The 71,089-nt window shown below is 44.3% G+C and overlaps 5 protein-coding genes across 7 annotated transcripts in view; 2 read left to right on the top strand and 3 right to left on the bottom strand.

The window, feature by feature from the left end:
- The window catches only part of LOC310782760 (E3 ubiquitin-protein ligase pellino homolog 2), an 18,508-nt gene extending 2,319 nt beyond the window's left edge, over window positions 1–16,189 (bottom strand). The window contains exons 1-7 of one of the 2 annotated variants that reach the window (XM_083643501.1): window positions 15,926–16,189; window positions 8,077–8,206; window positions 6,890–6,991; window positions 5,067–5,264; window positions 3,906–4,091; window positions 2,403–2,608; window positions 1–1,063 (exon numbers count right to left, since the gene is read on the bottom strand). The exon at window positions 1–1,063 is cut by the window's left edge and continues 2,319 nt beyond it. In XM_083643501.1, the coding sequence (XP_083499627.1) occupies window positions 679–1,063; window positions 2,403–2,608; window positions 3,906–4,091; window positions 5,067–5,264; window positions 6,890–6,991; window positions 8,077–8,206; window positions 15,926–16,005 (1,287 nt within the window). In that variant the 5' untranslated portion in view covers window positions 16,006–16,189 and the 3' untranslated portion in view covers window positions 1–678. Of the gene's footprint in view, window positions 1,064–2,402; window positions 2,609–3,905; window positions 4,092–5,066; window positions 5,265–6,889; window positions 6,992–8,076; window positions 8,207–9,550; window positions 9,680–15,925 lie in introns of those variants that run through there. The other variant, XM_083643502.1, reaches the window with a different exon arrangement.
- Window positions 16,190–30,830: 14,641 nt separating this feature from the next.
- On the bottom strand, window positions 30,831–33,702 carry arf6a (ADP-ribosylation factor 6a). Its single transcript, XM_083643547.1, has 2 exons — window positions 33,569–33,702; window positions 30,831–33,438 (listed from the first exon to the last, which is right to left on the bottom strand). Exon 2 carries the CDS (start codon window positions 32,677–32,679, stop codon window positions 32,152–32,154), a length of 528 nt encoding a protein of 175 aa, XP_083499673.1. The 5' UTR covers window positions 32,680–33,438; window positions 33,569–33,702; the 3' UTR covers window positions 30,831–32,151.
- Window positions 33,703–35,792: 2,090 nt separating this feature from the next.
- prpf39 (PRP39 pre-mRNA processing factor 39 homolog (yeast)) lies at window positions 35,793–48,114 on the top strand. Of its 2 annotated transcripts, none has more exons than XM_083643688.1 (15): window positions 35,793–35,932; window positions 37,078–37,560; window positions 37,909–38,339; window positions 38,562–38,687; window positions 38,966–39,084; window positions 39,552–39,719; window positions 40,468–40,657; window positions 41,100–41,207; window positions 41,351–41,515; window positions 41,967–42,093; window positions 42,616–42,884; window positions 45,953–46,137; window positions 46,244–46,318; window positions 47,270–47,387; window positions 47,586–48,114. In XM_083643688.1, the coding sequence occupies exons 1-15, from the start codon at window positions 35,920–35,922 to the stop codon at window positions 47,673–47,675; spliced, it is 2,667 nt and encodes an 888-aa protein (XP_083499814.1). In that variant the 5' UTR covers window positions 35,793–35,919; the 3' UTR covers window positions 47,676–48,114. The 2 variants fall into 2 exon arrangements, with proteins under 2 accessions (XP_083499814.1, XP_083499813.1); XM_083643687.1 differs by having other exon boundaries at window positions 37,909–38,354.
- Window positions 48,115–48,906: 792 nt separating this feature from the next.
- Window positions 48,907–51,117, top strand: faua (FAU ubiquitin like and ribosomal protein S30 fusion a). Its single transcript, XM_083643581.1, has 5 exons — window positions 48,907–48,948; window positions 49,470–49,551; window positions 49,722–49,866; window positions 50,634–50,689; window positions 50,906–51,117. The coding sequence occupies exons 2-5, from the start codon at window positions 49,477–49,479 to the stop codon at window positions 51,029–51,031; spliced, it is 402 nt and encodes a 133-aa protein (XP_083499707.1). The 5' UTR covers window positions 48,907–48,948; window positions 49,470–49,476; the 3' UTR covers window positions 51,032–51,117.
- An 855-nt stretch (window positions 51,118–51,972) lies between these two features.
- fkbp3 (FKBP prolyl isomerase 3) lies at window positions 51,973–57,999 on the bottom strand. The gene is made up of 7 exons (XM_083643770.1): window positions 57,885–57,999; window positions 57,322–57,423; window positions 56,017–56,115; window positions 55,663–55,798; window positions 54,514–54,581; window positions 54,291–54,388; window positions 51,973–52,391 (listed from the first exon to the last, which is right to left on the bottom strand). The coding sequence occupies exons 1-7, from the start codon at window positions 57,987–57,989 to the stop codon at window positions 52,337–52,339; spliced, it is 663 nt and encodes a 220-aa protein (XP_083499896.1). The 5' UTR covers window positions 57,990–57,999; the 3' UTR covers window positions 51,973–52,336.
- Window positions 58,000–71,089: the final 13,090 nt, after the last annotated feature.

The raw sequence follows: 71,089 nt of genomic DNA, 5'->3' as shown, positions 1-71,089 counted from the left end.
ATGACCCCGCTAAACATAGCACAGCAACTAGCTTATCTAGGAGGGTATTGGTATTTATCTGGGAGTGCTATTATTGCTTTAGAGAGCTATCAAGTGGATTTTGCCCCAAATTTCAAACCAGGCCCTTGCCTCTACCCCGTCTGCTTGGAAATCGGAATCAGATCTGGTGGGAATAGGTAAGCCCCTCATGGGGTTATCTACATGAATTCAACACGCCAGAAGAAGAGCTGTCACTGAGTATCTGTGCATGGCAGATCATGACATCTCTTCCATCTGGTTTCATTCGCCTATCCTGATCCTACACAGATAAACAAACACAGAGGGAGAGACAGGGGGAAGGAATCTTTAGCCCAGGACTGCATTCGGCAACAAAACGCTGGCCAACGTTCAAATTGAGAGTAGAACACACACGTTTTTTTCTAACGTGAAAATAATGCTAGACCGAGGCGGGGCCAATCGTGTGCAGGTTTCCATCCCAATCAAAGACACTACACAAGGTCAAAGGTCAGTGAAATCACCTGTTGTTGTCGTCGTCTTTGGTTGGAATAGAAGGCTGCAGACTCTGGGCTCATGACTGCCCCCTGCCTGTGTTGCTGGATGAATGCAGCCCCCCGGGCATCATTCTGTGATGGTGTTAGTGGTTGCTGCGCTGCGCGGGCTAGTCGACGCTGCGGCGGGCTAGTCGATGGGGCCCTGGAAGATGAGGCGCGTCCAGCCGGGGGTGCTGAGGGCGGCCGAGCAGAACGGGCAGACGGGCCTGAAGGCGTGGGTGCCGTGGGGCAGCGGGGTCTCGGCCCAGTACTTGGCTGTCCTCTCAGAGCACACGTGGCCGCACGGCACAAACGCGTGCGTGGGCGCTCCGGCGTCCACGTACACGGCGGGCTCGCAGCCCAGCCACAGCGGCACGTAGGGGCCCACGCTCCTGCACAGGGGGCACTCGCGGCGGACCGTGGAGCTCTCGCCGTCGCCGTGTTCCTCCTGTCCCTCGGACCGCTGGCCCCAGTCGTGGCGTCCGTGAACGTGACCGCAGGTGAGGTAGACCCAGGGCTGCCGTTCTTCAAGGCTGTGACAGCACAACAACAGAGTGGCATTCATTTTCAGCTTGGTGCAAACTACTACTAGCACCATTCTTTCAGACTTTTTCTTTTTAATTAAAGTGATAATATGGAAGATTTCAGTTTTGTTCTCTTGGGTGACACCTATTGGCGATGAGTGGTAATTGCAGGTGAGATCCAAACAGTGTTATTATGTGACATTGATCAATTTGTTCAGTCATAGTAACCACCCGTAATGCTAGCAGAGACCGGAAAAAGTAGCTTGTTATCCTACTTCACACAAGAGTTGTCGGGAACCTACAGTAACCTGCAGAGTGAGTGTATTGTGTTAGCTCCGCCCACCCTGTGAACCTACAGTAACCTACAGAGTAAGTCTATTGTGTTAGCTCCGCCCACCCTGTGAACCTACAGTAACCTACAGAGTGAGTCTTATTGTGTTAGCTCTGCCCACCCTGTGAACCTACAGTAACCTACAGAGTGAGTCTATTGTGTTAGCTCCGCCCACCCTGTGAATACAGTAACCTGCAGAGTGAGTCTATTGTGTTAGCTCCGCCCACCCCGTGAACCTACAGTAACCTGCAGAGTGAGTCTATTGTGTTAGCTCCGCCCACCCTGTGAACCTACAGTAAGCTGCAGAGTGAGTCTATTGTGTTAGCTCCGCCCACCCTGTGAACCTACAGTAACCTACAGTGAGTCTATTGTGTTAGCTCCGCCCACCATGTGAACCTACAGTAACCTACAGAGTGAGTCTATTGTGTTAGCTCCGCCCACCCTGTGAACCTACAGTAACCTGCAGAGTGAGTCTATTGTGTTAGCTCTGCCCACCCTGTGTCACCACAGACACCAAGTTCATAAATGCTGCAATAGTGAAAATGCAAAGGCTTCCATCAATGAGCCATACGCTCAATCACCATTGTGTTAAGTCACTATCAGATAGATAGTGACTTAACACACATTTATTTAGATGATTTAGGTGTTATCACTTTAACTATTAGCATTGCTTTTGTTGATGCAATAGACCCTTTTCCCAGCAGCCATTTAGTGTCTCACGGCAGGGTAAACATTGGTGTAACCAATAACATTAATGAGGGCCCCCGGCACTGCAACGTCTAAATGGAAGGGAAGTTCGCAACCATTATTAATGTTATTGGTTACACCTGTGTTTACCCTGGCTTGAGACAAAAAAAAAAGGCTGCTGTGAAAAAGGTCTATGTGTAAAACGCAGAGAATAGTTTGCTTACAGGCAAGCTTCTGGAAATGTCACATGAAACGAGATGAACAAGCTGATAGGAAATGAATGGTTAAACTGAAGCACCACTGGTGTGCGTCTCATCGTGTGGCACCCACCTGTGGCTGCGTGGCAGACTGGGGAAGGCCAGCGTGCTGAGGCCGACGGGGCACTGGGGCCGCGCGGCGTTCAGCTCCTGTCGCAGCGCCTCCAGGTGGCGCAGGGTGGGCGCGCGGAGCAGCCCCTCTCCAGTGCGCCACAGCAGGGTGGCCCCACACAGGTCCACCAGGGAGCCATCACGCAGTGCACTGCTCTCCCCCTCAGCCTGCAGAGTGTGACACACACATACATGAGTCAATTATCACATCCCCTAACCTGTTGCTCTTTGAACAACTCGGGATATTTATCAGCGAGATATTTGGCCAAGCTGGACGTGATTGGCTCCCTTCGCCTGCAGCTTTGAAACATCGTTTACAGACGCAGACGGGCTCCGTGTCAGCGGTGGGGAGGGGGCTTGGAGGATGACACTGGAAGAAGCTCCCATATTTCACGTAAGGCATCATGGCAGCTAGAAATAAGGTGGATAGCCTATGTTTTTTGTCTTTTTTTGTGGACCGGGCTCGCGGCCCGGTACCAAATGCATTGCGGCCTGGTACCGGTCCGCGGTCTGGTGGTTTGGGGACCGCTGAATTACTAACAGGCGCAGACAGATGCAAGCTTACAATGACAATTAATGATAATGATAAACAGAATCCTAGTAAAAAAAAAAGGCAGTGGGTAAAAGAGGGAGTAGCTAATAATAATATTATTAATCCTACCATTGTTGCTGCTGCTAACTGGGGGGAAAAATGCAATTTAGCCATAGTAAGAAGTTATCTAGGTTTGGTAGTTCACCTTCAACCGCATGGGGCCCCGGCTCACCTCGCCTCGCCTTTTAGGTTTTCAACTGGTACTGTAAGCACCACGAGCTGAGACCATTCACACCCCATTTTACACCTGCTTTTAAAATGCCACCATTATCCAGGTAATTTAGTGGCTAGTGTGCGAGCTGCACCTGCGAGCCCCCTGGAGGGCAAACCAATGAGGTACGGCAGAAATGAGCGATGAGGACGAGGGGAAGGAGGATGAGGACGAGGCACGGCAGGAGGGACGCTAGAAAGGAGCGCTCTGTTTCTACTAATAATAAAGGATTAGCTATTTGGATACTTATTCTAAATGCCTTGGCTCCGTTTTTAGGCCAAGATTTGTAATTTCTCCCAAAAACAACTGAAAACAGCCGTCTGTTGAGGCTAAGCAAGGAGAGCGATTTTATTTCATTAGAGGCTGAAGGCAGCAATAGACTGCTGAAAAAACAGGAGTGTTTGGGAAATCCTACTGTACACACAAGAGGGTAAGCTAAACTGGTAGCTACCGTTACCCGTTAGCATATGTGTGCGCAAGATGATCTCGCTGACCAATCAGTAGTCTGCAGTGTTTTCATGTCACCTTTTAGTATTGCCTCAGCTCGCCTGGAACCTCCACGTAGGTGCTACTGACACCCCATTTACACCTGGTGTTTAAATGTGACCTAAATGTGACCCCCCCCACACACACACACACACACACACCAGCATGTGACTGACCAGTTTGCCGCGGCTGGGTCCGGAGCGGGTCTCCCGCAGGGCGTAGACGTCTCCACACACAGAGATCTCCCTCCACAGGCCCTGCTTGGAGTCCTCGGGGAACCCCTCTGGGTGCATCACCAGCACCCCGTTGGTGGTCAGGCCGTCCATGTGCCCATCAGGGTTTTTCCATTTGGTGGCTTTTTCCTGTGGAGGAAGCACAGACATGGTGGATGTACTCGTTCATACTTCATAACACAAGAGTTTCTAGCTGAATTCAAATAGGTAAATATGAATGTTTTGAACCCTTGGCTTTGTCTTTGTTTATGAGGTTGAGAACTAGGGTTGAACATTCATGTACATTTTTCAATGCTGATGCCAGTTCTGAGACTTCAAATCCAAAATGATGCCTTTTTCCCAACCTTTGCTGAATGAAAGTGCAGTGCATTACAATATAATAATTATTCTTTATCTACGTGTCTGTTCTTGCCATCTGGTTTTCTCAACAGAATCAGACCATATTCAATCAATATGCTCAGAATAATAACTGTCCATACACAAGGAGAAAACTTCTCAAAAGTTCTCAAAGAAAGAATACAACATTTTCAAGTGTTCAACACTTTTCAATAGCTTCTGATGATTTGAAGTTGGTGCAATCAAAAATACACAATTGATATGTGTATTGGTTTTTAATAGCCAGCCTTAATGAGAACATGTGGTCCTAATCCATTCATTATAATGCTGCATGCTTTGCATTATTTCCTCTACATCAGGCAGGGGTGTCAAACTCTTTTGAGTTCACCTGCCACATGCAACCCAGTTTGGACTCAAGTGGGTCAGACAAAGAAAATCACTATTAACCTATAAATCACAAAACCTCCCAAAATGTCCAGTTTCTTTTAGTGTAAACTAAATAATTACAGGGAGATTTCAAGAACTGTACTTATTACAATTGACGGCAAGTCGGCAACTGTGCAATGTTCTATAGTCAAGGGTAATGAAAAGAGCAATTTTTACACTTTGCAAAGTCATCCTGTGGGCCAGATTGGAGCCGGGCCATATGTTTGACACCGCTGCCCTACATCCTTTGAAATGTTTGCGGTCCTTGTTGCGACTGCGAGTACGAACTGTTCCCTCTAATCCAATTGGATGGATATCACCTCCAGAAATCAGTCTACTCACGCCGAGGAAGATGTTTTTGGACGAGTCGAAGCCAGCGGCGTAGATGCGTGCGGTGTAGGGGGGGTTGCGTTCGCACACCACTCTGCAGGCAAAACGTGAGATGGTGCTGGGGGCGATGGAGGGGTCTTCCCCCTCCTTCCCGCCTCCGGAAGTGTCGGTCACCACAAAGTCAATGGGACTTTCTGTGGAGCGTCCGATCTGTAGGGCAACAGCACAGACAACTGTCTTTTACAATCCGCTGACAGGAAGGTTAGCCACCCATCCTGGATATATATATATATATATACAGTATATATAAAATGATATTCAAACTGAACACTAGTATCATTAGCAAAAGTGCTGTGATAAAAAATAGTCCTGGCTTATATTTTGCAAAGAAATAGGTCTCCCTCATCATGGAGGCTTTCATTGTTGTGAGTGTTGCCAAAGAGATAAAAGAGTTTTATTATCTCTTATGGCCCAGAGCCATCAGTGCATCATTGGCTGGAGATAACGTGGATATTGGCATTTGTAAAAAGGCCATTTTAAATTATTCATAAAGAAAGTTGGAAAACTGTCAGAACAATCATGGACACACACATCAGGAGAATGCTAAGCTCGGAGGTTCAGTAGCCATGGATTCATAATAAAGTGAGATGAGATGAGGTGAAATGAGGTGAAATGATTGTATGAAAGACAGTGTAACTGTAATTCAAAGTTGCCAAGTTGTTATTACCGGGTTGTGTGTCTACTGGTTTTGACTGTATCTGGGCCCCACTTCTCACTGACTGATATTCTGGGCGAAACAAAGGTCCTAATGCCCATTAAGTTCCAGTCTGTTTCACCTGCTCTAGCTTTGATCATAGAGACTAGCACCCAAATGTAAATTATGACACCTATTAGAAAATCATCTCCTCTTTTCTTTGTCAAAAATATTATGTTAATTCAGGTTAACTTGTGAGTCTGGATTTTAGTAGTTGTAAACTTATAGTCTCCTGCATGTCAGAATCAGACTCACTTTTATTGCCACAGTAGGTAATCAGATTACCGTACATAGAAAGAATTTGACTGAGTACCATTGGAAAATAAAAATTTCAAATTTGATTTGCATTCTTTATCACTTCTGTCAGCAAGGTGTAACCACAAATAGAGAGGCAAAATCCACCCTAAAACTGAATTGGCATTGTCCCTTGGACAGTTTGAATACCATTAGAAGAAAGTCTCTCTCCAAAATGTATAATTTGGAAAACAAATATGGTAATTTGTGATCATATTAAGAAGATAACTTTGTGCATAAATGTGTGTGTTTCTTCTTTTAAACACAATCCGATTTCCCCCCCAATTGTACTTGGCCACAATGGTTTATCCTTTGATGACCTTATATGAGAGCATACAGATTATATTTCTAGCTTTGGGATAAACTTATTCATGTTCACAAATCCAGACTAAAATCATGGGAATAATGTGTGAATTCTTATGAGGGATTGTTTGAGCTTTAAATCCTGATATTATCTACAGTCATTAGGTTGGAGGATGGATACACCCTGTGTTCCCTGGGGTGTCATAGGACGAATCAGCGTGACGTCACAACCACCCAGAAATGCGGAACCCCGCGGCAGTTAACTAGTATGAGTTGTGCAAAACAAACGTTAATATCTCAAAACTATACATCACATCGATCGCTTCTATTTTGACATTCTGAGTAAGAGCAGAATTAGCTCAAGAGCTTGATGTATAATATATGCATGTCGTGTTAAAGTTGTGTGAACTGTCAGACACTCAAGCTCATGCTCCATAGGGTCCCATTGCCGTTTCCAATCTTCTTGGCTGATCCCTGGTATTACCTGAAACATGTCTGTGTTGTTGTCATGGCAGTACTCCACAACCACCGTCTGGTTACGGGACAGAGTGAAGGAGATGCTGTGCTGCCCCCTGCTGTGCACCGCCTGCAACAGCAACAGCATGCAACAAGGGCCACATTCAGATAATCTGGAACAGTCTGGCGTTTTAACTGTTAGGCATGGGAGGATGGAAGGAGAGAAACACTGTGGGCATTTTCTTGACAATCCATAATTCAAAAGGATTTTTTAAATATATCTTCACAATGCTAAAATAAAAGTCTCAAACTGTAAGAATGCATTTGATAGTGATAACACGACCATTAGGGCTGTGCAATAAAAACAATACGTCAATATATAGCAATATAATATTATATTATATTACATTATATATTTTTCCCACAATACTGTATTGATATTTCAGAAAAAATATCACAATATATCTGATTTTTTTGGACCGCCGTGTCTTCAGTGACACAATAAGAAAAGTATGCACTTTATTTTTGATCGGTAACATTGTGCAACTGTGCAAATGAGCAAGTACCGTTCTAATAACTTTGAATGACATTTTTGAATTAAATATTTTTTGACTCCATTTGCCCACTGAGTTATGAATATAATGTGATGTACATATTATTACACTACCTGGGTGGTGCACAGCGAGTTGCTTTTTCAGCTCTATTGTAAAATAAAAAAATCGTATTGTAATGTATCGTGATACGTATCGTATTGTGAGGTCCTTGTCAATACCGATGGTCAATACCCATCCCTACCATGTGCTGATGATGGTGATAAAAAAATGTAACTTCTTTCCAGTTTCAACAGCCAGGAGATCGTTTCAAATTCCAAGAATTAAAATAGAAACAATCATGCATCCAAAAATAGGAAACACAAACACACACAAACGAATTACAGATAGATAGATGGATGCACACACACACACACACACACACACACACACACACACCAGTCATGCGTATAGTCATCCTTCCTCTGGCCCTTTTACTAAAGACAAGAGGGAGTCACAGGAAGGAAACTAATGTACCACACTGATAACAAACACACGCACGCATGCACGCACACAAACACGCACACGCACGCGCACATGCACACACACGCACACACACACACGCGCGCGCGCGCACGCACACGCACACACACACACGCGCACACACACACACACACACACACACCTTGCTGTCCTGTGGTGTGTTGAGGATGTGCACGGTGCTGGGCTTGACGCCGTTGGCCTTGGTCCGTCGGTAGAGAGCGAAGCGGCTCTTTCTGCGCCCGCGGTCTCCGGTGGGCAGGGAGCCATTGTACCTGCAGGAAAACAAACACAGACACCAGACACACAAAAATAAGGCCGTGGAAACAAACGCATCATGTCGACTAGACTAGACCAGCGTTTCTCAACTGGTGGGTCGCGACCCAAAGGTGGGTCGCGGGGCCGTTTTGATTGGGTCGCGGACATTGGCCATTTTTTTTTTTTTTTTTTCATATTTCATTTGAGTTAAATTCAGATTATTGAAACTGGATTAGCCTGACCAGTTTTACTTGTTTAACAATCTGAAGCATATGCTTCAGATTATGCTTCATATGCCTGTAATTCAAGAGAAGTCTGCCTTTTCATTTCATATTTAATTTTAGTTCAATTCAGATGATTGAAACTGGATTAGCATGGCCCCAGTTTAATTAAAATTTATGACCAGTTTAACTAAAAAGCATATAGCCTGCCTGTGATTCCTTTTTATTTCATATGAGTTAAATTCAGACTATTGAAACTGGATTAGCATGACCAGGTTAACTTGTTTTATTATTATTATCATTATTATTAACTTGTTTAAAAACATATAGGCATGTAATTCAAGATAAGTCTGCCTTTTATTTCATATTTCATACAGTTCAAATAAGACTTTCTGAGCATGACCAGTTTGACTTGTTTGGGTCACGACTTCATGACAAGGAAAATAGTGGGTCCTGAGGCGACACCAGTTGAGAACCACTGGACTAGACTAATATGGCTAGACTGGAATAGACGTGGTGGCAAGACCTGACTAGATTAGAACTTTTAGTATCCAGGACAGGTAGGTCAGAAATTGTAGTGGCCTAGCTTCAGGCAGAGTGAAAAAACAACAACAAAAAGTCAACACACCTCGGTACACAGGGCAGACTCACAAAGACAATATGTACAAAGACTATATAAAGGAGAGAAGAGAATGTGTCATTGTTCTCTGCACCGGCAGGAAGAAGTCCTGCTGGGACCGCAACACGTCGGTGCATTTGCTTACATTTTCAAATGAAAAGGCCATATAGTAATAATACAGGCTTTTTAACTTCACACAGAGGAGAGTTAGCCTGGGAACCTGACCAAACGACAAGCTCAATGCTTTATTTGCTCTGGCGAGGTGGTCTCTGGCGATGTCAGGATAGAGACGATTGGGGGCACGGTGGTGCAGTGGTAACTGCGCTGTCGCCTCACAGCTAGAAGGTCCTGGGTTCGATTCCTACCTGGGACGCTGTGAGCGCTGAAGGAGTGCGTGCCCGTCCGCATGTCCTCGAGTGCCCACCGCCCGGGTGGGGTCATCAAAAGGGCCTTTCTGTGTGGAGTTTGCGTGTTCTCCCCGTGCCCCCCCTGGGGGTTTCCTTCATATAGGAACCCCTCACCTCGCTGAAGTGGTGCCTCCTCTGGTCATTCGGGGCGCCTGTTCGGAGGGAGGGGAACTCGTTGGAATAGTGTGATCCTCCCACGTGCTATGTCCTACTGGTGAAGCTTCAAGCACATGTCCAACGAGCAGCTCCAGTGAACGTTTGAAGCCGATGCAGCCTTCCTCTTCTGATCAACGCTGTACATACAGAGAACATTCACTTCCAGTTCATCTGGCTTTATTGAGGAAGCTGATGGCGGAAGGAACAAAATATGTGGTTATCTTGTTCCAAATCTCTGTTCATGATCTCGGGTGATACGCATGGGAAAGCTAAAGAGCCACAAATAAAATGCCAGGGAGACCTTTGTACACATAACTACAATCAGCGTCTATTAAAACGAATTACAAAGACAGCACTCACACAAGCCACTCGTGTTCCTGTGGGAGTGTTGAACCTCACCCATAGGACAAATATACCCACTCCAGTCTCATTCATTCACTCAGGGTGCACTTGAAGCTCACTGTAGAGGAGCTCTCTTTAGAATGAAACACATCCTCAGAGTGACAATCCTCTCCAGGACTCCTTCTTACAATTACCATGACCGTGTGTAGCCTTGAGTAACTGCTCTAGTTAAGCTTCAGAACAGTAGAGTTTAGCTCATAAATACATGCACATTTTAGATTCTTCTTTGTGTGAGGCGTGTAAATAATCCAGTCTAAGTCTCAGAGTGGGCACTATTTTTACGATTCAATTTCAACCTCTTTAAAAAAAAAAGATGAGGTCACTTTTCGTCTTTTTAACCCATTGATACTGTCTGATGCAGCATTTGCGTGTATATCCCTCATTTGTGTGTGTATCCCTTTAAAACCGCGAACCGGTTTTAAAGGGATACACACACAAATGCTGCATCAGGTATCAATGGGTTAATGCAGTGATACTCAACTGGCTGCCCGCGGGCCACATGCGGCCCGCGGGCGCCCCCTGTGTGGCCCGCGATGGAATTGCAATTTTTTTTTTTTACAGTGCACCTAAACGCAACATGCAAGATACCCGCTGAATAAGTGTGCAAATGTTCATGTAATTCTGGCCAATACTCCACTTCTGTTATAGCATTTCAGTCTGGAATATGGAATATCTTTCAATAATCTATGATTTAGCTGCTAAATTGTCAAATACCGCCGTCTGCTTGCTACCCAGGCACAAACTATCTGGTGTGCACAACATTGTCAGACTAAACTCCGACTGACACCCCAAAAACCTACAATCTGCTGCAGAAAAATGTATATTGATTGTTTATTAACTGGCCCCTGGCCTTCTATCATTTCACGAAAGTGGCCCCCGGGAAAAGCAAGTTGAGTATCCCTGGGTTAATGAGTGTGTAGTAGCATGATTTGAACGTTCCACTCTGGCAGGGGCTTCCGGCTCAAACTTTGTTTCTCAACGTCCCAAAATTCAAGCTGAGTGGAACTTCATTTTCACGGTCTGGGTTTTCACACAGAAGGCTTGTATGCTGCGTTTTTAAGCTTTTGGCTATCAGCGGCGCCGGCGCATGGTCCTTATTAAAACCTATTCACAGGATGCCCAGTGGGCACGGAGACTTTTGTGAAGGACAGTAACTCTGCCTTCAAATTGGATCACCTCACAGGACATCTGCTCCGGCTCTGCTCACAGATCGCCCTCGCAGTGGGGTCATGCCGGGCGCCGGGGGGCGGGGCCTAAGTGTCTCCTTTAGATTGTACGCACAATGAGATGTTCTACTGGAAGAAGACGTTTCACTCTCTCCACGTTGTTATCATCTTTTCCTCTATGACATTTTGGGAAAGTAGCCAGCTGTGTTAGATAAAGAGCCCTTTTACACACGGGCATCTGTCCTGACTTGATTGGATTATGTTTTGCAATCTTTGGCTCGAGCAAAAACACTTCAATCCAGGCGTAAATGCAACCAAGATTTAAGTAACTGAGACACATGGTATTGTTGGCAGGTGTAACGGGGGCCAGTTTGAGTTGAGGTTGAGTTCAGTGGGTATCAGTTAGGGTTCCTACCAGTGGGAGGTTTATGTCCAGAATTAATTCATTCATTAATGTAAAATAGTTGCTGAAATCTGCTGGGCAGAGCCAGGTTGCCAGGTTGTCACAGATGACAAACGTCCACCTATAGTTATATTAATCTCATCTTTATAATCAATCTAATCTCATCATCTTAGTTTCCCTCAGACCAATTTGGCTCAGATACACCTAGTTATGATGACCGATAAATAAAATGTTATGATCTACTTCAGTTTATTTCAGTGCTAGCTGCTCAGTTTGGTCAGTTGGTTAGCTAGTTATTATTACAGTTTTTTTGTATTGTTGTATCCTTTGTGGATTTAGGGTTTGACTGAAACTCAAATGCTGTAGTGGAGAGGTGCCTATAATCTATAGTGATACAACACATCAAATTAAATGACCAGTCGTGTGCAGACAGTGTTGTCAGACTGTCTGGTTCACAAATGAACATTTTTGGGACACCTGGATTGGAAAGGAATGGTGTGAAATAAGTTCAGACTAGTGCTCTCTACGCTTCCAAAGCAACTTTCCTTACTGATCTGTAGAAGAACGATCATGTGATACTTTCATTGATCACCATGACCATCTCTTTTTGCGTGACCTCTCCTCCAGGGAGCTCAAATCGCCGGCTCAGCTACTGAACAGCATCTCTGGATCTCGTTGTAGGGATTCGGTGCCTTGCTCAAGGACACTTCAGCGGGGCAGATGCATGCAGCAAACAGGAGGTTCCTCTGGGTGAAGGAGGGTTTCTCTAACCACTAGATAGACTAATTGATGAATTATTAAACGTTAACACAATTTTTGTTCAATTTGTTTTTAGCTGCCCAACCGCAGACAACCCCCCCCCCCCCCCCCCCTTCTCCCCCTCTCTGCTGCGAGCAGAGCGATGCGGAACTCATGTCTGTGTGCTGGAGAGTGTTTTAGCCCTCAGTAGTTTTGTAGCTTAGCTTCTAAACGGAACTGAATCTCTGTGGTTTGAGGTTTAGCTTCTCTCCTGTGTTTCACTTTGTAGGGGATATCTGCTTTATTTTACATTTCCTCACCGCTCGGAGACACCGCCCCGTGTCAAGTCACTGCCGAGCCGATGAATGTCCTGCTGCGACTCCTTCCTTCGTACTCAAATCTCAATTATTTTCCACCGACAAACGGAAGAAGGCGTCTATTTGACTTTTTCATTTTACTTTGAAGGACTTAGAAGGAAATGCAATGTTTATCCACCGCTTTGCAACTCGACGACACACAAGCGCGTCATTAAAGACACACCTCCAGCCCTGTTACAATAGAAACAACACAAATCCCAGGTACGCTGGGCGGCCGAGGCCAGTGTTTTGTATGGAAAGAGGCCATGAGAGAGAATGTAGAATGACCATTTTGCTCATAGTTTCACTGTTATCTTATCGCGCTACCTACAACACAGATGGTCATGGAATTCTGCGGGCAAAACCATATCTGACAAGACTAATATTCTCAGATTTGGGTCCGAAAGACAAAATCTCATTGTGGACTAAATTAGGGGTCCTTGATATGAAAAAGGGTGCACTAGAGCGCACCCTGCTGCCCAATATGTGCGTGTGCATGTTGTGTGACTGAGTAGTTTGTTGACGCTCGTTTATTCAGCTCATTCGCCGTGCATCTCAGAATCATCATTTCCTTCCTGTAGCGACCGACCCTCAGGCTAGAGCGGGGGAGAACAGAACAGATAGGCAGCACGCCGCTGGTTCCAAAGTCTGGAATTTGCTCTGAAAAACCCCTCGAAGAATATAACAATCAACTGTTCCAGGATACTGTCAGGAGGGAGGAGGACATGCTCTCATACACACCCTGCCTGTCAGTTCAAGGTGGACGTCACCTCGGGCCGTCGAAGAGGAAGAGCAGGTCAGGAAGAGAGAAGAAGGCCCGGGTGGACAGAGGTCCGAGCGGTCTGGTTAACCAGGGAGAAGATGTCAGATGAATGAGAAACCAAGGAAAAGAGGGCAATGGCAGAGAAAAAAGCCACCTACGAGAAGAAACGACTAGATAAAGAGAGAGTAGCCAGCCAGTGCCATGCAGGGGCGAGACCAGAGGAAGAAACGCGGTCAGGGAAAGATCGGAAACAACTGAACTTCAGGCAGAGGGTCGAGGAGGGAAAAGGCCAGCAGAAGAGCGTCTGAGAAAGCATGATACGCCGGGCCAGTCCTGGCCTGCGTCACGCGTGTGCACGCACATCACGACACACACACGCACACACACACACACACACACACACACACACACACACACACACACACACACACACACACAATGAAATATTCACTCCTTCTTCTGCCCCTCGACACCTCAGGAGACCTGCCTCTCTGAAAGTCAGCAGAACACAGGCAGGCTGGCAGGGAGGGAGGCAGGGAGGGAGGGGACTGGCTGAAAAGACAGAGGAATGCCACACACAGTAACTGTCCTTATGAGAGAGATAAAAGGCTGTTGGGGAGGAGGAGAGATAAACAGAGGGAACAAGGGAGGCTTTGCATGGCTGTGGGGGAAGGAGGCGTGGCTTTCTAAACAGAGCACAAGTTGAGCTTTGCTGGGCCTGATGTTGTGGGGCGGGGCCAGCCAGGGCTGCACACACAGTGCACCACGGTGTCCAGGCTCAACTCAGGTGATGACGAGCAGCGAGCGATCGCAGACAGCCACTGCAGAGATCACATGACACCCTGCACCGAGGAGTCTGAGACAGTCATCGACCACACACAGGTCATGTGATCAGCAAGCGAGGCAGACAGATGCAGAGTCAGACCATGCCGCTTGCTTAAACAGGGCCATGAAACTCTGATCTCTGACCAGCAGCGGTAGAAAGAGCATTTTGATTCCCTCGCCAGTGTCCAGTAGTACGGTATGTTTGGGAATAGAGCAGCTGCTCATTAGGCTGAATCGCAGAGATCTTATCCCACTGATCGTGATATAGGATCATCTAATAAAAAAACACGACATGACCAATTTTGGTTTGGAACTTTACTAGCCTCAGCCTGTGAGCCTGACTCTGGCAAAAGAAAGAATTGGCAGAGCCAGCTCAACGCTAACCTCAATCATCAGATGTAGGATGGATTAGGATTAGGCTAATGAATACAGGTGGCATCAAAATGCCAAGCTGGTGGTGGTGGTGGTGGTGGTGGCCAAAAATCCTCGATGTCCTATCCTTGATGAAGTGGAACGAAGCGACATGAACCTCACACACACACTGTCGACGAGAACACTTCTACGTCTGTTTCTCGCACTTTAGATGAGATCTGAGCTCAATCTAAACGCTCACTTCCTTCCTTTGACGGGTGGCATCAAGGCGGGTGTGTGTTTGTGGTCGCAGCCAGCAGGAGGAGGAGGAGGGCTCATCAGTATTCTGATGCCGGCTACAGCCTCCTCACTCCATGTCGAGCCAGAGGGGAAGAGAGAGGAGAGGGGCCAGTTGGGTCAGTTATCTTTGGCGTACACCGGAAGCGGTGCAGGCAGGGGCCAGAGGGAGGTCTGTGACTGACTGTGTGAGTCTGGATCAGACTGTTTTTAGTGTGCAGACCCTCCCTGCATAGTTTGGAGCTGCAGGGGTTGGAAATGCTGCTGGTGGCTGTCATCAGTACATCCCGTCTAGTGTGTGGCGTGGCAATGGTGTGTGTGTGTGTGTGTGTGTGGGGGGGGGGGGGGGGGGGGGTCTATTCTCCCCTTGGCATGAATGGTCTCTGGCTGCAGTGTGCATTAATTAGTAATAAACATGACAAATCATAGGTAATAGCAAGGCTTTTTCAGACACCGGTCTTATCCGCTGTCCCACTTTCTGCGATCACAGATCCAGCATAGTATGACATCATTGGGATTTTCAGCCTGAGCAATCGAGTGCTGATTTTTACCCCCACACACTCCAACCATTGATGGGGAAAAGAGGCTACGTCCGTAGTAGCCTCATACTACGGCTATAGTGGATTTGTGCGCCGTTTACACACAAACACACCACAGCTGCAGAATAATAAAGTATATCGGGAGGCGATAGGCGAAGGGAAGGGGCTTTCATTGGGGATGCAAAGTTAGTTTTGGAACATCACACCGACCTAGACTCGAGACATTTTCATTACAAAAACGACAACGCTCCATTTAACGAGGAAAAAACCAGCTCGGATCTATTTGCTAGCAGAGATTCACTATTCGAACCACGACGATGAGAGCGAGCTATTCTGTGAGAGGAGTGGATTAAAATCTCAACTCACACACGTCATCCTTTCGTTTATTGTGTGATTCTTTTTGAGTCCACCGGTGAAACGTTTCTTCAGCCTGTAGTAGTAGGCTACAGTACAATGTGTCAAGGATGTGTTAAGTTATAGGTTTGTGACTTACCCCAAAATGACCAATTCGCCGTATTTGACCGGGTCTTTAATGGGCAGCACATCATCTCCGTCCTTTTTCGGCGAATTCATCAGACTGGACTGCTCTAAATTAAAAAGGCAGAGGGGAAAAAACCGCGTCCGACGGGCTGTAGTGTGTAGTACTACTGAGATACACACGCACAACTCACTGAAGGGAAGTTGGTTGAATTGTAGCCTAATCAAAGTTTGGGCACAGTTGGGCAAAGTTTTTTCAGACTTCTTGTCGCTTGTTTTATTGTTTTGTTCCCGTGGAGGAGCATCTTTCGTAGGTTTAATGTCTGCGTGCAGTAGTATCGCGACAAATCTGTTCTGTAGCATAGGGTACAACAACAGCTAGCGGCAGGGAGTGGGCGATACCATGTTCGGCAGGGGTGGCGATGGCGATTCATCCCAAGTAGATGGCAATACAGTGCCTTGAGGGGATAGTGCGCACTTTCTTAGAGTTATTTTAACGTCGGAAAATATTGTACGCGCAATTACACGCTATGACAATATTCATAATGCAGGGTGGAAATCCAATTAAGCTAGAATCCCCCCCCTATAAACCCAAGAAATGGACGTGGCCTCGATGAGAAGCTGGCTCCTGACGAGTAAAATAAAATGAGGCTTTTCGAAATTGAGAGGAAGTGCCCGCGACGGCACGTCATGTCACCGCCTGGCCCCGGCTGTCACAGAGCGGAGTTTGGGAATCGGTCTGATTTGATTCCAGAAAACCCTCTACCACTGATCTCACGGGTCATTCTAGAGTCTGACGTCATGATGATGATTTCACATGGATGTCGCATGTGTGTAGTTAGGATGTGGGTCACCACAGACAGGGGGGGGGGGGGGGGGGGTGACACACACAGACACTTTCCTTTCCTTTTTTGTCTCCATTTTGCATCATGTTGTGGAACAAACTGGTCTACTGGAGTCTGGACTCCCCCCTCCCTCCCACACACACACACACACACACACACACACACACACACACACACACACACACACACACACACACACACACACACACACACACACACACACACACACACACACACACACTCACTCACTCACTCACTCACTCACTCACTCACACACACACACACACACACACACACACACACACACACACACACACTCACTCACTCACTCACTCACTCACTCACTCACTCACTCACTCACACACACACACACACACACACACACACACACACACACACACACACACACAGAGGAGGGGACAGTGTTTGGCTTAAGTGCTTGTGTGCTTACTCATAGTGCTGTGACCACACGAGGGCAGTGCACCTCAGTTCAACTTTCCACATTTCTATGAAATAAGTTGAGTTTATCTAGTATAAAGTTAATATAATATAGGCCTATGTCTAAGGAAGAGCACCTGTATAATAACAACTCTATTCCAGTCTGTTATTCTTATCTTCTTTTTTTTTTTGCTGAGGAAATGCTTCAGCCTTCAGGTTGTAAATCTGTGAAATATGAATGAATGGGATGTATGATTTGGATCAGATACAGCAAGCCTTGTCACTTACTCTCACAGTTCCTTCCAAGAAACTTGCTTTGCTGTTCACTGTTGTTTGATTTATAGCAAGCAAGCCTTTGCAGCAAAGCCGTCGCTGTAGGCTTTTTGGACCGGGCCCACGTTGCTGTAGGCTTTTTGGACCCAGTGCTGGAGTGGCTGTAAGAGAATGTGTTCAGTCTCTCCACAGCGTCATCATCGACTGCCTCGTCTAGCTGGAACAGTAGCTGACTTACGGCTCTGGCAGAGAGTTTAACATGTAGTAGCTTGCATGATGCAGGGAGGCGCCGTGCGGTGTATGACTATGCAGTCAGTGTGGTCTGCTATCTGATGTTATTTATTTCAATCTTCACTATTACGCAAATTTACTCATTTTACCTGAGTTATTAATTAACCATCAACCTTCAAATGGGCAGGAATTCAAATGGAATGAGCAGGCCCCTCATTCATTCACTCAAATGGAGTGCTCATATAGAAAGACTATTGGTGACAACGAAAGTGGTGATGATGACTCATGAATGAGCTATGAACCAAGCCACACCCCTGGACTTTGAGTGGCAGCCTGCTTGCAGTCACAAGAGCACCTCATCCACCAATGAGCACGGAGTCTCACTGAGTCACCTGACAGAGGTGGTAGTAGGCTACTGTAGCTGAAGTTTCAACAGTGCGGATTAAGAGTTGAACCTCCAACAACATGCCTTTCTTGTGAGACACACAAGGCAAAAAAACTGGATGAACCAGATGTGGCAACGTTAGTGTTTGTAGGTCTTCTCTCTCTCTCTCTCTCACACACACACACACACACACACACACACACACTGGCTTGTCTGTGTTTGGCAGAGTTTCAGCGTTAAATGAGAAAACGTGTTTGGCCTCCATCGTGAAGCTGAAACCACACCGCTCCTCTCAATTTCCTTCGTGACCTTGATACCCAATCAGTCAGACGAGGATCCAATCTGGAGCGCGAGGATCATCCTGACCTCCTCGGTCTCTACCTGCCAGCCAGACAGTTACAACCGAAACAAATGTTCTGGAGTTGTTGCAGTAGGCTCAAGAGTTATACAATTATAAGAATGAGAGAAATTCAATGTATTCGGGCAATTTAAAAACAAAAAAAAACAAATGAATAACTATGTATGTACCACTTTATTATTACAACCTCAAGATAGCCAAGGAAACTGTGTATATATTGACAGATATGCCCGTATCATCTGTCTGTTATGTAGATTTCCTAGCAAGGATAGAGGAGTCAAGAAGAGCCATTGATGAAATAAAAACAAGAATGGTGACGTATAGCAGTCTCCATTAGCAGCCATGTTCTCCGCAGCTCTGCTCCACTGAGGCCTCACATCAGACGAGATCTCATAATAAGCTCATCGCAGCGTGAGCTCTTGACTGGCTGGCACATCTCTTTAGTGTGGGCCACTGATCCTATGGGGGGCACTGTGACATTGATTTGAACTGACACTTCTTAGAGAGGGTGCAACATGGCATCCCTCGTATGATAATTTCCCCCCCTGCGGGGAGTGTTCACAGTTCACTATTTAAGGCCGCAGTAAACTAAACTGTGTATTTCAACTCATTCAATCACAGCCATTAATTATCCTCATTTGAAATCTCCATTTATGGCAGAAATTCACGTGTTGTGTTAGTTACTGGCTTGAATATGAGGGATCTAACCTGCAGCCGGAACGGACTGTGAACTCTGGCTCGTGTGCACGAGTAGAGAGAGAACGCCCCTGTTGCTTCACACAAGTTATCTTGGGACCATATTTGGCGAGCTAATCACAGAGCAGATTATACGCCTTATTGTGAAAACGTGGAATGCATTACTGCTGCTATTTCTGTGCCGCATTTGTGCGTTTTTGACTGACTGTAATCTTCAAGTCAGGAGACTGGCAGGACTAAATAGAAGGGCTGACTATGGCTTGTTTTGGAAGTAGGCAGGATATACACACATTACATAGTCTACTATACATACCATACATATATATATATACATACATACATACATACATACACACAAACACAAACACACACACACACACACACACTGTCTCTCTCTCTCTCTCTCTCCTTCTGACTCAGACACACACATGCACTTTTTTCTTTCCTCTGTGGTGTTTTGGCTTTGGAAGCTGTTTCACATCAACATATTTCTGTGGTCACAGCTGACTCAAAACAGGTCGTTCATGGTGAATGTGGCTTCTGCCTAGCTGTTGGTGAGAGTACTGTCTGATGGACTGGCATCACTCTAGAGATCTTGCCAACGTTACTACTCCCCATCGCATCCCTCAGGAGGTCCTCATATCGGTGATCATCTAAGGCAGCCTCTGTGTGCTAGCTGCTGATCTCCTCCTCACCTTGATTTCATTCACCACTGATTGACATTATGAAAGTGAAATATTCGGTCACGGTATTTAACCCGGCACAATGCCGAGGAGCAGGATGGGAGGATGAGTGGAGACACAGTCACTTTAGAGCCACACTGAGAATCACTACAGCCACGCACTGCTGAGGCTTTGTCAATGTCGTCATAGAGACAAGAGCAAACAAAGAAAAGGCATTTCTGTCATTTAGCTACCCCATCTCCTCTGTTCATATTTAAAGCTCCAGATGTAGGCTACTGGTAAAACAGAGGAGAGGGTGTTTTTTTAAAAAATACGAGAAATAAGTAACAACACAAAATGATTAAACTACACCGATACAAAGAATCAAAATAGCGTATGTAGCCTATATGGTGTGTGTATGTACATATGCATTGGTGCATGTAGCCGTGTGCTACACTGTAGCTATATGGTGTGTGTGTGTGTGTATGTACGTATGCATTGGTGCATGTAGCCATGTGCTACACTTTAGCTATATGGTGTGTGTGTGTACGTACGTATGCATTGGTGCATGTAGCCTTGTGCTACACTGTAGCTATATGGTGTGTGTGTATGTACGGGGTCATCCCTATGTTCCCCGGGTCCTATGTTCCCCGCTTTTCCCAAATAGGGTCCTATGTTCCCCGCTATGTTCCCTGGGAGAGGTTAGGTTTTGGGTTAGGGTCTGGGGGAGGTTAGGTTTAGGCGTGGGGGGTGGGAGAGGTTAGGTTTTGGGTTAGGGTCTGGGGGAGGTTAGGTTTAGGGTTAGTGAAAAACGGGGAATATAGAACCCGGGGAACATAGACATGATCCCGTATGTACGTATGCATTGGTGCATTGTGCTACACTGTAGCCATATGGTGTGTGTGTGTGTGTATGTACATATGCATTGGTGCATGTAGCCGTGTGCTACACTGAAGCTATATGGTGTGTGTGTGTGTGTGTGTGTGTACGTACGTATGCATTGGGGCATGTAGCCTTGTGCTACACTGTAGCTATATGGTGTGTGTGGGTGTGTGTGTATGTACGTATGCATTGGTGCATGTAGCCGTGTGCTACACTGTAGCTATATGGTGTGTGTGTATGTACCTATTCATTGGTGCATGTAGCCGTGTGCTACACTGTAGCTGTGTGCTACACTGTAGCTACTGTATATGGTGTGTGTGTATGTATGTACCTATGCATTGGTGCATGTAGCCGTGTGCTACACTGTAGTTATATGGTGTGTGTGTGTATGTACGTATGCATTGGTACATGTAGCCGTGTGCTACACTGTAGCTATATGGTGTGTGTGTGTATGTACATATGCATTGGTGCATGTAGCCATGTGCTACACTGTAGCTATATGGTGTGTGTGTATGTACGTATGCATTGGTGCATGTAGCCGTGTGCTACACTGTAGCTATATGGTGTGTGTGTATGTACGTATGCATTGGTGCATGTAGCCGTGTGCTACACTGCAGCTATATGGTGTGTGTGTGTATGTACGTATGCATTGGTGCATGTAGCCGTGTGCTACACTGTAGCTATATGGTGTGTGTATGTATGTATGCATTGGTGCATGTAGCCGTATGCTACACTTGTCTCACATTGTGCCGGCAATGTACAAGTGAGTGCAAGTGGGCCTACTGTGTGTGTGTGAGAGAGAGAGAGAGAGAGAGAGAGAGAGAGAGAGAGAGAGAGAGAGAGAAGGCGTTCCCTCTCCTTGATGAGGTAGCTGTCTCCTGCACAGAGCAGGCGTGACACAGCAGATGGCTCAGCATATCTATGGGCACGCTGATTGAACAGGCTCCGCTAGTGGCAGCGGGCCTCCTGCAGGCAACTTTAATTGCATACACAAACGGATTTGTTGCAAAACACTGATTATGAATGGCATATATAGTATATACAGTGACAGTTGATTGTCTATCTATCCAATATGGCACCAACAGACTGGCATACAAACACACACACACACGAACACACACATTCAGCTGGTTTTGAAATACAGTCGTACAGATTTCTGTTCAGTTTGATTGCACATCACGGTATTGTCATGTATGGTGGGGGGGGGGGGGGGGGCTTCATTGAGCAAGACAGGAAAGAGAGTGAAGAGAGCATGTGAGGAGCAGGAGACGAGGAAGTCATTCAGTGACATCATAGAAACAACCTTTGACCCAGATCACAGCCGACACGGACTAAATAACCCTGCTGACCATGTGACAAGATGAACCCGTTATTTGGATGACTCGAATATTTCCACGCGAGTGAATTATCAGTTGTTCACTTCTTCACATGGCACACAAAAGAACTGAATGAATGTAATCACAAGAATACTATTATGACGACACAATAGGTAAAATTCAAGCTCACACATCAGTCATCAATTGTGTTTTTACCACGTGCTCAGTCAAGACAAGGCTTTTTGGGGGTGATGTCATCAGTGATGATGTCATCAGTGATGTCATCCTTCCTGGCTGAGGTGATGGCATGATGTCATCGGGCTTTAAACTTGCCAAACTTGGGCTGTTGAAAGATGTCGTTTCCTGGAATGGGCTTGAGTTGCATGGGGGAGCCTGGGCCGAAGTTGCCCTTGTTTAACATAGCACATAAATAACTAATGTAAGAATCACTATTATGACATCACAATAAACTAAATTGACCCCTCACAGATCAATTAAGATTTATGTTTCTTCACATGGCACAAACAAGAAAAATAATTGAATGTAATAATCACAAGAACACAATGGACATCACAATAAATCAAAGCTAACCCCATGGATGAATTGTAAATTCAGCTCCTTCAAATGGCACGAAAAAAGTGAATGAATGAATGTAATAATCACAAGAGAATACTATTATAATCAATCAAATACAGTCCCCCAAATTCTCAGATTTGCCTTTCAACGCTACAGCACACTTACAATGTGAAAAACAGGAAACATTGTCCCAACCGGGAATCTGAAACCGCCCTTAGTCATCAGGGGGCCTGTTAGTAGGACAACTGCTGCTCTGCTCAGCTCAGCTCAGCTCAGCGCTGACGAGTCAGAAGGGGAGTTTAGTTTGCCTCTGACACACAGAGAGCACTGAGTCCTTTAGCAGGCACATCATAGAGCTGCAAGGAGCACCTGCCAACAAACAGCCATACATGTACACACAGACAAACAGACACTGTGTGTGTGTGTGTGTGTGTATCTGACACACACAAACACACACAGCAGTTGGTGTGGCATATGCTGACTGCTTTACAAAAAGCAGGTCATTAATAAGAATGAGTGTAAGGTTGTGTGTGGTTGGTTATTTTCAGAGTTTAGAATGTCGGGTTATTTAAGGATGAAAGTTGCATCGGTGACCTCTGTGTGTGCGTGCGTGTGTGTGTGTGTGCATGCGTGTGTGTGTGCACAAGTGGATTTACTGCAAAGCTGTCCTCTATTGATGGCTAGGAAGAACAAGGTTTCCAATAGGCATCAAAGAGAGCGACATTAAGAGTCATTGGCTCCCTGTTCAGACCATCAGTAGACTTATTAATAATTACACAAAGTGTGAATGCCAGCCTCACAGGTTTAACGTGGCATCTGGCAATTATATTGCTAGAACAATGATCCTGGGGCCTATAAGCTTGTCATACACTTAAAATGAAAAAGCAGTATAGGGACTTAAAGGACAAACAAGCTAAAATAATTCAACCCTGGTTAATGATTCCTCTCCTTGGTCATATTCATATTAATCTTGGCGTTAACTTTCCTAAAAGCTGTCCTACAAATTCCTCAGAGTCCTACAATTATACCATTTCTCCGTTTCCCGGCGGAATTGCCCCATGAAAGTCAATCCATGTAATTACAGTGCTGTTTAATGATACATAACTCACTTCAGAGTCATACTTTAACAAGGTAATCGTTTTATTTTTGGCCCTCACATGAGAAGCGTAGACCGTCTACAGGCCCAATGTGTTTATCTCCTGTAAATGAGAGGTTATTATTATACAATATGACCATCTGTTGTGGCGGCGCGCCATGTGTCAAACAGGAAGCGTGCAGCATACGTCACTTCCTGTCACACTGGGAAGCAACCAAGCCTCATTCAACAATGATGTGAGTTATATATATATATAAGCATCTTCCTGTGACCAGGAAATCCTGTCTTCTTTCATTTGTTTTAGATAGTTACTTTCTGGTGAAGCAGAGCTCATCACTTTCACTTAAGATGGTAATTATAGAGCCAAGCCTCAACTTAATCCTAACATACACATCATTGGACACTGTAACCCTGAAAGAAAGAAAGAAAGAAAGAAAGAAAGAAAGAAAGAAAGAAAGAAAGAAAGAAAGAAAAGATTTATGAAGATTTATGACTGATTTTTGTGTCTGGCCAATATCCGTGTTCTATTCACCTTATTCAGAAGAGACCGTCTGGCTTGAGGGACTAACAGTCTCTGTATTTACGGAACTTCCGATTGTATTTACACTTCCTGTGACTCATAAAACTAGTCTGACTCATAATGTGAGTCAAACTAGGTTTGACCAGGTGAGTCAGACTAGTCTGAGCAGGTAAAACAGCCGGCGTTTTGAACAGGAAGTCGTGACACAATGGGTCAAGTGGGCGGAGCTGCGTAAGGTGAATATAGGCCTGAGGGTCAAAATCCACGCTTAGTCTTTTCACAGTTTGACACAAGTTTTTACTTTGAATTACAAAAGTATGGTATCTCCCCACCTGCTCCCATCTATGTCAAGAAAAATAGGTAAAAGCAGCAGATTCTGCGACATGATTTATACCCTAGCCTTCACAGAGGAGTTGAAACAGCAGTATTTTCAACGCACACGGAGAGAGAGCCTCCATTAATTAGGTCTGGCAGCTTGCATCATTTCCTGCTGCGTGCGCTGGGGCCACACAGCAGCGCACGTTGCCCCCACGGCACAACATCTACGCTGCGCACACACACGCGGGCCCCGGGCTCCCCTGTGTAATTGTTAGCACATTCTCCGGGGCAGAGGCACTGTGCGAGGGATCCTAAAGAGCTTCTACTAGCCGCCCGGCAGCTGAAGGACACGCCGCTGCATGGTGGTTTTTACGAGACCGTTTCAATGGCCCCATGACAGCCCAGACAGAGACTTCAGAGCAGCAGCTTAGGGCCCTCTGTCTGCGGGGGATGTTGTTGGACAGGATATGGGGGTGAATAATTCAATTAAGATAATGGGAATTGAAGGTGGAAAGAGTTTTTGTGACAGCAAACACAACTGGGAGTGTGTGTTGGAATGTGTGAGCTTGAGGTCATGTGACATAAATGACAAGCGGCTCGTTTGTAACGACCGTGATTGATTCACTATTTTAAACGTCCTGTTTTAATTGCTGCCCCGCCCCCTCCTCCCACGAGCTTCTGTTAATCCATTATCTTCATTTGATAGAGAAAATCCATGGAATGTCCAACTTCCACTTTTGAAGACCCAGACCATGACCGTTCAATCATAAATAACCGCTCTTGTTTAGCTATAATGTTAATGTAATGATGTGAACAGATGGCAACATTTTGCTAACTGACAAATGTTTACAGTCGCATATCTAAGGGGGGAAAAAATAGTTTACGTCCGGCGAAGCCTCACAGGTGGTCCACGTAAATAATGTTTTCCAAATATTGTTTATTCAGTTTACTTTTTACATTCCGCAGATGCCGGACATAATTGACACCCGACCCCATAACATTCAAACGCGCATACACTTAACGACTTAACCGTAATAATGAGCCTGAAAGAAACATCAAAACTCGGGGGTTAAACTTCTTTCAGTAGAGTCTCTCCCCAGCGCTTCATTCGGCCTCCGACTGTGAGCATAGCATTTTCAAAAGCCCCCAGCTCTATGGAAACAACAGTGGGACAATATAGAGAGAGAAGCTCCAGGGGTGCAAGAAAAGCAATTCTGAAAATGAAAGTTTTGTCTGCGCAGCACTATTATCTTGGATGAGGTAGCCTATATATCTCTAATGGTAATTTATGTGTATTACTGCAGCTTTGTGGCTTCTGGTTTACGTTTCAAACACATCAGTGCTTGTATTTAGCAAGGAGGCCGTGTGGTTATAGCAGTCAGTGTGATACATATCATTAACAGCTCAGTGTAGCACCAGGCAAACAAATGAAGCAGCCAAAGAAAGATACTGTAACTGACTAGGCTTACCCAAATGACATGCTTTGCTGCGCCAGTGCGCCATACTGTTGATGATATTCACCAGTCTGAGGACCTTTTTGTTGAAACGGGCCTAAAGGAATAGTTCACGCAAAATATTATATCATCTACTCACACTCGTGTCAAATGAAACACAGGTTGCCAGCACAACTTCGTACTATAGCAGCCTTCTGCAAAAACAACTGGAGTGCCAAAACCTTTGGCCATTTGCCAAAACAAAACCAGACAATCACTGTGAATACTGAATAGTGAGACCTATACATCATAATTTGCAAATCAATCAGCTGTAGTTAAGATTTGCACTAAATCATGGTACTGTATGTAAATCTTGTTGGAACTCTGAAGAACTGGTCCCCACTAGGCATGGGTCGATTTCCGGTTTTACCGGTTCGGTTCGGTATATGAGCCCAAACCGGTTTGATCACGTGCGAACCGAAAAAACCTAAAAAAAAAAAAAAAATCTTTTTTAGTTTTTTTTTTGCCAGTCCATTCTGATTGCACTATTGCACTATTAGCCTCTTCTCAAGTTGCACTAGTAGGCAAAAGTCTTATTTTGTTTATTATGTTGATGTTTGAAGAAAAGTTAAGCTGAATAGTTATGAGAAATAAAAACAGTGTGTTGTTACAGTTAAAAGGTTCTGCTTATTTGTATTCAGTGTTCGTGCTGGTTGGCAGCATACCAGCTTAGAGGTGCATTATCGCCACCAACTGCAGCCGCTTTGATACGTTTTTGGGGGGAATATCGAACCGGTTTCAAAATGTTCAAACCGACCCATGCCTAGGCCCTATATTGTGTGAATTTGTGAGTTTTGAAGTTTATAAGGCAGCTCAGCTGTAAGCCAATCCATTCTGATTGCACTGCTTGTGTTTTTATTAGCCTTTTCTCAAGTTGCACTATAGGCAGAAGTCTTATTTCATTTATTATTTTGATGTTTAGAAGAAAAGTTGAGCTGAATAGTTATGAGAAATAAATACAGGGTGTGTTTGTTACACAGGTGTCCTGCTTCTTTTTATTGAGTATCATTGCTGGTTGACAATACCAGCTTAGAGGTGTATTATCGCTATCAGGTGGACTGAAGTTGCACTACAGACAGTTATGGGCCACACTCGAGAGCCCTGCTTAAAAAAAAAAAAAAAAAAAAATTAATTAATTAATTACAAAAAAAATCGGTATACCGGTTCGATCCGGTTTAGACGGCAATATCGAACCGGTTTTAAAATTTTCAAACCGACCCAGCCCTAGTCCCCACTGAGTTGAGTTGTTTTGGAGAAGGCTCCTATGGAGTTGTGCTGGCAGTGGCAACCTCCCTGCGTGTTACATGGAGAAAGCTGTGTTTCAACTGGCATGAAGAAGAGTGAGTTGATTTTTTTTTAAATCACATTTTCATTCAACATTTTCCAACATAACATAAAAGAAGAAAACTACTAAAACCAGTGAGTAAGGTGGTGACTGAGTTTTCATTTTTGGGTGAAGTATTCCTTTAACAAATCTTATTCTCTGCATTCGATGGTGCTCCCGCTCCTTCTCTGTCGAGTCAGGAACTGAACGTGACGTGACGTATGAAATGCTAAGAGGAACGCCTGAGTAAACAAATTACAGAGCAACTGCCAATAAACTCCATTAAAAGCTATTGTTTTTGAATCCACCCCCTTCAAAAGGGAGTACAATAGACCGGTCCACCCCCACCCTACAATACACAATGGAAGCGCTCGGAGCTAAAGCCCAATGCAAAGGAAAATGAAGCCGGTGTGCCCCGGCTTTCATTCAAATAGCCCAGTAGCTTTCACTGGAAATGGGTGGCAGCAGGAAACACCATTTGAGGTGAATCACATGAAAGTTGAGTGTGTCACTGAGTAGGGATGTAACGATAAGCAGTTTTAATGATAACCGTGATAAAATTCCTTACGATAACCGTACCGTTTCAAATTTTCCTTATCATTAAAACCGTGGTACCGTGATTACAGTCCTTTGAAAAACAGAAGTCTCCCAGATGCAAACGCGCAGCCTTGGAGAAATGATTTCAGTGAGTGTATCAATCCTTTTTGGGTCTGAGTTTTCAATATAAAACTTGGTGAAATGATTTCTGTGAGTGTGTTAGTACTTTTTGAACATTTTCAGCGGCACATTTTAACAAGCCGTGATAATACTGATAATACCCGTGATAATTTTGGTCAATTTGGTGAAATGTTCACATCGTTCCATCTCTATCACTGAGACGGCAGGGTAAGACATTCAGATTGTGTACATTTATACCAACAACCTCAGGACAAAATGGCTACTAGGTGCATTCATGCCAGTGTGCAACAGTACGATTATTTTGAGTATCTATGCTAAGAGTTGTCTGTCTGCCATGTGTACGCCTGCTTGGCAAAACTATTCTTAAACTACCTGCTTAGAGAAGGCTTTTAACAGAGGGCCACAGGTGAGCCTGCCTGACAGCAGCTGACACTAGTCACTGGTCACTGTGCATCTGCTACCGAGAGCAGACAGCTGATTCACCGCGTCTGACTCTGCACTGATGTAACATCAGAAGTTGTTTCAGGACTCTGAAAGCGCTCTCTCGTGCACATTTGATCTTTGATTGTCACTGGTAAAACAGGGAAGCGGACTGGAGATTTCAGCGTGGAATTTCCACATCCCGTTTCCCACGCGAATGGATGGACGTCATGAAATGTAAAGTCATAAGTAAACAAGCTTGAAAAGAGACGCAGCCCTCAACTTTTTGGTTTGCATGCAAGGCAAATAGAGGATTATGAACAAGACATTTGTGTAATCAATGTTTGTTTAAAAAAAAAATATATATATATATATATATACAACATGACACTATAGTTTTGGAAAAGATAATAGGTACGTGTCGTTCCCGGTTCAACTGCCCATCCTCCACGCTGGACAATGTCACATGCTGCAGCCCAGCGACAGGTCAAACTTCACGTCAGCAGCCACAGAGCAAACACCATGAGCAAACAGGCCCGTTCCACAAGCAGAGAGAGAGAGATAGTGAGCATTCCTTGACGGGAACTCAAGGGCTGTGTGACCGACTGTCCGGAACATTCATATAGTAACACATTGCTGCTGTCAGGAGAACCTGTGGCTGTGACGTCACCATCTCCACCGGCTATCCAGGAATCAAGACAATCATTTTCCAATGGGATGCCTGTACATTTCTCAGCATATTGAAATGTTTCAAAAAGGTTTCTTCTAGGGCACACATGGGCAAAACCTGGCCCCTGGACCATCTCAATCCGGCCCCCAAGGTCCTCAAAGAAAAACAAAACGACCCCCAAAAACTCAATAAAAGGCAGAATTATGTGAACAAATCTCATCTGCTACAGTCATTGGATTTGTATCACTATTATATCGGGAGATTAACGAGAAATTACCAATCACAGCGGGAGAGAGGGTTAAAAATAGGGAGACTCCCGTGGTAATCTGGTGTTGGCAGGTATGATCTCCAATGTGTGGCCCTTCACGTTTGATGTATGTCAGTATGGCCCTCTGGATTTTTTTTTGCCCACCGCTGCCTAGGGTCATGAACTGCTCAACGCATCAAGAAGGCAATGAAGACTTCAAGTATACAAACATCAGGTTTCCACCTCAGCATGTCGCCTGTGTCTATACCTTGAATGATTAATTATTTGAAATGAACGACGGAGAGGCTCGAGGGGGAACCTGACACGTGTGTGATCGTCTTTGCACGCTATCAGGCGAGCCGTCCCTAAAGCTGCGCCTTTGTATCGCGAGCACATTTTCTTCTGTGATGTCACCGCATAGTAACCATAATTCACTCCCGTCGCCTTCAGAGCGGCGAGATGTCAAGAGGAAGCTGACGCAAGAAACAGATCCACGACCAGCCTTGAACGCTTCCCCCTTCTTCTCATGGCGCCTTGGAAAAAGGCCCTGAATATAAATAAGCGGGGTAAAGGAAATGAATGGATGAATGAATGAATGAAAGGGCAGTCTGATCTGAGATCTGCGCCTGAGGGCAACTTGCATACGCAGGGCAAGCTGCCAGGCTGGCCTAGGCCTTTTGTGAGACTGTCACCCTAACCCCACGAGTGAGTCACATGAGCATGAAAGTATGACTTCACTCTCATCCGCGGCCAAACGACTTCACTCGGCTCACACTATGACAATCTCATTTGAATATACGGGTTTTTAAATCGTAAAGCTTGTACTCGTCTTGCACTACTCCAAAGCTAAATACGCTGACACTCCAGAATAAGGAAAAATGTAATCTCCTGCCAGGTTCATACTTCTGTAGTTGTATTTACTTTTAGCAGAGAGGATAGACCCTAGTCTAACAGACATCAGTGGTATGTGACCGATTACCCATATGGCACTCCCACTCTGTCATCTGTAACTTCCTATGAAGTTTCTGAATCCACATTACTACCCCCGAGTCAAAACAGTCACATGAGTCACAACAACATGTGTCATCAAAGACCTTGGACGTTCACAAAAAGGGGCGGGGCTCCATTTTGCTGGCTTTATCTGAAAATGTCGAGGCGTTTTTGTATGTGGAGAGACGGCGCCCGAGCGAGCGGACATACTTTGCGACCTTAGGCAAAGTGGGCGTACCTGACAATCACTACCTCGAAACTAGAGATCTCATCACTTATTCACAGCCGGTGACTCACACATGCGAGAGCAGAGAGCAGAGAGAGAGGAAACAGGCACAAACAGACTTCACACTTCAAATCGACCAACTTTTTCTTTGTCATTATCAAAAAAAAAACGCCCAAAATCTCACTTCCTCTTTCACGAGCTGCACTTTTGCACAGCTGTATTTCAACCTCGTGGCTGCAAAACTTTTATTGATTAAAAAGCCTCACTTCCATATTGATCTGGATATATCTTTTTTTATTATTCCATCAGCATAGCAAAACAAAAAAAAGAACAAAAAGAAAGCAAAGCAAGTATCTATAATCGATCAACAGATAGTTGGTTTGTCTGACTGTCTGCGTGACCTTGAAGTGTACAGGCAGATGTAGATGGTTAAAAAAAAAAGGAGGAAGGTCCCTTTACTGAAGCACCTATGGGTTTTGGTGGGGGTAGGGGGACTTTAGTAAACACTTGCTGGGGTCCAAATGTCAGTCAGAGAGTGTCAAATGTGCAGATTGTGCACACTGGTCAAAAAGGCCAGACATGTTTTTTTTTGTTTGTTTCCCCTGCCAGCTAGTTGGTAATCCCCCCTCCCATAGTGCAGACTCAGCGGGGACAATACTTTCTGCCATAGTAAGAGTCCTGTCTTTTAGGGGCACCTGTACCCCGGGTCCCTCCGAAGGCAGCTGAAACTACAAATACTCAACTGTAAATGGAAGCTCTTGGAAAAAGAAACAAAAAGAGGCATTACGATTGGTGGTTAATCGATTCCGACACTGAAACAACAAAAATATATATCCAATCACAGTGTCTGTATATCCAGCATCCGCATAGTGTCTTTCAAACGAACCGCAACAGTCGACATTGTGGATGAAATCACTGTACAGGAAATAAGTACGCACACTTTCCCTCAATCGTCCCCTGTAATTGTGTACAATCAATGACGATAACGGTACTTTGTGAGGTCCTAACATGTCCATAAAACACATTCTTACAAATACAGTGGCAGTCTGAGCCATGAAAGTTACGCTGATGTAGGCAATAGTTTCCGGTACAGACATGAGACTTGGACTTTCCCATCCGTTTGGAGAATACTGTATGAAAGCTGAGTAGGGGCAGTGTGTCTATAACTGCAAAACTATAACTGTATTGTTGTTTGCCCTAACCTGTCCCCAAAGCCCTCTAAAATGAACAAGAACAGAGAAAAAATAATTGGCAGAAGAGCTCAGAGTAAGGTTATTGCATATTTAAACAGAACTGATTATACAGAATGTGTATGAAATTCTACAGAACCAAAGCAAACTAAAAAAAGAAAGCCAGCCAAAACAATTGTCTTTTTGTTTAAAAGAAAATCTGCGTTATAGGGAAGTCGTGATTACCCAAAAAAAAAGAAAAACAAAACAAAAAGAGAATATAATGTAATTTCTCCTCTTTGATATATATATACTCAACAGAGGCTTTGATATTAATTGCTTCAGATTGCATTCCCCCCCCTCATGTTTGCACGCTTCTTTTAGCTTGTAGCCCACAGAACAGTCTATGCTGGTGGTAAGGGAGGAACATTAGGATTTATAATTTGAGGTAAGCCAGGTCAGGCCCTCATACAGTCCATCCCCTGTCGTCGCACACGAGGGCTGAACGTACCAATTCCTATCTCGGATGCGAGTCAGGCCCAGCTTCTCCTGGATCTCGTGGGGTTTCATGGCATCGGGGAGGTCTTGTTTGTTGGCAAAGATCAGGATGATGGCGTCCCTCATCTCCCGGTCGTTGATGATCCGGTGGAGCTCCTGCCTCGCCTCGTCTATCCTGTCCCTGTCGGCACAGTCCACCACGAAAATGAGCCCCTGAGTGCCCGTGTAGTAATGTCTCCAGAGGGGACGGATCTTGTCCTGTCCTCCCACGTCCCACACGTTGAACTTCACATTCTTGTAGGTGACGGTCTCCACGTTGAAGCCGACAGTCGGGATGGTGGTGACCGACTGTCCCAGCTTCAGCTTGTAGAGGATGGTGGTTTTGCCAGCAGCGTCAAGTCCAAGCATCAATATTCTCATCTCCTTGTTGCCAAAGATCTTCGAGAACATTTTCCCCATCTTGTTGGCTTTGCATAAATATTTCTTTTAGAAAAAATAAAAATAAAACGTCTCTTATGAGAGTAAAGTTTTTTTTTTTTTTTTTTTTACAGTTGACAAGTTACAACCTCGGTGTCTGCCAGAAGCCACCCACGTGACAGCAGTGGTGGGCTGACACAAGCGTCAATATTCAAAAGGCGGCGACTGTCACAAGTAGGCCTATGTGCAGTCGTATGGCTGAGCGATACAATTAGTTTGCGTAATGTTACAATTATTCAGATTATGAAGTGACCTGAGCAGGTGAATAAGCCCCAATAGACTCAAATAGTGCAATCGTGTAGCCCTCGCAGAATCGGGTGGGGATATATTTTCATAATCCACTGCATAACAAAATATCAGCTCACCCTATTTCGAAACTAGCCGCTGAGCGCAGACTTCCTTCCGTGAAAATCCAATTTCAAGTCCCGGTTTTTGCCCAAAAGTCCTGACGGTTTCCGCGGACTTGAGATAGAGAAGCTCTTTTACAAGAGCCTACTATGATCGCGCTGTATAAATTAGGCCCTGTCCAAGCCCCGAGTTCCCACTTCCTCCTTGGCTGCCGCCGGGTGTCCACACTTGCCCTGGGCCAATTCCGATCGTGAATTCACAAGCACCGTGGTTTCCTCTCGCTCATTCTCACAAAAAACAAATTGACTCACTCCCGGGCCGTGTCTGCGCCGGGACGTCCAGAGGTAGCGCGTTCAAAAGGTCATTGATTCATCCGACTTTCTTCTCTTCCCCCTGTGACACAAGAGCGGTCCAGAAAAGGGAGGGGTGTTAGTACAGAGCACAACTTTAGATCGCCGGAAAAGCTCCTCTATGGCGGTCAAATCAGCCAGAAAACACATTAGATAGAAAACGCGATAGATACCTGCGTCTGCGCCAGTCGCCCCCCGTCCCCGGGTTGTTTCTCCCCGCGTTCTCTCTCTCCCTCTCTCTTCCTCTCTCCCCGCAACCGTTAAGTCAGAGCAGTGGCGGTACTGTGTTACCGGAAAAGGTGCGGACCCAGATCAGCCGCCACTTCCTCTACACAGCTCTGGTGCTGCCTTCACGTGCTCCTCGGAAGCCCCGATTTCCGCCGCGATGGGCGTGATGTTTCCGACGAAAAGCGCGTTCAAGTGCTTTTGAAGCCAGGGGAAATAATTACAAAATGGTCTGACTCACTGTAACCGCTCAGGGCCACAGGTGAAAAACGAAAGAAAGAAAGAAAAAAGACTTGAGTAATACTGAGATTAAAGAATTTCAGAATTATAGTAATTCAATTCTGATTTTAATCTCCATCTAGTAGCCTACATTTTGACATGTGGCCGTGGCCCTAACCCATTTCATTCATAGTTCAAATTGGTATGCATTCTAGTTGTCCCTTTGGTGTTGAACAGACAACAGCTGTAAGTAACTATATTGGCCTATATTGTTACAAAAGATAAACTTTTGACTAAAAAATATTGTAAAATTCAAACTGGTCTATGTCTGGTGCACATCTTCTCTTCATTCTGCCCCTTAAAGTAAGCTATCGCTGTATTTAAAAATAATAAATAAATAAAACAATATAGCTACCAAAAAACTATTGTTACATGCAGTGGTGGACAGGCTTAACAGGCCTCCTCACTCATTTCATTCATTCAGAACTAACATTGCTCTATTGGAGCAGTAATTACACTGCAGTACTTTTTATAGGCTACTTTTCTGTTACACCTCTATCAATCTGGGAAGCCATCGGTTAAACAAAAAAACTATTAGAGGTGTAATCTCTCGAAGTCGAAAGTCTGTTTAACCGATGGCTTCCCAGATTGATAGAGGTAACAGAAAAGTAGCCTATAACAAGTACTGCGGTGTAATTACTGCTCCAATAGAGCAATGTTAGTTCTGAATGAATGAAATGAGTGAGGAGGCCTGTTAAGCCTGCCCACCACTGCATGTAACAATAGTTTTTTGGAAGCTATATTGTTTTATTTATTTATTATTTTTAAATACAGCGATAGCTTACTTTATGCTGAAGGGGCAGAATGAAGAGAAGATGTGCACCAGACATAGACCAATGTTTGAATTTTACAATATTTTTTAGTCAAAAGTTTATCTTTTGTAACAATATAGGCCAATATAGTTACAGCTGTTGTCTGTTCAACACCAAAGGAACAACTAGAATGCATACCATTTTGAAGTTCAGCATACCAAAGAATAACATAGAGCCTAGGCTAAACAAACTACTTCTACAAACAGTTTAAATAAACGAAAGAAGATAAAAGAAAAGTCACACCTCGGTACCTCGCCCTCTCTTGATATTTCCGACTGCACCTGAAGGCAGTACGCCATTTGGCATGCGCGCTGCAAAAAAACTGAAATGCAGACCGGTCCATTACCATTTAACCAAACGGACGCCATTTGAGCTTTCGTGTGTTTAACTGGCCCTGCGGCACGTGGGCACATATGAAACAGGACTGCAGGTTTGAGTAAAACAAATTCAGGACGGGTTTGTGGCTAAAGCCTGTTCGATTGTCTTCTCATTCATTCAATTAATTTCCCTTGAGTGTGATTGGGCTATGACGTGGTGGTGGTAGGTGTGTGTGTGTGTGTGTGTGTGTGTGTGTGTGTGTGTGTGTGTGTGTGTGTGTGTGTGTGTGCGTGCGTGCGTGCGTGCGTGCGTGCGTGTGTGCGTGTGTGTGTGTGTGTGTGTGTGTGTGTGTGTGGGGGGGGGGGTGGTATCCTAGGTGTTTCCATATTTATCTTATTTAGGCGCTTCAAACATAATAATAACAACAATAATAATCAATAATAATAATAATAATGCTATTAAAACATTATACACATAGAATAAATGTAGCTACATACTTTTCCCTTAATTTCTTTCTTTTAACAGTAAGTTGCAGTCGTTCCATTTGTCGACCACGAAACAAATTAACGTTTGAAAGTACACTCACACACATATGTCTATGCTCACACACACACACACACACACACACACACACACACACACACACACACACACACACACACACACACACACACACACACACACACACACACACACACACACACATCCCTCCACCCCCAGTAGACATTTCACTCATTTCACTGAGCATGCGCACACTCTAACCCTTCGTAATGCTCCAGTCCTGCCTCCTTCCTTCCAAGTTGTTGAGAATGAGAGGTGAAGCGCGGCTTGCCGTTGTTGGTTAAAATAAAGTAATTGAAATAACTGTACACTAGTTTGAACGAAATTTCATGGACGATACTGGTAAGATACTTAAACATTTATCTTTGTTAATAAAATTGGTATAATGCAGCGACATTTTTAGCAAATTCGGTAGGGGGCGAAATGGCTAATGCTAGCCTGCTAGCCAAGATGGAGAACCAACTGGTGCAGACTATTTACTGGAACGAGAGCGTGACTTCCTGATATAAGCTGTGTTGGTTATAGTTCGCGGAGGGGAAGTGCGAGTGAGCTTGCGTGAAATAACAAATAAAAGAAGTCCGGGTTACCTGTAAATTATAACTAGCTAGTTGGCGTTGTCGGATATGAGATCACGCGCTAAGACAATTGCATGTGTGTTCATAGATAAGGTAAACGTGATGCTTCATGCTTCTCATGAAATAGACCGACTCACCGACCAACTGGAACGTGTAGGTCAGGCCGATCCCGGTTGAACTTTGAGTGCAAACAACGTTGCGGTTGCGACGTGACCTCGCACCGCAAACACTCGTACGCGAATAACGTTAGATTTAACGATCACTGATCAGTTGATTTCTGGTTTAGTATACGGCGATCACGTTACTGCTCACGGGGACGTGTTATTTTTAGGTAATGCTAGCAATTACACTAAAGTTGGCTTGGTATCCGTTGGCAATTGAGGCAACAAGGAAGTATCTTGTTGCAGCAGCTGCTGCTTCCTTTTTTGGTTGATACGGTTTGGATATTGCAGTATGGGTTTGAGCAGCTGAAAACGTTTACTTGTTGAGGTATGAAGAAGTCTGCCTGCCTGCACCAACTGTCCTGTGCTCCTCCTCCATGGGCTCCTGATACTTTTGTGACTACTTAAGCGTGTGTACGCTTTATATATACATTTTAACAACTTTTTGCAAGTCTAATCAATAGTTCCCCCCTTCAAATATTACTATTGTTTTTTGAATTGTCATCATTATTTCTGGTGAAATTGTGCTTTTCAATATTACAGGGCTGCAAACTAGTCACCTTTAGGTGACAGTCACCTTTTTCATCCCAAAATAGGAGGATTTCCGAGTGGTTTTATGTCTGCCCTGGTATCTCATCTTTTTCACTCTCCATGACTTTGCATCCCGGAATAGAGATCTAATACAATGACATGATCACATTCAACATTTTAATAGCCTGACGGTCAAACTTTTCTTTTTCTTTTTCCACAGACCTGCACCTCTCAGACGAGCCCATGACGGGAATGCTGGACACAGACTCCCCCAGCAGCGGGGACTCCCCTGCCATGGAGGGCGCCGGGGAAGGCTTTCTTCCTGACCTCCCCATTCTTGCCCATGCTGCTGAGTGGTCCCTGGACCAGGTTCCCCCTGACACTCTCACCACAATCTTGCCCGAGGACGACTCGGATGTGTCCCAGGATGCCCTGATGCAACAACAGCCGAACGAGGAAGTGAATTCCATCGAGCTGGGAGCCGTGCAGAAGGCGGTGGAGCAGTTCCAGATTGCCAGTGCACAGCTCTTCCAAGAGGAGCAGCCACCGCTGCCACCACAGAACGCAGAAGAGGAGGCTGAGCAGCCATCTGTTGAGCATACAGCCAACTCCCAGGAGTCTCCACGACAGAGCCAGGAGACGACAGCGGAGCTGACAGCAGAGCCAGCGGCTACAGAACAGCATCACACCCATGGTGATCAGAGTAGGTATTGTTAGTGGTTGCTAGGCATGCCATAGCCTATTATGTTTTAGGTCAAGTTGAATTGCTGCTGGAATAAATGTGAAGCAATGACATTTTTTAGAAAATATTGAAAAACTAAAAAAAAAAGTTGAGAAAATAGCGTTTTTTCTACTACGTAGTCAAAGTTGTTCAAAAAAATCCTATAGCCAAGCCAAACATCATCTTGAAGCATCAAATAGTAGCATACAATCCTGACATCAATCTCTAAAATTAGATGGTGCTGTGGCTGCCGGTCCCATGAGTTTGTCTGCATTGGAACGCTCCAGCTGTTGTGATTCCACTTGACCCCATTTTGTTTGCTGCTCGCAGATGGGACCCAGGCACCACAGATGACACAGGACGACATGACACAGGACGACATGACACGGGACGACATACCACAGACAACAGAGGACGACGTACCACAGACAACAGAGGACGACATACCACAGACAACAGAGGACGACATACCACAGACGACAGAGGACGGGGTACCACAGACGACAGAGGACGGCGTACCACAGACGACAGAGGACAGCATGGAGCTGGATGATGCATCCAAGGAGGGCATGGAGCTGGAGGATGCATCCAAGGAGGGCATGGAGCTGGAGGATGCATCCAACGAGACGCTACAAGAAGAACCTGCTGTTCCTGCAGAGCCACCGCCCCCCACAGAGTTTGAAAAGCTCTTTAAAGGGTGCGAGGAGAACCCAGAAGACTTCAACGGTTGGGTCTACCTGCTGCAGTATGTGGAGCAAGAGGTGAGAGAAGATCAGGTAACGTTAGATTTATTTAGACCAGGGCCAGTTTGTATCTTTTCTAAAGTTCCAGAGAAGTGTAATTACATTTTTTTTTATATAATCATACAGTAGTGAGTCGTGACACAAGCTAAGAGTTATTAGATTTGAAGAGATGATTGTCAATATGTTGAAAGTTATGTTGCAAATGCTGTGTTTAACTTACGTTTGTTACTTTTTCCACAGAATATTCTTGAAGAAGTGAGACAGGCATTTGACGTATTCTTCCTCCGCTATCCATACTGCTATGGCTACTGGAAGAAGTATGCAGATATAGAGAAAAAGCATGGCAACATACAGGTTGCAGAAGAGGTAAATATGAGAAACCCAATTTCATAATACATCAGGGTTTTGTATTTTCTCTGGACACACCCATATACAGTCCTTTCATTAGAGATTCTTGCTTTTCTTGCATTCATTTCCTACTTTTTACATCCTATTCTGTTCATATCATGGCATGGTGTGGTATGGTATGGTATTGCAGGACCGATCCGAACTGTGCAGCCATTGGTGGAATTGTCATTCCCCTGTGAATGGAATTAAATTGGTCCAGTCATTGACAGCCTTGCTTATTTGTCGCCCATCTAAAGGTGTACAGACGGGGCTTGCAGGCCATCCCTCTCAGTGTGGACCTGTGGCTGCACTACCTGACTTTCATCAAAGAGAACGCAGACCCCACTGATCCAGAGACAGAGGGACGCATACGAGCGTGAGTGAAAAGACTCTTACTTTGTCTGCACTTCATCTCTCTCTCTCCCTTCTCTCCCGTGGTTATTTCATTTGACTCTTCTCAGCAGAGATGTAATAGCAGTGTGGTTATTTTTGTATGTGTACAGTTCAAATTTCATTTTCAGTGTAGAGGAATTAATTTAAACCAAATGAGGCGACAGTTTATGCGTCTATTTGGTGAACAACGGTGCGGTGAGCTATAGAGACAGCGAAGACACTGGACCCTTTTCGCGGGGGCCATTTTGTGTCAAAAAGGCAGAGTAAACACAGGTGCGAGCAAAACACTAATGATGGTTTCCAAATTCCAATCGTGGAAGTTGGAAACCCTCGTTAGTGTTTTGCTCGCACCTGTGTTTACCCTGCCTTTTCGACACAAAATGGCCCCCGTGAGAAGGCTATATTTGCATGAGGGTCACTCATTCATAAACTTTCTTTTCGGCCCTTTAGTGCCTATGAACACGCAGTGCTCGCGGCGGGCACAGACTTCCGCTCAGACCGTCTGTGGGAGGCGTACGCCAACTGGGAGACGGAGCAGGAGAAGCTGGCGAATGTCACAGCCATCTACGACCGCATCCTGGGCATCCCGACCCAGCTGTATTCCCAGCACTTCCAGAGGTAAGAGGAAAGAACGGGATCGTTACAATTCTGCTCAGGAGGACCGTGAATGTTTGGGTCTGATTTGTTCAACTCCTACACCTAGTGATTAATTAACTCTACGGACATGTATATGTCCTCTGTACTAGAAGACATTTCTGTTTGTTTTTTTGTCGCACTGACTAAATCAGTGGCCTAGTCTTATGAAAACTCGGTCCCTCTATTCTTGGCACTCCACATTAGAGATGGAATTGGGACTGGGATGGACTGTTTTTCTGTCCCAGGGACTTACTTGTCCATCTCAAATGCTTTGCCTATTATCTTTTTTCCTTCAAAGCCAGTGGTTCTTCCTTGGGGAGGGTCCAGGGTGTCCCAACTAAGCAAACTGATTGAACTTGAGCATTATTTCATTTACAAGATGTTAGTGCAATTAGAGAATGTTGAAGAATTACTGTTTGGATGGTAGTTTCACAGTTATTTCTCCACCTACAACACAGATAGTCATGGAATTCTCGACAAAATCATGATCTTATCTAACAGTAAAAAATATTCTCAGATTTGGGTTCAAGAGATATCTCCGCAAAAGGTCTGCGGGCCTAATGTGGACTGAATTAGGCTCCTTGATATGACCATGACATGAACAACACTTGTTTAAAATACAGCACAATTTGCAACATTGCTCTTCTTTGGTGCAGTGTTCTGAGCATTACGAGATCCCTTGGAAACGGTACATCTTATTATTATTATTATAATTTTTTTATCTCGGCAGGTTCAAAGACCACGTGCAGAACAGCAACCCAAAACACTTCCTGTCTGAGGAGGAGTTTGTTCAGCTGAGGGTGGAGCTCTCCAAAGCTAGCATAGCGGCCACAGTTAGCGACGACGACGACGACGAAGAGACGCCTGTTGCCGAGGAGGAGCTACCGCCCGGTACCGACGACCTTCCGGACCCCGCTAAGGTAACGGCTCCCCGATCCCGCACGAGGGAAATGTTGACAAAAATACTGCCAGCAGGGTCTAGCAGGAACTTGCCTCGTGAAAGGGAAAGAAAGGAAATCTGTTCAGGTTTGAAGAGGTGTCTTTCCGTCAGCAGCCAAGCCACTGAATGCCCGAGGAGATTCACGTTGGCATCCAGTCAGGGACTCGGCTAAAACTGGGGTCGGGATCGACCGGGGCCCAATGACTCCAGCACCTGCACCACACAGCTGGCCCAAAGGCTGACACGCAGGGTGCATAGCTACCTGCCCCCCCTCCACAGGCTTCTTGTCTCTGGCAAAGCTCATGGTGATGTAAATCCTCGGCAGCAGGACTTGCAGTTTTTACATCAAGTGGAGAATGTGTTATACGGCGAAGCGTTCCATGAAGGTGTTGACCATGTGCTGTGTTTGTGTTCTAATATAGAGGGTGACGGAGATTGAGAATATGCGCCACAAGGTGATCGAGGCTCGTCAAGAAGTGTTCAACCACAATGAACACGAAGTCAGCAAGCGCTGGACCTTTGAGGAAGGGGTGCGTGTGATCAAGACTCTACCGCAAAGATGTTTAGCCCTTTCATGCGTTGATTATGAAAATTGTTCATTCATGAGCACCTGGTACACAATTATTGACCGAAACAGAGGGTTGTTCTAACATTAAATCATTTGTTTCCTTAGATTAAGAGACCATACTTCCATGTCAAAGCGCTGGAGAAGACCCAGCTGAACAACTGGAAGGAATACCTGGACTTTGAGATCGAAAACGGGACTCCGGAGCGCGTGGTCGTTCTCTTTGAACGATGCCTCGTCGCGTGCGCGCTCTACGAAGAGTTCTGGACTAAGGTAACCCGACCTTTGACCCCTCCCTCACTCCCACTGACCCCTTGCACTTCCCCCCCATCAACGATGATATCACATCGACACAGTAAATCGTCCTGCACTCTCTCTCTTTGCGTGTAACGTTGATATTTGACTGTATCTGTTGTATTAGGGGATGGCCAGCTTGCCACACAAGATTTGACTGCAGCATTTGCCAACTACTACGTTGCATCTTCTCCGTCTCCCCACTACCTTACAGAAACTTATCTAATTGGTTCCATGAAGGTGCTGATGGGTTTACACAGAAAATTTCTAAAAACGATCTTGTCAATGAAGAAATTCACTTGTTTCTGCCAACTGAAAATTTTGGTTTAAAATGTCTCTCTTCTCTTTTGCCTTTCTCTTTCTCCTCTCTTCTCTTCCCATGCCCTCTCCTGCACTTCTTCCAACGCCCTTTCTCTTTTTCACTCTCAAGTATGCAAAATATCTAGAGGGCTACAGCATTGAGGGTGTGAGACATGTCTACAAGAAGGCGTGTACCATCCACTTGCCCAGGAAGCCAGCCATCCACCTGCTGTGGGCAGCCTTTGAGGAGCAGCAAGGTGAGTGACACACTCCCGTTATTAACAACATGCAAACGGAAACACACTCAAATGAACCCAGGAGAGCACGAGGGGGAACTCCTGTCTTTTATATAAGAATGAACTATCTTCCAAAGTTCAACTCTTTGATGATGATAACCGCTTTTTTCCGTTGAGCCGTCCAATCGCAATGAAGAAGGAGCAGGGTTTCATGATACACGGGCAGCTTCCGGTTTATTACAAAAACAACCAGAATGAAAATGAATAGAGTCCTGGTGGAAATGTCGGTCTTGGTTAATATTCTGATCTGACCAGAGTCAATAGCGGAGCACATTGCCGGTGGTGGTGTGGAGTTTCTGGTAAGTACCTGAGACTTGTGTCCACGTCTGCTCTTATTTGCAGGTACCGCAGCTAGTTACCGTGGAAACAAAGTGTGTATCCTTCAAAGAGAGAGGGGAAAAAAAAAGGCACAAAATCCTGCAGAGGCAGCGCTTAAAAAATGGAATAGTGTCAACATGATGTTATTTCTTCCGTTTCCTTCAGGGAATGTCGAGGAGTCGCGCGGCGTCCTGAAGAGCCTAGAGGAGACGGTCCCAGCTCTGGCCATGGTGCGCCTTCGGCGGGTCGGCCTGGAGCGTCGCCACGGTAACCTGGAGGAGGCGGAGGCTCTGCTGAGGGAGGCCATGGAGTCGGCGAAGAACGCCGCCGAGACGTCGTTCTACGCCGTGAAGTTGGCTAGGCAGCTGCTGAAAGTGCAGAGGAGCCTAGGCAAGGCCAGGAAGGTGTTGCTGGATGCCATCGAGAAAGACCAGGTGAGAGCTGGTTGGTGGAATATTGAAACGGTAAATGGACCGCGTTTATGTAGCGCTTTTATCCAAAGCGCTTTACAATGTGCCTACATTCACCCATTCACACACCGAAGGCGACCAGCTGCCACGCAGGGTGCTGGCACAGCCGTCGGGAGCAAATTTGGGTGTCTTGCCCAAGGACACTTCGACATGCAGACCTTCTGGTTAGTGGACGATGCGCTCTACCTCCTGAGCCACAGCCGTCACTTGCGGAAATCCACATGGAATGAACTCCTTACTTTTACTTCTTGGAAAATGGTGTCTTTAATGGTGATACAAAACCGTCTTTAATGGTGACCACCTGCTGCATTGGTAAGTGTAAATATTAGGCATAGGTCGATTTCCGGTTTGTCCGGTGTACGAGCTTAAACCGGCTTGATTCCATGCCAACCGGCTGAACTATCAAACCGGCTGAACTGACATGCAAATTAAAACATAGGCAGCCTCAGCAACCTATGCCGACACGTTACAGGGCTAAATCCAACTTGTATTTCATCAGTTAAGCAACATGACAACGTGATTATTAATCTAATGTTTATTAGTTATGTAAGGGATAATCAACGACTAGGTGTGTGTTAAATGATTTGAATGCAGGATGTGGAGGCGAAGAACCACCAGATGACGCAGGTGGAGGCTGGTTGCTTCCTCAAAGGGCATTAAAATTGTTTAACGCACAGCGAGGAGTTGATTGTCCCGCTTATACCATGGTCATTTAGCAACAATATAAAATAAAAGCATTTGCAAATTTTTGGTGCAAGTTAAGCAATCAAAATCAAAAAAAATTCACAAGCCATAACTTTGTTTACCTAGAAACACTTGGGAAACCGACTAATACCTGGAACAAGCGTTCTATCCCGTCAGCTTCTCATGCAATGGAAACGTTGTTTGTTGTTGTTCCAGACAGTAAATAGGATGAACCTTGGATACAAGCCAGGTATGGCACAGGAAAGCTAGTCCTCTCAGTTAAATAATATATGGTGTCCTTCAAAACAGCTGGAAAAGGAGGAATTTAAATCCATGCTTTTGACACACTATATGGAGGTTAATATGATCCACCAGGTGAAACGTTTGTTACCCCCGTTCGTTCTGCTTCTTCTTTTTGTGTTATTAGAGGTGCATTATTGCCACCAAGTGAACTGGAGTCGCACTACAGTGATTTATGGGCTCCACTCAGGAGCGCTAGTCAAGTGCGACACCTAGTGGTACAATTCGGTATACCGGTTAGATACGGTTTATTTTATAATATCGAACCGGTTAAAAAAAAAATCACACCGACCCATGGCTAGTAAATATAAAATTCTAATCAATAAAACCATCAGATTTTTTTTTAACAATTCTGCCGCTCTGCACCCCTCCCATCAAATACAATTGCCTTTCTTTTCCAGACGCATATTGTGGTAAATGGGCTGCATTTATATAGCGCTTTTATCCAAAGCGCTTTACAATGTGCCTACATTCACCCATTCACACACACCGAAGGCGGCCAGCTGCCACGCAGGGTGCAGACACAGCCATCGGGAGCAATTCGGGGTTCAGTGTCTTGCCCAAGGACACTTCGACATGCGGACTGGAGGAGCCGGGGATCGAACCACCAACCTTCTGATTAGTGGACGACCCGCTCTACCTCCTGAGCCACAGCCGCCCCTGTGGCTCATATTAACCTGACGCTGCCAGATAGTTTGTTTTCACATAACCATATGGGAACGAGTCGCTCGGAAAAACGTTTAAGACACTTAAAAATAAAGTGATTGGACTAATTATCTGTCTATCACAGGCTTGCTGTCAGGCTCTAGCAAAGGAGAAGAGCCTGGTTTCCATTCGTGGCAGTGCTCGGTCCTCCTCTCTAAGACCCGCCCCAGATCCGGCTGTGTTTCCGCTTTGTGTGCTGCAGTATTTTCGTTCCCCCAAAGTTGGTTTGATATGGTGTTCATTCATTGTATTTTTGTAGCTACATAGCTAGATAACTCACATCACATGTATACAGTATATGTTACTGTGACTCCCTGTTGTCAGAGAAGAATTGTCTTTTGGAGCACAGAAAAGTTCCGCATCTGCAAGATCTGCGACGGCCGTGACCTCATGGTCTTGCGCGAATCCAGCTGCCTCACAACGTTAGACTCATATCCTATTGGTTTGGACTTTTGAAAGAGCCCTCACTGTATTATGTCCCGCTCCCCAACATCAGGTTTCATCACGAAATGCATCAAATCCAGGAAGAACAGATGACATTTCCTGCCCAAGATCTTTAAAATGGAGCTGTGGAGAAACTGCATTGAGTTATTGTGATGGATTTTTGCATATCTCTGTACCTTTTTTATTTCATTTTTAGGATGTTCGTCATTTCACCTTCAGTGCATTGAACTGAGTATAAATTGAAGTTAAAGTTCACATGGCAGGGAGGTACGGTGGTGCAGTGGTAAGCACTATCGCCTCACAGCTCGAAGATCGTGGGTTCGATTCCCACCTGGGGACGAGGTGGGAAGGTTCACATGGCAATAGTTTTTGAACTCAGCGTTGTCAACGCTGAAGAAGACCTGTGGGCTGAAAACGTTTGTTGCTGCTGCTGCCCAGATGAGCGATTCAACTTGGAAAGGGACTTTTAGTGTGCTGGCTTGTTCTCTCTTCTTATCAGTGTGTTTTTGCCGTCCACCTGAGTTTGTACCTTTTCCTTGAGTCACTCCCTACCGGTGAGTTTGGACAATAGTTTTTGAAGAAAATACATTACTTAAATTGGGAGTAGAAAGTGGATTGAACGGGGCATCCCGGTGGCTCACCTGGTAGAACGCGGACCATAAAGGCGTAGTCCTTCGCGTGGCCAGCCCGTGGTCCGACTCCTTTGCCACATGTCATCCCCTCTCTCTGTCCACCTTTCCTGTCTGCCTACTGTCCGATATCTAATAAAGGCACAATGCCCCAAAAAATCATCTTAAAGCAAAAGAAAGTGGATTGAACCACCTTCCCAACTCTCCTTTATTCCATGGGTTTTGAATGTGAGCGACACATTGAAAGTTTTGTTTTTGTTTGTTTTCCAGACGAGTCCGAAACTGTACCTGAATCTGCTTGAGCTGGAATACAGCGGAGACGTGCAGCAGAACGAGAAGGAGATCTTGGCTTGTTTCGACCGAGCCCTGAACAGCCAGCTGCCTCTCGAGTCTCGCCTCCTCTTCTCCCAGCGCAAGGTTGAGTTCCTGGAGGACTTTGGCAGCGACATCGACGTGTGAGTGCCTTGTTTACTCTTAACAGTGACTGGAGATGTGGACAAATAACTTCAAAAGCATTTTGTCATGCTTGATATTCATTTTCATTCTTTTACAATCCCGCAGGCTTGTGACCACGTATGAGGAACACCAGAAGCTGCAGAAAGAAAGCGAGCCAACAAAGAGGAAAGCAGAGAATGGGTAAGATAATTGTGGAAAATGGAAGAGGGATCTAGAGGTTCAGAAAAACAGGGAACACCAACTTATGATAAATCCTAACTTGCCAGTCAGGCATAAGTTTGGTAGCCGATTGACTTATGTGTCCCGTAGTTCTTCATTACGCTACAGTGGATGAGATGAGATGAGATAAACTTTATTGTCCCAGAAGTGAAATTTGTCTTGGGCAAAAAGTGCGCATAGCCACATCCGTCATTACAAAAACACAAGTAAACACAAACAGGATAGACACAGCATTGCACTAAGACACAGTGGGGAGATGCCAACTGAGACATGTAATTGCACAGCCCTATTGCACAATTTGTTTAAATCAAACATACCCGTAGGTAAAAGAATATAAAATCAACAATAAACAAAACCAGCAGCGGGATAATGGATAAAAGAATAAAACATTAAAATAAGATTAAATGAAAAGTAAAATAAATAAAATGGGAAGGTAAAACATGGGGCTAAGATTACCGTTCCTACTTAAAGTGCCTCCACCTGCAAACTATGGGTTACTACAGCCTGGGGGAAGAGCAGGCTGTTTGTTAAGAAGTGCAATCGAGGTGGGGAAGGAGAGCTTGTAGCGGTTGCTCCTGGATGGTGCAAGCTAGCTTTGCATCTTCTCAAAAGTGTTAGCAATTTGATGAAAATTGTTTATTTTTCAAGAAGTCTCTACTACTAATTAATTGTTTAATCTCAATATTCAGTGTGTTGTACATGCTTTGGATTTGAACCATGAATATGTTTAAATGGGAATGTAAAAGGAGTCTCTTGCACATGGTTAGACTCTGATGAAGACGCTGTGCGTCGAAATGTTAGTCACTGCACCTTATTAAAATCACATTCCAGTGAATTGAGTGCTCCAGGATCTTCCTTCTTTATGTTTAAATGGGATTGATTACGTTTTGATTGACTTGAAACTCTCCGCAGCTCTCAGGAACCCGACTCCAAGAGGCAGCGTGTGGATGACAGTTCCTCAGGCTCAGGAACCATGATGGCACCAGACGCGCAGGCCAACAACTCAGCGTACAACTACAACTGGTACCAGGTGAGTCCTATACCTGAACAGTCAGGCATACTTCAGGTATACTTCACTTTCAACAGATGCGGCAACCATTTCATATTCCTCCTAGTAAGCATTAGTTAGAACTCAAATGGATTGTCAGAATCGTGCAAGAGACAGCAACAATCTGTAATGTGCCCAGTATAAATTGGTCAACTTTTCTCTTTCTTTCCTCCTTTGCAGCAACAATACGGCAACTGGGGACAGAACAGCTGGGGGCAGTACAACCAATATGCCGGGTATAACCAATATTACCCCCCTCCTCCTACATGATGTGGAGAATCTTCACCTGAAGAAGGAGACTCAGAAGAAAGCATCCTCTTATGTCCTGCCTAGATCTGTCTAGAGTTAGACCCTCCTTATTTGATCAGTCGTATTGATGGCTACATTCATCATCTCCAACACTGGCTGCTTTTGTGTTCTTTAATGCATGTTTGTGAAGGCAAATTAATTTCCCCTCTGTGAAGAAGGCTCATAAGTTTTACATTTTTAGGTTGGATGACTTAGTTTGGTCTCTCTCTTGGAGGAAATGGTTTGTGTTGAAGATTTAGAATTGTAAAGGAGGCATTTATGGATGTAACTCTGAACCCCCTGTTTCTGCTTTCCAAACAAAGATTTTTAATATTTCAAGGTTGTTTTGTTTCTGGAAAGAAACGGAAATGAAAGAGTTTCTCATTTTTTATTTTGACTTAATTTCATAATAAAGAGATTGATATCCTGATGTGTCCCTTTTGAATTAATCATATGATCAGTCGCTCAAAGGTTTGCTAGCAGATAGTGATGTATGTTGTGTCGAATCGCTATGAAGAGATTATACACTGACATTTTCCAGTACAGAAACTAACTTTCACAGATGTTTACTGTGCACATAGATTCTTAACACCAAGTGCAAGTAATGTCACTGTAAAACACTAGGGATCTCGCACGCTGTGTGCACTTGATTCCTCGCTCGATCCTGCAGCTCACCAAGCTGGCCGTGCAGCTCACATTCTGGCCTTGCCCGCAGCTCGGCTGCTGTGTAGCCAATGAGACCAGCATCACTGATAATGCCAGATTTATAACATCACTGATGATGTCGTCAGTGGGATTGATGACATCACTGATGCACAGTGGGATTTATGACATCACTGATGTCAGAGTGGGAATTATGACATCACTGATGATGTCACAGTGGGACAGACAGAGCCCTAGCATCCATTTATTTATATGCTGATGACAGAAAAGCCGATATCAACCATATTGAGCAGTGATCATCAGTAATTAATTGTAAAATTGACAGCTCCATTTCGTCATTTGAAACTGCTGTAATAATATATGCCTGAGTGCACGTGTGCGCTAACCAAAGTAAAAATCGCCGCTCACTCCCTAGGAGTCGCTTGCATTTAGATTAGCTGCTATTAAAGACTTGTATTTTATTAACTGTGCCCCAATGGGATGGGCGTGGCCACAGCTGCTGAGCGCCCCTTCCGCAAATTGGCACATGCGCAGTGTCGACGCACCGAAAGTCCTTTTTATGCTTAGCGTTCATCGACTAGCATCGAACGAGGTGAGGCCTGTGTAAATTTAGCGTAAATAACGATATTATTCAAACGTTTTGACAAAAAACGAACATTGAAGTTCATGGCATGTGCCCTTATTCACCATAAATTATGGATTGTTTTGTGGAATTAGGTCAACAATTACTTATTTTCATGAGACTTTACTAAACGCGTGCCCCATGTGGCTAGTAACGCTAGCATAGCATTAGCTACGTTAGACACAAGCAAGCTGCTTCCACTTCCAGGCACGTTGCATGGGTTCTTTGGAGTTTTAACCCCACTGTAGCTTGTCAATTGGTGTATTTTCGTTAGTGTGTCTTGGGTGTTTGGACACTTTTATTTGAGGAGCATACAGTTCCATACACACACGTAACGTATACATCACAATCACTTGGATTCGGAAACCGAAGCTAGTTTTCACTTACAAACTGACGCAGCTATTAAGTTACGTTAGCTAACGTCAGGTCCAATGTACAATTTGGTAGTGACACGAGTGACGATAGTTTGCCACTTCTGTGTTTTGTTCCAGCATCAAGATGCAGCTGTTCCTGCGTGCCCAGAACACTCACACCCTTGAGGTGACCGGACAGGAGACTGTCGGAGAAATTAAGGTAAACTACCCAAAGTTTTGCTCATCAGCCAGTTGGCATCGTATGTCATTTCTCATGTGAATGCCTTTTTTAAGCGGAGACCTGGCTTGCACCTGCAATGACGTAAACGGAGACGTGATCACCCAAACCTCGCTGTATTATAACAATGCTTGTTGTTTGGGCTGTTTCAGGCTCATGTCCAAGCTCTGGAAGGTCTCCTGGTTGAGGACCAGGTGCTGTTGCTTGCCGGAAGCCCGCTGGAGGATGAGGCCTGCTTGGCATCCTGCGGTGTCTCTGAGCACTGCACCCTGGAGGTAGCTGGAAGGCTACTGGGAGGTCAGTAATATACTCACTGCATACTACAACAGTTAACTCTGCTCTGCTATGTTTGTTGGAATGTTTGGAAACACAAACTGAGTCAATCAGAATTGATGATCAGATTGAAATACTCATTGCAAATTATGTTGAATGTTTTGGTCAGTAAAACCTGAAACATGGTTAATTCTATATGTGCAAGAAAGCTAGAAGGCGATAATAATTATAGTCTTCTATCTTTCTTACACACACAAACACAATTATAGTATGTAAATGGCCTGCATTTATATAGCGCTTTTATCCAAAGCGCTTTACAATCAGTAGGTACATTCACCCATTCATACACCGATGGCGGCAGGCTATCACGCAGGGTGCTGGCACACCATCAGGAGCAATTTGGGGTTCAGTATCTTGCCCAAGGACACTTCGACATGCAGACTGGGGGAGGCGGGAATCGAACCACCGACCTCTTTTATCCAACGCGATTAGTTGATGACCCGCTCTACCTCCTGAGCTACAGCATCCCCTAGTATAATGGGTATAGGACCAGCCATGCTGTCCAAATTGCTGTCTTTCTGGGGAAAAAATTACGATTTGTCAAGATCACCTTGCAATATTTAGTAGACAGCTGAAGGAGATGTTCGTAAATCTGTAGCCCCACAAAATGTTTGATAAACCATCGTTAGATTAGATTAATGGTTCTAAAGAATTTCGTTTTGAGTTGGTTCTGGTCATCATATCCATAAATGCGTTGCTTCATTGTTGCCTCTCTCCTTTCTCTCCACCAGGTAAAGTCCACGGCTCTCTGGCCCGTGCCGGAAAAGTGAGGGGGCAGACACCCAAGGTAAGAGGATCTTTTACTTTTTTGTACCGAATTTTGTGTTCCAGTTTTCCCCAAATACAAAAGCATTTAAAGGTTTTTAGGGCCCTTAACATGAAATCTGTGACATGATGGAATTGTCTATTATTGAGCTTGGGTGGAATGAGCTTTGAAATGTTCTCCGATTATGACGCATCGAGATCGAAGTGACAAATGTATTTTCCTCGTCACTTTGTCCAGGTTGACAAGCAGGAGAAGAAGAAGAAGAAGACTGGCCGTGCTAAGCGTCGCATCCAGTACAACAGGCGCTTTGTGAATGTTGTGCCCACCTTCGGAAAGAAGAAGGGACCCAACGCCAACTCCTAAGTGCTGTAATGGCGAAGAGGAGAAACTACCGGTTTATACTGAGTTTAATGTTCTGTACAGAATAAAGATTTGGCTTGGACAAAAGATCAGTCTGCATGGTTTATGCTTGCTTGCAGTCTGCACTGAATGACCATTTCAAGGGTTTCTTTCTAATAGCAATACATATCCTGTACTGGAACAGTTCCTCCTTTGAAAAACTATTGAGCAAAAGTATATACAGTACATGACTTGCAATTTATGGGACCCAAGGAAATTGCAGGGTTGAACAACTTTTCCATAATCATTTGGTTTAAACTTAAGAATTTATTGTATACCAACTTAAATTCCATTGTATGGAAGTTACTACAAGTTTGTGTATTTTGTTTACACATCACTGTTAAGAGATTACCTAAATCTTAGCAATTTGACACATTTTTGATACCCACCACAAAGTAGGCAAAGTGTGGCAGGATGTCATTTTAGATTAACAAGTTTTCTTGGTCCCACCTTTGTCCAATTGTCCAGGATCAATACAACTGATAGACCCAGGCCAGTACAGACTTGCAGCATCCCAGACTGTACTACCTCAATGACTCAGACCCAGTAGACTTGCAGCATCCCAGACTCTACCTCTGGCAGTGAGCCTAAAGTTTAATTACTGTGCAATTCATTCAGGCTCTATTTTGAGAAGTAGGGAAGAAAGTTCTAAGAAATTAACTAAAAATATTGAATTGCACTTTGCTTTCTTAAGAACTTTGTAAATTTCCTCAGCTCTTACATGATTTTAGTCTATGAAATCACAAACTTGTATCTATGGGCTATCACACAAAATGGACGTTCCCTCTGGTAAGGTCATGCCTAAACTGCACTTATCAATACATCCTATCCGTATATGCATACAACATAGTGGTGCTTCTGGTATTCTTGATACATCCGATGACAAAAGACATCACTCAAACTCATTACTGTCTCAGAAACTGGTTTATTTACTCTTTATACTTTCTACATGCAAAAGAACAAAACAAAAAAAATGCAGACAAATTTGTCAGGGTGCCCCATATGTACAATATTGACAAGCCATTACATTTTGGCCATGCTAGAACAGACAACCTTAAATCCAAAATGTTAGTAAGTAGTTACCGTTTCTTCTTCAACCAACATGTCATACGGAACATAATGATAAATGAGAATGCAGAGACAAACCAGCAACCAGGTGCAACATAACCCAAATGCTGTTTTAAGTTTTTTATCTTTCAAGCATGGCCATCTTTTCTCTCTCCTCTCCTCCATCCTCAGGAAGTAGTGCATGCTGGACCAAAATGTCTGTTAATCCACAGACACCAGCTCAACCTCGAAAATGAGCTTTGCATTGGGTGGAATTCTGGTAGAGTTTGGGGTTAAGGAGAAGACATGGGAATCTAAAATTATATATAAAAAGTCAAATTGCAGCTGGCAAATCTACTTTAAAAGCTAGGACACACACCCATGACACAGAGAAAAAAAAAAAAAAAAAAAACATACAGACAACAGACTGGGCCAATTGCCAGATTTATTGTTTGCTTGTGGGAGGTCTACTAGAGAAAATCGTATAAATATATCTAATGGGTCCAACAGTCACAATTTAGAGCAAAGTCAATATTCATTTCCAAACATGTATGAAATAAATAATTCATGTTTATGGACCATACTTTATAGGAATGTGTAACGAGAGGATGACAAAGTGGTTAGAGTGTCTGACACGTCCTTTAAGCAGATGACCGGAGTTTGACTCATGTCGGCGAGCATCCACCCTGCTGAAGTGTCCTTGAGCAGGACACTGAATCCCTACCAGCTCCAGGGGGCGCTATTCTGTAGCTGAACCCTGATCGCAAATGAATAGCAAATAGCAAAATTAAAACAGAATTTCACTACAAGGCTCAATCCAGTATCACATTGTTACATTCATTGTCACTGTAGGTCCTCCCTGTACAACCTCGGCAAAATCCGACTGTCTTATGAGGGAAGCGACACAAGTCCTGGTCCAGGCACTTGTCACCTCCTGCCTGGACTACTGCAACGTTCTTCTGGCTACCTGCCTCTGCCATCAGACCGTTGCGGCACATTCAGAACGCTGCAGCCCGTCTGGTGTTCAACCAAACCTAAATTCGTCACTCCCCTCTTCCAGTCCCTTCAGTGGCTTCCCATCTCGGCACACACCGAATTCAAGACACTGGTACGGCGAGTACAGGGCAGTACACAAGACTGCCCCTCCCTATCTGCAAGCTATGGTCAGGTTCCAAACATCGCCTCGTTCCTTCCGCTCCTCCACCTGATGTACAGTACAGTTGATTTCTCGACTGTTGACAAAATGTACTATTCTAAGTTGCTTTGGATAAAATGACAATGTTATGTTGTAATTAACTAAATGCTATGTAACATTATATTTGATAGTTATATTGATACTCAACTAATCAGGTAACAAAAAGTAGATACAAAGTGTCACTTGCTTGTATCTCTACATGTAACCCTAACCCCATTTTTAAAGCCCCTGGAAACCCAAATCCACAATAATCTTCTATGTAATTTAGGGTCTTACGTGCATAATAGTAAGCATCTAAAAGTATTAGACAGTTTCAATCCAAATCCTAAATATTGTCATTTAGTACTGTTCCTTATGTTGGGTTTGAAGTGGGCGTGCTTATACTCTAGACTTTTTACACAATAAGCTCTGCGAACCAATCAGGCTGAAGGGCCTCTACCCTGCAAATTCAAAAAATGGTCAGTTCAGAATGTATCATCAAAGGTGTGCAGCACTGTGGAGGGAGGGGAGGGGGGAGAGCACTGGGAGCACTTCAGCAGACCGTTTCAGAGCAGATCATAGTTTTTCATGATTTTTAAAGCTAATTTTATATACTTGGTGACATTATTAATCATTAAAATTTGGCTGGGTGGTTAGTAACACATTTTTCTGTGGCGTGACAAAAACATGTATTTTTCATTTCCATGGGCTTTACACTTAAAACCCAAATCTAACCTTACTCCATTTCTAATATTAACCCTAGCCCAGATAGTGAATCTATCCATCTACACTAGCTTCTCGCACAATTATCAACGTCACTTGAAACTCAGCGGCCTTGGTGACACATTACTACTTGTTTGTTACTTGATATAAGAAGTTGGGAGTATCAGCATTGGACTGTCCAAAATAAAATGTGACCAAACTACCAATACATGTGACATTTACACGACATGCAAACAGTGATGCACAAAATCAGCTATTCTCAGTATATCAAAAGGATACTTGGAGTCAGGGAGACCTTTCTTTCCATAGGCCCACTCCGGTTCAATCTCCACTCGGGCCGTTTCCCCCCTGCTCATCGTTAGGACAGCCTCATCCCACTGTGAAAACAATGACTAAGCATTAGTGGCGAGAGGTGGAGGGAGCGTCACACTGCAGAGCTGTGAACTCTGGAAGTATCAAAAAAGAGTGAAGCAAAAGAGAGACACACACAGCGATCACTTACTCCTCTGATGACTTTGCCCAGCCCCACTTTGAACATCAGCGGCTTCGTCTGCTTCTTCTTTCTGGCCGCTGGAGAGAGAAAGGGGTTAACACTGAAGGAGACACCTTCATCTGAAGTAAGATGGCGGCCACAAAAATCTAAAGATTGGCTTATGATCATGTGGTTTTAGTAGGGATGTATCGAAATTTTATATATATCGCAATTCAACTTGTGGGAATGTTGGTGTAAGCCTCTCTTACTTGTGGGTATGTTGGTGTGAGGTATGAGCCTCTCTTACTTGTGGGAATGTTGGTATGAGGTGTGAGCCTCTCTTGTGGGAATGTTGGTATGAGGTGTGAGCCTCTCTTACTTGTGGGAATGTTGGTATGAGGTATGAGCCTCTCTTACTTATGGGAATGTTGGTATGAGGTGTGAGCCTCTCTTACTTGAGGGAATGTTGGTATGAGGTATGAGCCTCTCTTACTTATGGGAATGTTGGTATGAGGTGTGAGCCTCTCTTACTTGTGGGAATGTTGGTGTGAGGTATGAGCCTCTCTTACTTGAGGGAATGTTGGTGAGGTGTGAGCCTCTCTTGTGGGAATGTTGGTATGAGGTGTGAGCCTCTCTTGTGGGAATGTTGGTATGAGGTATGAGCCTCTCTTGTGGGAATGTTGGTGTGAGGTGTGAGCCTCTCTTACTTATGGGAATGTTGGTATGAGGTATGAGCCTCTCTTGTGGGAATGTTGGTATGAGGTATGAGCCTCTCTTACTTATGGGAATGTTGGTATGAGGTATGAGCCTCTCTTACTTGTGGGAATGTTGGTGAGGTGTGAGCCTCTCTTACTTATGGGAATGTTGGTGTGAGGTATGAGCCTCTCTTACTTATGGGAATGTTGGTATGAGGTATGAGCCTCTCTTACTTGAGGGAATGTTGGTGTGAGGTGTGAGCCTCTCTTACTTATGGGAATGTTGGTATGAGGTGTGAGCCTCTCTTACTTGTGGGAATGTTGGTGTGAGGTATGAGCCTCTCTTACTTGAGGGAATGTTGGTGAGGTGTGAGCCTCTCTTGTGGGAATGTTGGTATGAGGTGTGAGCCTCTCTTGTGGGAATGTTGGTATGAGGTATGAGCCTCTCTTGTGGGAATGTTGGTGTGAGGTGTGAGCCTCTTACTTGTGGGAATGTTGGTGTCGAAGACGGTGCCATCCTCCAGGGAGCCGGTGTACCAGCAGCCCACCATGTCACCTTTCTTTGGAAAGTTGGTCTTGTCACCTTTTTTCAGCGTTGACTTGAAGAACTTGGGCGGACCCTGGGAGAAATTAATGAAACACTGATTAATCGTTAATAGTAGCTGCCATGAGCAGTATAGAAATGCACAAATAATGTTTATTTTATTGTATATGTCATAGATCTTGAAGTTGAGCATGAGTATGAACAGAACGTGTACAATGGGAACACACACCCATAACCCACAAAAAACCATAATGTAAAAGTCAAACTCAGAAACTTGAGATTCTGGACCAGTACCTCATCCACAACCTCTTTGACTTCTTTGGGCTTGTCGTCAAGTTTCACACTTTTAACCTGCTCAGTCACTTCTTCCACAGGTTCGCTGCCTTTAAACCTCTGCAAATGACAAAGACGCCATGAAACAGAAAGTCAAAATAATTTATCGTTAGCTGGGATAAGCTTCTTGCAGGAGGTCATATTTTGTCTCAAACTTGTTGGCAGATGAATTGATTTGAAATAGATGCAGGTCATGTCTGCTCTGTTTCTAATCTAAAGGGTCAGTGACACATTTGAGAATTAGAGCAATACAACAAATTGATGATTGATGATGAGGGGCGGCTGTAGCTCAGGAGGTAGAGCGGGTCGTCCACTAATCGCTTTGGATAAAAGAGGTCGGTGGTTCGATTCCCGGCTCCTCCAGTCTGCATGTCGAAGTGTCCTTGGGCAAGACACTGAACCCCAAATTGCTCCCGTTGGTGTGCCAGCACCCTGCGTGGTAACCTGCCGCCATCGGTGTGTGAATGGGTGAATGTACCTTACTGACTGTAAACCGTTTTGGATAAAAGCGCTATATAAATGCAGGCCATTTACCATGATAATAATAACAATAATGTGCTAGTGCACAGTAGAGAGAGGAGCTGTCCCTGACTGTATTTACAACCATGTGTGTGATAATGGCTGAAGCAGGAGAACGCAACGACCCCCCCTGAACTTTCCCCCATCTAAAAAGACGACGTCGGCTGTATGGGAATATTTCGGCTATTGTAAAAACACAAATGGTCCGCAATACCGCGAAACCATGGTATTTTTGTCCAAGGTTATCATCCCGTAAAAAACTCATACCGTTGCATCCCTAGTTCCCACACATTTTCATGGATGACGTTTCAAAACGTTTCCATTTTAAGGATCCATAATAGATTTGCCATGTAATATGACTCTGAATCAATAGCAGAATTGATGACTACATTGGACAAATAGGACACACCCCTTTCTTTATATTGGATTTACATCAACAGCTACCGGAAATAATTTTGCCGTTACCCATTATGTTACAGTATGTGTGGAAGGTTACAATTATCCACAGAAGATTAATTTAATTACACACAAGACAATTCCACGACTTTTCCAAAAACTTTCAAGGATTTCTACTAATTCCATGACTTTTCCAGGCCTGGGAAAATTTGATTTTGAAATTCCACAACTTTTTTCAGGTTTTCCATGACCATGAGAACCCTGATGCTCTGTCCAATTGTAGGCCTACCTGTACCTGCTTTCATGCATGTGTCACTATTTGCATTGGCAAAAAAAAAAAACATCACTTACTTTGCTCTCAAAGAGGTCGTTATAGGCAATTATCAGCTGTTCTTTCTTTGCTGTTTTGGCGACATTCTTTATGTTTCCCATCAGCTTGTGCTCAGCAAGGAACTGAAACAGAAACAATGTACAGCAGAGGGAGCACGTTAAAGATGACATGCGTGCGCGCGTGCGTGCGTCTGTGTGATTTTTCCCTCCATCGAGGTCTATCCATTTCCTGCAGTGACTCATTTTCAGGCCTAAGCAAAACCATGCAAAACTGACAGAAGGTAACGGTATTTTAGGTGAGATTAGATCGTGCATGGTGTGCGTAACGTTATATATCGCAATGGCTTGTGTTGCACTTCCATTTCGCCAGTAAACTGGGTGGCATGAGAACATGTTAAGTGGGTAACGTGGCTCCCCCTCTGAATAATGCAGTGTGCTGCTGCTGCTGCTGCTGCTGCTGTTAGCTATAGCCCTGATGTCATGTCATGCGTGCGTGAGTGCTGCTGCAAAGTGAGCGTTGCCATTTCAACCTGCGTCCATTAAAAAAATAAAGCGATGAAGCGGGTTAAGCACCAGAAACATACCGAGTGTGCCGCATTGTCCTGAATGAACTTAATCACGTCTTTTTTGGCCAAGTCATCACTTTTGAGCTGGTCCTCGCTCCACTCCCGTGTTGGTTCATCCGCCATTTTGAGGCAGACTGTGTGAGTGAACTTTCACCTCAGCCAAAACAAACCAGCCAGCTTATCAGCGACGATCACACATGTGGAGTGAGATTAATGTGTTGCAAACATAGTCGAGCGTGAGAATCATAGCCTAGCGTTACATCCGAATCGGATGCTCAATCAATCGGTCAATCATCAAATAATTATTTAACAAGGGATGGTGTTGACAGTTAACAAAATACATATCATGTAAGCAATTGTAATTAGTTACTAACTAATATTAACATTTGCTATAGCCTAGCTACATATCAAACAATAATGCCAGAATAATGCCAAAGATTCTCATTTGTAAACTACAAACAAGTTTGATATATTGAAACATAGAAATGAGTGTCTCTCCTGCCACCTAGTGGATAAAGACTGCATGTTTGTCAGTGCCAGAAACTACTGTAGCACTGAGCACTTTGTTCTCAAACTTTTTCCACATTAGTCCGGGAGCCAAAGGCTGTTTTTTTGATGAACCTTGTTTCGTTGGATAAAGTTTTTTTCTCTGCTGATTCTTGTACCTTGGGGGTACCTATTCAAAATACAGGAGGGTGCTCAGTGAGCACCCTTGAGCATTTTTAGATATTAACCCCTTAAGTGCCAAAATCCCATAAAAATCGGGATTTATGAGATTTCATGCAAAATCAAATGCATCAAATTTGCTTTCTCCAATGTTTATTCATAAAGGAGCAAGGATGTCATGTATAATGTAGCCTATTATTCCCACGCCATGTGCCCCCCTACACCCAATACAAACATGAAATAAGCAGAGGACTTTTAGTCTGATAAATCACTCCCAGGTGTTGAAGCGGTGCATGTTTGCGCAAGTCAGACCCTTCTCCCCTCTCTCTGGCACTGTGTGTGTGTGTGTGTGTGTGTGCATGTGCGCATGTTTCACTGGCTTTGAGCTGCGACACTTCCTGTATCCACTCTCAATTCCTTGTACAGCCGGGGGGAGGGGTCTAGGGGCACTGCTCAAATCCTGTGTGCACATCTCGGCAGGGGAGTTTCTAGGGAGTGGCCAGGGGTGGCACTGGCCACCCCTGAAATCTAATTGGCCACCCCAAAATCCTGAGGATGCTGGCATCTGTGGCCAACAATACTGTCTTTCAGAGGCTGTAGCGGGCTTATTTTTAAGCTAGAGTGAAGTTAGGCTAAATTTTGGTGAGGGAAAACTTTCTACATCCTTCCTAAATGCCACAATCAGTGCTACCCTTGCTTGAGTCTGTGCCCCACTTGGGCCACCCCAGTCAAAATGGCTGGGACACTGCATCTCGCCTCACACACATCTCGCCTCAAACAGACACACGTCACTTATAGATGCGGCTGTGCTGCTTAAAACGTCTTGGGGGTAGAGATGTAACGGTATGAAAATGTCACATCATGATTATCGTGACTAAAATTATCACGATTATTGTATTATCACTGTATCCATAAAGAAAATGCTGAAAATGTTCAAAAAGTACTGAGAGACTCACTGAAATCATTTTACAACATTTTATATTGAAAACTCAGATCCAAAAAGGATTGATACACTCACTGAAATCATTTCTCAAAGGCTGCACGTTTGCATCTGGGAGACTGTTGCCAACTTTGGTTGATGACGGACAGTATTTACCATGTTTTTCAAAGCACTGTAATCACGGTACCACGGTTTTAATGATAATGACAAATGTAAACGCATGGCCGTAACTAGCTATGAGAACGGGGAGGTCCGGACCTCCCCTAATATTTCAGCCTGCAAAAAAAAAAAAAAAAAAAAAAAAAAAATTGTTTTTGCAGGCCAGGCCAGGCCAGGCCACTCACTGAACAGCAGGCCAGGCGCCGCCTACTGGTTTACTAGTGGTTTTATTACTTTATTCAGGTTTAAAGTGGGTGCATCTCATTGTAATCATGCATGATGCCAATTGCCAAGCTCCTGAAGTCAGGTATGCAGGTGGCTATATGCATGGTTTCAGTTTCATGACCCAATAAGTAACAAAAAGAGGTGGTGTAAAGTTAAAAACAACATAATATATTTTATTTTATTTTTCAATCGTTCCTATCAGGAATAAATAAATGTCCCTCTGTATGTTTTTTTTTATTATCGATGATGACTTTGTGTGTTGTGTACGGCTTGGGTTGTGTACCTGTGTTTGTAGGTGTCATTTTGATATGAATTTGGCTAAAACAGTTTGTGTTTGTTAGTTACAATTATGTTGACAGGAGAGCTGAGCAGGTGGTGACATGAAAGAGAATATACTGAATAATGACATCACAACAGTATAATCCTAATGTTGATTTAAAATGATATATTACTCTAAATATGGCTAAAAAAGGGGGGGGAAAAAGCTCAAATTTTTTTCGAATCCGCCTCCCCTTGCTGGACCTCCCCTATTTCGGAACCCTGGTTACGGCCCTGTGTAAACGGTACCGTTATTGTAAGGAATTTTATCATGGTTATCATTAAACCGGTTATCGTTACATCCCTACTTGGGGGTATGCACGCATTGATGAGTTTTGTTGGGGCTATATGTTCACTGATGGCTGATAGTGGGCTCTCTGGAGTTCCGGTAAGAAATTTCCAGAAAGCAGATGACCTGATGAGAGCCTTGGATCAGATTACGAGTCAGACCAGAACAGCCAGACTTTGGGTTTAGGTCTTGGTGAAACCAATGATGCTGATGATGTCATACATCTGGGCTGAACGTGAGGGTGACTGGCTTCTCCATCTGACCACATTCCAGAAGATGCTTACCTACTACTTTGCAGCTGGCCATGTCAACCATGCTGACATGGTTGACATGGTATGGCCTCTACTATCTTCGTTCCATGGAGAAGCTTCCTTCACAAAGCAATTTTCTCCAGGAGCAGCATGTGATGCGACACATTAGTGGAATATGGAATGGCCTATGGAGCAACCAGTTCATAGAGTCCACTTTCATGAGGTACGGTCACAGTGATGGAGGGATCATTGGATTACCGTGAAGCCATAGGCACTGAAGATCTGGGCCCTGAGCCACCACATATGCTGCAAGATTGTGTCAGACATGAAGGAGATAGAAGAGGATAAGACAGATAGGTTCATCTCTATCACAAGGTGGAGGCTAAAGCCATGGGTTAAGCACATGCCAAAGTCAAGGACTTTGTCACAGGGGTTAATGCAAAATAAAATCTTTTGACTGAAAATTTTTCGAGGCCTATTTTAGCTTTTTCCCTACCGTGCCGTCGCTTCACATGGGTTTTCATGTAAAAAAATGGCAGACAGTGTGTACATCACACTCATTTCACTCTCAAGTTCCCAAACATCCAGTAGGCCTAATGATGCATGAATTGTGTTCTGGGCTGATGTTATAAGGTTCCACGTAGGTATGCCAACAGAGACATGTGAAAATTACTGGTTATAATAAATCACAATTAAAATATAGATGTTTTTTATCGAGTCAAACAAGTAGGTTAAGGGATCAGTATAACAATTATAACTAACAGTAGCCACAGGAACTACAACAACATTGTCAAACATATGTCCCAACTAAGGAGGTTCTCTTCCACCAGTCACACAGCTCTGCTCCACCCAAACTCTCACCCCTCCTGTCCCACTGAGCTGATGGTCTGGTAGCCTACCGTTATGAAAACACACCAATTAATACTGTCAGACAACACCTACAGTAGCCTGCCTAGGCTAACCACCTAACGCTAGTGTTACAGTTCAGCATCAAGTGAAGAGGAAACATCCCACTGCACACGGTTACATCTAAAACATCCCTCAGAATTACATAACTATCATGGAGTCAGGTAACAGATGACATCAACATCTTGTTATCAACTAACTCAGAGACTAGCAGTAGCTGACACATCTAATGCTAACCAGAAAGTTAGTAACCAACTAGTTACTGCGCTAGCAACAGTTGTTTGTTAATGTTATCATGTTGCGTTACAGACATGGCCGTAACTAGCTATGAGGACGGGGAGGTCCGGACCTCCCCTAATATTTCAGCCTGCAAAAAAAAAAAAAAAAATTTTTTTTTTGCAGGCCAGGCCAGGCCAGGCCACTCAATGAACAGCAGGCCAGGCGCCGCCTACTGGTTTACTAGTGGTTTTATTACTTTATTCAGGTTTAAAGTGGGTGCATCTCATTGTAATCATGCATGATGCCAATTGCCAAGCTCCCGAAGTCAGGTATGCAGGTGGCTATATGCATGGTTTCAGTTTCATGACCCAATAAGTAACAAAAAGAGGTGGTGTAAAGTTAAAAACAACATAATATATTTTATTTTATTTTTCAATCGTTCCTATCAGGAATAAATAAATGTCCCTCTGTATGTTTTTTTTATTATCGATGATGACTTTGTGTGTTGTGTACGGCTTGGGTTGTGTACCTGTGTTTGTAGGTGTCATTTTGATATGAATTTGGCTAAAACAGTTTGTGTTTGTTAGTTACAATTATGTTGACAGGAGAGCTGAGCAGGTGGTGACATGAAAGAGAATATACTGAATAATGACATCACAACAGTATAATCCTAATGTTGATTTAAAATGATATATTACTCTAAATATGGCTAAAAAAGGGGGGGGGGAAAAACTCAAAATTTTTTCGAATCCGCCTCCCCTTGCTGGACCTCCCCTATTTCGGAACCCTGGTTACGGCCCTGTGTAAACGGTACCGTTATTGTAAGGAATTTTATCATGGTTATCATTAAACCGGTTATCGTTACATCCCTACTTGGGGGTATGCACGCATTGATGAGTTTTGTTGGGGCTATATGTTCACTGATGGCTGATAGTGGGCTCTCTGGAGTTCCGGTAAGAAATTTCCAGAAAGCAGATGACCTGATGAGAGCCTTGGATCAGATTACGAGTCAGACCAGAACAGCCAGACTTTGGGTTTAGGTCTTGGTGAAACCAATGATGCTGATGATGTCATACATCTGGGCTGAACGTGAGGGTGACTGGCTTCTCCATCTGACCACATTCCAGAAGATGCTTACCTACTACTTTGCAGCTGGCCATGTCAACCATGCTGACATGGTTGACATGGTATGGCCTCTACTATCTTCGTTCCATGGAGAAGCTTCCTTCACAAAGCAATTTTCTCCAGGAGCAGCATGTGATGCGACACATTAGTGGAATATGGAATGGCCTATGGAGCAACCAGTTCATAGAGTCCACTTTCATGAGGTACGGTCACAGTGATGGAGGGATCATTGGATTACCGCCTCCCCTTGCTGGACCTCCCCTATTTCGGAACCCTGGTTACGGCCCTGGTTACAGATAGGTGCCTATAGCTCATTCAATAACGTTAGCGTTGACGCTAGTGAAACTCCACTAGACGTTTTCTCTCCATCAAATAACGTTATTCTGCTGACATGCATCTTTATGGTGGAAATGACAATTAGTGACATGTGGTCGTGGAAAAAGCGTCAACCCCCGCGCTGTCAGGGGGGGAAATACACCGAAAAGAATAACGTTAACGTTACTGCAGCAAACGTTTGAGCGTGTGTGTTAGCAAGTTTTACCTGTCCGTGTCCAATAAAAGACAACTCCGCATCGCGCATTTTTTCAAAGTTCCTCCACCTTTGCAGTAATAAATTAACTCCAATTCTCACAATAACAAACTTCTTCAGTCCAATGCTGTCATGGATAATTTAACGTTAGGAACTAACGCTGTCTGAGAGGTAGATCGGCAACAGTGTTTTGTTTAGCGTTACGGTGGCGCGTCTATGTGCCGACAGGCCACAGTGCCGATAGCCCACAAGCAGAACCAGCTGAGCGAGGCGGCGTGCAGCGTGTCGGTGGGGACCGGCTGGAGCTAGGGTCTCCCAGCCCCCACGCCTAAACCTAACCTCTCCCACCCCCACGCCTAAACCTTGCCCCTTTCGGAACTGCTAACCGCTAACGCTACGCAGTCCCTTATTAGTACACCGCCGAAATAGCCACCACAGGTCGCTCCGTCTGTTAAATCTTTCAAACTACTCGATAAAGTTTCGCAAATGAAATTTCAAATGTACTTACGGAGCGAAAAGGGTTGTGTGAACCTCGGCGCATGGTGTTGAAACAATAGCGCCACTAATAAACATGTTTAATCCCTCACTGAAACCCGGGTGTCATTTCCTCAAAATGAATCAGCGACAAACACTCGTCTTCTTCTGCGCTGCTGGGGCCGGAAGTGATAGCAAGCTCTATGGTTGCTATGCGCACCACCCATGACAGCAGCGCAGAAGAAGACGAGTGTTTGTCGCTGATTCAAGGATTTCTGACAAAACTGTACAAACTATCGGCCATTGACAATGTGGTTGCACTGTTCCAGTAGGTCCTCGACCAAGTCACTGCCTTCATCTCAGCCTGTTCCAAACTTAGCTGCTCTACCGCCATCGAATGAAGCATTCATTGAGAATGTTAAGAAGGGCCCACTTTCATGCAATCTTGTGGTGAAATCTCAATGTAAATCTGACACTAGCATTGAATACTGAGGAATTTGGATGCAAAAAAAGACACATGCAACAGGTCACTGAGCCCAACCACTCTACCGGAAGATTGCAAACTTGTCCCAGACATATTTTGGAGATGAAAACCCTTCTAACTCCAATAAGTGCAACTGTGTGAAGTGCATGGTTTGCCATGCACAATGTTCTGTGCATGTTTCAGAGTAGGATGCTCAAGATCCAAATAGGCTTAACTACCGTGAAGACCATCAGCAAAATGTGCCCTTCACTTCACACCTCCCAATGTGTATCATCTACTCTGAATCTCTACTTGAGATGAGCAAAGGCTCAATGGATGTTCTCATCCAGCATGACCCATATTGTCATAAAAAGTTTGTTTTGCTTGCACGGCCTAAAAGGGTTAATATTATGTAATTTGGAATGAAATACATTGTACATGACCTCCTTTATGAATAGACATTGGAAAAAACAAATGTGATGCATTTGATTTGAGTATTTTGCGTGAAATCTCATAAATCCTTATTTTTCTGCGATTTTGGCACTTAAGTGCCAAACCCCCCCCCAAAAAAAGTATATAAACTTTGTTTCCATGGGTTTACTTAATTCAGGGAGAAAGCAATTATCTATACATCTAAACATAGCATAACTGATTGACCTTTTTTTCACAGGAGCCATTTTATGTCTAAAAGGCAGAGTAAACACAGGTGCAACCAAAACATTGTGTGTGTGTGTGTGTGTGTGTGTGTGTGTGTGTGTGTGTGTGTGTGTGTGTGTGTGTGTGTGTGTGTGTGTTGTGTTTACCATTAGGCACAAAATGGCTTCTGTGAAAAAGGCCCATTGCAGTGAAACTACAATCTTTTACCCAGCCCAGAACCACCTGTCTCCCAAAGTGTTTAAATAGAAAAGAAAATAGTTCCATGTACATTTTGTACTCAGGAGTTTCCTGGAAGAAAAGCCACTCATACTCTTCCATTATTACTGTACTTTTCTTTATTAAGTGCATAATTTTATACACAACAGGACAACATGGATTCAGTCAACAATATAGAGTAGACATTGGGACAGCATATATCTCAGTGGTTTGGTAACGTTTGTATGTGGAGTTTGTTTCCTCCAGAGGAGAACGCGTCAGACTCACCTTCATCCTGCTCATACATGTTTCAGCTCAGCTCCACACTCTCAACTCAACTGTGAAAAACTAAAACAAAGATCACTTAATGCGACTGAGCTAGCTACGTTGACTGACAACAACCAGCGCCGTCCAGCTAGCTCTGCGTCCAGCCAGCGTCAAGAAAAAAATACACTTCCGGGTCAGGTCAGCTCCCAGCATGACACCGGAAATAGCAGTTGTTTTTTCTTCCTTAGCTTGACACTCGGACGTCGGGATGACACCGGAAATAGCAGTTGTTTTTTCTTCCTTGGCTTGACACTCAGGTATTTAAACTCAGCTCACTCGCAAACTGAACAGTGTGGTCTCAGTGAGCAAGCGAGAGGACACGAAAGACAGGAAGAGTGAGAGAAAAGACAAGAAGAAAAGAAAGACAAGAAGAAAGACAAGAAGAGTGTGAGGTCTTTAAAGGTAGGCTAAATCCCAGACGTGTTATTTTCTTCCACCGTCGAGCCGTTTGGCCGCCTTCAGTGAACAAGCGAAAGGACACGAAAGACAAGAAGAGTCAATCACGACGGACCCCGACGAACGGAGCTTACAGGTAGGCTAAATCCCAGACGTGTTATTTTCTTCCACCGTCGAGCCGTTTGGCCGCCTAACGTATTTTCAGTTTGAATGTTATAACACTTAAATTGAAAACTTTTCCAACTGTGACCCTAACCGTTTTTTTTACCGTTTTTTTTTTTTTTACTTTTCGACGGGGAAAATGGTCGCTGGGTCAAGTGAGTCAATTGCATGTTGTGTCAGTTAAGGTATAACGTTAACGGTAGCTTTGCCACGATAACGCACCGTTCTCAAAGAGTTTGCCGCCAAGCTCAATTTAAAAAAAAAGTCAACTTAATTTGTAACGGTTCAACACCTGCTATTCTGTTACACAGTGTGGAGGGCGGCCACAAACAGTGCGAATCTAGCCTATACAAGTTGTGATCTTATTGAAATAAAGTACTGTTTCATCGATCATGTAGGCTATAATTCGAATTTACTAAAACGAATCGTATTATGCCGTGCGTGCTTGTTTTGGATGGAGTAGCCTAACGTTTCTCTATACGAGCGTAGCCCTTCTCAGGACGCTGGTATTCATCATTTTTGGCTGCTTTTTTGACAGCTTGTGATCTCTGTGCCTGCTGCTGTCAGTGTGTCACTGCACATTGTAGCTACATTCAGAGAATGTGGGCTCTGTGTACAACTCAAAGGTGTCTCTCCTGTTGTTGACGGATTAGCTGCGGCTCCCATATCCACCCTGCTGTTGTATTTCTCTCATCTCCTACTGCCAGAATTATGTGAGGATGTGTAGTCTGAAGGGAGATGGGGGTATTATGTTATTATAGATATGCTGAGACTGTGGCTCCCCTAACAAACAGTTGACATTTGACCCATTTGTTCCTAATTAATCAAGCACAGGTATGGGAACTATTATAATTTGCTATAATTTGCAATAATACAGTCCACAGCAACTGAGATAGGCTACTAAGAAGGACTACCCGTAAAACCGCCGCGTTAACACACATTAAACTGGGACAGAGAGATGACTAACATTACCCACAGGTAAACATTACCCACAGTAAAAACCTCCGACTTTTCTTCCTCTCCTTTTCCGCACGACATACAGGGGCAGGAGGGAATGATGCATGCAACATTTGACATGAATGAAATGAGGGTTCAAACGTAACTCGCCCAGCTGGCGAGATACCCCCCAATCCCCCCCCCTCCTATTTTTTTGTAGTGAATCACGGTAAAGAGAGATATCGCACGCACATACACACACACCCTTTGCCCTCAGTTGGCTGCCTGTTTAATGTTAGATGACTGAAGTCAGACAGAAAATAGATCCTTGCTGTGCAATGTTCTAGCTAACTCTTCCTTTGCTGTTTATAGGTACAACATGCCACTACACGGGCGGTTGGTGAAGCTGAACAGGAGCAGAGGAGATACTGAAGACCATCACCTGCTGTCTTCATGGGAGCCTGTAGGCCTATGGATGACATGGGCAAATCCTGAATGGCAGGCGGCCATCGCAGCATTTGAAGCAGCAGAGGCCTTAATTAAAACGTGAGTTTTATAGTCTGGATGTCACCATTGTGATTTTATTTTATTTGGGTTTCTCAGGGATGTAAACTAGTCACCGTTAGGTGACAGTCACCTTTTTTCATCCCACAATAGGGCACTTAAGTGAATGATTTTGTGTCTGCCCTTGTCTTTCGATCAGATGTGATGAATAAGTAAGATGAACAAGTCTTCTAAGTTTGTTTGTTGTACTGACAACTTGCTTCTCTGTGATCTCATAGGAAACCTGTTCGTATTCATCCTTGTGAATTTCCCTGGGAGCATTGCAGATTTGAACTCAACGCAAACGAAGAGGTAACTACATATTGAACACTCACTGACATTAACCTGCCACAGCAATACATGTTTAAAGGATCATACCGGGCGTGTTCATCTTTCCTGGTTCTGTCTGCACACTTAAATGGATAGTTGTGATTTTTTTGATGTGCCACTGTTCCACAGTTCTCCTTTCTAGATGAACAATGCTGCCGTTTGTTAAATATTCACTCATTCAGCACAGAAATGTGTCAATTGCTTTTGTTGTTCTCGTCAATGGACGAGTTTTATAGAGAAATAGTGAAATAACTGTTGCGATGGTGCAGTGTGCCGTGCCGCGCAAAGCGGCGTGGCACAACCCCTCCCCCACATCGCTCTCTTTTTTCACCATACATGAGTTTGCATCCCTACACCAGTATTCCCCTCTCTTAAGCTACATGAAGACAGCATGTTGTGTGTTTGTATTTTCATGTATTTTCATTGTTGTTTTTCCCCCCAGCTCATTCTGATCAATATGAGCACAAAGCATCCAACCCGTCTCAACGGAGAGGAGTTGGCGTTGGAGCAGCCTGAACGTTTGAAACACGGAGATGTGATCGCTACCATTCGACGTTCTTACAGGTTGGTTTTGCAAGCTTTTTGGTGGGGTTGCTCAATGGGTACAAACGGACGTTTCAGAATTACTGTCACTATTGGCATCAATTCTCTACACCCTATTGATACACAATCTATTAAAATGTGATCTATATCTCTGTAGCTGGAGAACTTATCTGGGAAAAGCAAAATGTGAATGAATGCGTTGTGTAAACACACAGCATGCATTAAAGCAGCCACAGGCAGCCAGGTGTAACTGGTATCCGTGTGTTTGCGTTTGTGTGAAAGAACCGCCCCCACAGGGCAGAAACATCATGACTTTGAAGTAATGATAACCGTGATGAAATTCCTTACGATAACTGTATGCTTTGAAAAACATGGTCAATACTCTCCATCATCAAACAAAGATGGCAACCGTCTCTGAGATGCATTCACAGTAGCTGCAAGCATGATTTCTGTTGCCTCCCATCCATGAAAGAGTTGCCTCTGCCTTAAATGCATGCTGTACAGTATCGTGCTACGCCTGCCATGTTTGGTTTTGTTGACAATTCCACTGCTCCTCCACCCCTTTGCCTGCTTTGCACAGTGCACACACAATGAGATCTGATCACAATGTGAACAGCATCCAGACATTTACACATGCAAATACCAGGTGTAAATGCAAAGCAAGTGATTGGATAATATGCGTTATCATTATAGCGTATCCAGATACAGAACACATTTGACCACTAAATGTGACTGAGAACCATTAACATTTTGTTGTTCATTGTGTTTTCAGGTTTGAAGAGCTTCCGGCAGCACCCACGCCAAAGAAGACGTCTTCACCTGGGAAGAGTACGACTCCAACTAAGACGCCACAGAAATCTTCCGTCAGCGTGCCTCAGACGCAGAGAGGACTTCCTGCAGCCCCCCAGAGGCTCACATTGAGTGAGGCGGTTGACCAACTTTCTGCTGAAAAGCCCAAGACTCCCACCAGGAGGAGCAAGAGCGCCACCCCCATCAAACCTGCTCTTACTAAGGGACAAGAACAAGCCAAGGAGACTGAGGTCCAGCCAGATGCTTCCAAAACAGAGCCCCTACTCAGGACGTCACCACTTCATGAGCTGGAAAAAGGTGAACGGCGCGCATTGTAATATGTTATAGTGAGTTAACGAAATAGTCTGTGCAATACATCTATCCTAGCATGTTTGTTCAAAAGGCTTTTGCGGTGTCCAGTAGCTCTTTTTCAACCTAGCATTTGAAATGCTATTGCTTTTATACTGTATGTATGTTATGTCTTATTTAGTCTTAAAGGAACACTCTGCCCATTTTCAACCAGCTTTGTATCATTAGAACATCAGTAGTATATCTGTAAACTGTTTTGAAGTCTGTCATTTAATTTGACAGTTATTGAGTGTTAAAGTGTGGACCAGTGACATCACTGGTCCACACTAACTCAAATTAATAACTCATTAACTCAAATCAACTCTCAATAACTGTAAAACTAGATGAACGATGAATAGTTTGACAGTTATTGAGTTGATTTGGGCGGAGTGTTCCTTTTAAATGGCTTTGCAGTGTATTGATGTACCATGTTTTCAATTACATTTTCAGAAAGCTGTGAGACGGCCAAAAGACGTAAGAGTGGAGAACCTGGGGCGTGTCCACAACTGAAGAAGCAGCGGGTTTCATTTGAAAGTCACCTCAGCGAACTGAAGAAGAAGCAGATTTCATTTGGAGCCCTGAGCCCAGAGCTGTTTGACAAACGTCAAGATGGTGTCGCTTTCCTGGTGCCTGGAGTGGCTGTTACCGCTGCTAAAGTGGCTGCAGAGCTCTTGAGCAGGAGAAGTGGCGTTTCACGGCCATCTATGAAAGGTATGCTGGGCTCCAAACTACATTTTCCCCACTACCATCCTCAAGCCTTCCTGAAATATTATTAGTGTCTTTTCAACATGCATGGGAACAATATCATCAAAAAGGTTTTTGTGGATAATACATGCTCAAAATTGGTCAACTTAGTCATTTTGTTGGTCATTAAAATGCTCAGACATGCTTAATATTTAACTTTTAAAATCTATAAGGGATCTGAGTGGAACTGTTTGCTACACCAGACTTTTAATCAACTTGATTGGCCTATTTAATAGAAATGCATCATTTGCACTTTGCAGTAAATATGAAGTCATGTGTGTATTCATTTGAACAAACTGCAGTGTTGGTATTCTTAATGCATAGTAATTGAATGTATTTGTGTGCACTGGCCTTTTAAGACTTGAGTTGTAAAGGGAGGTAGAGAAGAGTGCTTTGCATACTTTTCTTCTCATATATTCTTTCTATTTCAATAGAACCAGAAGTTTGCTGTGAGGAGGAAGATGGACCATCAGTTAATATGGAGAATGTCCCCCAAGCTGACATGGCAAACGGTACGTTGTCTTCTAGTGTTCTTTCATTTATGTTTAAATTACACTAAACAGGCGTCCGGGTAATGTAGCGGTAGATTCCCTGCCTAACAACATGAGGGTCGCAGGTTCGAGCCCCCGTGTTACCTCCGGTCGCCTGTCCATACAGGCACAATTGGCCGTGTCTGCGGGTGGGAAGCC

Source organism: Poromitra crassiceps (genome assembly GCF_964638095.1).
Source record: "Poromitra crassiceps genome assembly, chromosome: 9".
Classification (NCBI taxonomy): Eukaryota; Metazoa; Chordata; class Actinopteri; order Beryciformes; family Melamphaidae; genus Poromitra; species Poromitra crassiceps.
Note: the sequence above shows the minus strand (reverse complement) of the source record. Positions and strands in the feature narration are given on the sequence as shown.

Bases quoted from the DNA above. Each gene is read 5' to 3' on its own strand.
- fkbp3 (XM_083643770.1), bottom strand. From the start codon at position 57,989: ATGGCGGATGAACCAACACGGGAGTGGAGCGAGGACCAGCTCAAAAGT. The intron at 55,799-56,016 runs GTACTGGTCCAG...AATTTCTCCCAG, and splicing joins TCAAAGAGGTTGTGGATGAG to GGTCCGCCCAAGTTCTTCAA. The intron at 54,389-54,513 runs GTAAGTGATCGC...TTGTTTTCACAG, and splicing joins TGGGCAAAGTCATCAGAGGA to TGGGATGAGGCTGTCCTAAC.
- prpf39 (XM_083643687.1), top strand. The intron at 39,085-39,551 runs GTGAGTGAAAAG...TCGGCCCTTTAG, and splicing joins ACAGAGGGACGCATACGAGC to TGCCTATGAACACGCAGTGC. The intron at 46,138-46,243 runs GTGAGTGCCTTG...ACAATCCCGCAG, and splicing joins TTTGGCAGCGACATCGACGT to GCTTGTGACCACGTATGAGG.
- faua (XM_083643581.1), top strand. From the start codon at position 49,477: ATGCAGCTGTTCCTGCGTGCCCAGAACACTCACACCCTTGAGGTGACC. The intron at 49,552-49,721 runs GTAAACTACCCA...GGGCTGTTTCAG, and splicing joins AGACTGTCGGAGAAATTAAG to GCTCATGTCCAAGCTCTGGA. The intron at 49,867-50,633 runs GTCAGTAATATA...TCTCTCCACCAG, and splicing joins AGCTGGAAGGCTACTGGGAG to GTAAAGTCCACGGCTCTCTG.
- arf6a (XM_083643547.1), bottom strand. From the start codon at position 32,679: ATGGGGAAAATGTTCTCGAAGATCTTTGGCAACAAGGAGATGAGAATA.